The following is a 56366-nucleotide window of genomic DNA, read 5'->3' on the forward strand; positions in this document are numbered from 1 at the left end:
CACTGTCTCTATCTTTCTGCTTCCCACAGCACATTTACTGATCTTAAGTTGGATAGCTAAGCAAGCTTCAAGTAGAAGAAAATTGAAGAAAGTGCCTGAACTTGGTTCATTTCTCAGCTGCAGATTTGAGTTTAGTGCAGCTGTAAGGGCGAGTTTATAGACTTCTGGACTCAAATTACTCCTTTTTATAAGATCTGCTCACCTACAGTTTTACAGCACTGGTACCTCTTCCATTTTGCAGAAAGAAGCTCTGTTAGAGGCAAAAGGAGACCAGTGTTTTTGTCCGTCATTTTAGGTTTTAATTGATATGTCCCTGGCCCACAGCTTCTTGCTTTCCTTGTGCTTACCATTAGGGAGATCTCCTATTGAAATTAGTGCCTAGGTGCAGGGAGTCAGCTGAAAACAGAGCTCAGCAAGAGAGCTGGGAGGCCAAAGGCTCAAGTGAAGGTGCCCCAGGTCATTTCTGCCTTTTTAGCAAATGCTACTCTGTGCAACATACAGGCAAACATCCTTTCAGTATCTAAAGGGGAGCTACAGAAAAGAAGGGGACAGATTCTTTAGTTGTGACAGGACAAGGGGAAATTGTTTAGAACTTAATGAGTAAAGATTTAGGTTTGATGTAAAGAAAAAGTCTCTTAGAGTGAGGGTGGTGAGGCACTGGCACAGGTTGCCCAGATTGGTGATGGATGCCCCATCCCTGGAGATGTTCAGGGTCAGGATGGACCAGGCTCTGGGCAATCTTATCTACTTGAGGATATCCCTGTTTATTGCAGGAAGTTGGACTAGATGATCTTTAAAGGTTCCATCCAGCTCCAGGATTCTATGCTTCTACAAAACCTTCTGGAAACCTGGCAGCACAATGTGGAGCCTTTATTTCTTGCTAGTCAGCAGGCTACAAAGTCAGACTCTCTTTTCCTTTTTGTCCTCTTGTTTCCCCCCTAAGGTGTAGGTTCAGCTTCAGTGCAAAGAGTAGTCTAATGACTTGGGCACCTCTAGCAAGGTGGGAGTGAGAGATGGAGGTTAGCTGCTCCATGACCAAAATCTCTGGCTCACTAGACTAGAGGTAAAAGTACATGACTATTCTGCACATTCTTGCTGTCTCATATTTGAAGAATGTTAGTCTCCAAACAGCAACCATTCCAGAAGAGTTCTCTCTGGATTTATTAGTACCAGAATGTCTCCTTTCTTCCTCTAAAAACATTACAGGTGGGTGATAGATGTCTCCATGCTGAAGTTGCAGGAATCCCAGACTGTCCTTTCGCTCATTTCAGGCACCTTTCCAAAGCCAAAACTTGAGATGCCATTGGATATCCAAGTACTGAAAATGTCCACTAACTGATTATTTTTGCTTATGTACCCTTTTAGGCATCTTCAGTGGTATTTAGATGCCTTAAAATGCCTTTTTTTTTTAACTCTTAATTGGAACATCTCAGCTACAATGATGTTCAACTTGCCTAGAGATTTGAAGTTACCCATCTGGGAACCCATGTCCTAAATACATCTTTATCACCTGTGATTCTTTCCCCTGTATGTAATCCATAGTTTAGAACAGAAGAAGACAATATGAGCTCCTAGCTGTTATACTGCATATGCCCAACTGTTGTTATCTAAATCCATGCCCAAATCCCCACAAAGATCATGTTCCTCTCTTTCCTTCCAGCATTGTTTTGCTGAAAAGCCAGCTTAATATAAGCATATAAGAATTTGAGTCTTCCTCGAGCCACTAAGTACCTTTATACAGTACTTAAAAGTGATACGAGAATGAGTGCACTGGTCCCAAAAGGAAAATTGTGGTTTGGTTCATATAAGAGCTTTGTTATTTTCTCTGGAACAGTGCACAGAAGGCCCTAGAGATGCAAACATTGCTCTTCTCTTCTCCTCATATGTCTAATGGCCTAGCTGGTGCCATCATTTCTGTCTCTTCTTCTGACTCATACCCCTGTAGTTTTCTCACAGTGTATCGAGGCGTTGGCACTGCAGCTCGATTGTCTGCTCTGGTGAAATGATGCCGATTGACTGCATTTCCTCTTCGACCTGACAAGTGGGTTGAATGATCACATCTATCCAAGTGTGCCATTGGAACCAGCTCCTCCTGGTAGTGCTTTGCTTCGAGTGGCCGTAGTCGGGGCTGGGGTTTGAACTTCACTGAGATCCGAGCCTCAGAGTTACTTCTGGGGTGATCTGAAAGAAGATAGCGAAGAATTCTTACAATGAAGAAAAAGAAAGAGAAACACCATGGTGTTGACAAGGACAGTTACATGGTATTCAGTATTATACAACATTATGATTTTAAAACCTGAAATGGAAACATTTTAAGTAATTGTTGTAGAGTAAGAGAACAGATAAGACCTAAAAATAACCGTAAATCTTTACTTTCATCTGAACACTGATGTTAAAAGATCTTATTGATCTTGCCTCTACTCTGAAACCCCACTGAGAAAACATTCAGGTATCTTTCCGTATTTCATGAAGCAACTCATACTTTCTCAAATTAGAGTGTATTTTCTGCTGATTTCATGAATATATTTAGAGCTGTGGTTGAAAAACACTGTAAAACTCGCAGCAGAAATCAAACAGTGACTACAAAGACCCTACAACCACTGAAAATTGAGATAACCAGTTATTAACAACTGGGAAGAAAGAAGTTTCACTTGAAACCAGGAGTTTGACTTTACAGTGCTTTGATTACCTTGGGTGTGTCAGACCTACTCCTACCAGCTTGCAGTGCTGCAAGTACATAATAAAAATGTGATTGCAATAGTCCCTAACTGTCTCTCATCCTGACGAGTTTACAAAATGTACTTTTTTATTCTTTTTAAGGCCACATGTTAGTCTGACTACTCACTAGCAAAGTAGTCAATTTAAGAAACAACTGCTAACAAGCTAGGAAGTTTTGAGAGAGAGACAAAGGTACATGAAGAATAAAATTAGACCATACCCTGCTGCAAGGAATGCTTGCAGGTATCAGATACAGTCACACAGTCAAAACTTGTGAAATTATTACAACTTAATAACTATTAAGTTATTTACATCTAGTATCGACTAGTTTATTGGCACAAAATAAGACATGATCCTGCACTTAATTCCACTGAGTAGGATCACAAACATTTAACAGCAGAACCTTCTTCTGTTAGACCAGAAGCAGCCATGAGCAATAAGACAGGATAGATATTTTCAGATTTGATGGGTTTCCTCTTAATTCTTTGAGGACATCGGTGTCACAATCTATGATCGACATATACTGCCAAAGAAATGATTTCTTTAATGAATGACAGGAAGAGATGTTAATTTAAGGATCGATACATTTGCAGACATTTCTGTCCTCCCATCTGCTAGCATTTTTGCTTGTATGAGTCAAATCAAGTTTGCTGGAGGGTGCTTACTCCAGAGAGATCTCTAGGCATAGGTAAGTGCCATTTCTCTCTCTAGAGGCATATGTGGATATATGAGATTGTTGTATTTCCTACACCCTGAGAATTTATCTTCTCAGTTACCATCAGTCTCTTCTTAACACTAACTATGGGAGGAATTTTGTGTAGTTCCCTCCTGCTGTAGACATTTCAGGTATTATGAATGCTAAGGTCTCTTCCAACCCACACCATTCTATGCTAGATCAGAAAATCATAGAATATTAACTGAATGTTCATTTCAAAGCAAATACAACTCCAAGCTATTTGTCGTTTGATTTCTGTACCTTTATTACTTCCCATTTGGTTTACCCTTCCATCTGATAACTTAAAATAGGGCCCCTTTAATTGCAGGAAAACATTTATGCTCTAGTAGAAACAACAAGTAATAAGTCTTTTAGAAAGACACATACAAAGATAAAACCAAAACAAAACAAATAAAACCCAACAACACATAGCCACCACCATTATGTTCTGACAAACCAAACAGAAAAGAATTTGCTCTTCAAGAAATAAAAAAATAAAATAAAATAAAATAAAATAAAATAAAATAAAATAAAATAAAATAAAATAAAATAAAATAAAATAAAATAAAGAAAATAACCCCCCTCCCCCCACCTTGAACAACTTTGATCTTCACTTCTAAATAGATGGGTTTCTGTTCTGCCCCTACCACATGTGTAGGTGCCCGTCACCAGGGATATGGTTTACCTACAGAAATCTTTTTTGATTTAATTTATATCAGAGCAAAACAGAAAGGAAGGGATGAAAATAATTTTGCACCTGCACAGAATATCTTTGTCATCCAATTTTTTATATAAAGAAGATGACTAAAAATATGGTTTCAATCACTTCTCATTAATTTGGCCAGAAATGAAAAGCAATTTTCAGAACTAATAGATTATATTTCAGAATCACAATGGAAGCTCAGAAAGGACTCAGACGCATTACATAAGGAGTTACTGATGGCTATTCAAGTGTCCTAAATTCCATGTTTTCTCTGACACTACTGTTGTGCTTCATTGGGCAATTCAGTGTTGCTCCATCCCTGACTACTTATTTAGAATGTGAAGATTTGTCTGCGTGTTACTGTGGACACACAGTAACTTAAAAAGTAATATGGCTAGGTGGTTAGTTTGTCCAATAATTACTACAGAAATGCTCAGAGAACAAGCTGGGAAAAAGGGAAGAAGGTACCAGGTAATTGCTGAGATACCACAGGAGAGTATTTTGGGATCATAGTCTATTTACAGTAGGATGTCTGTATGGAAAGGATCAGGGCAGTTTGGGGAGGAACAAGTGCAGAAAAAAAATAGAGGAAAAATGGCATAAAAAGGAGATGGTTGCATGTAAACTTAGGCTGATCAGTACATGTGTGCAGCCATGCCATATGCCTGATAAGACAGTCTTACCTGTATTCTTGTTAAACTTTACTTTTTTTTTCCTGAGAGAGCAGCTGCCTATACAGTGTGCATGTGTGTATGAAGGTCTGAGTACAGCAATCAGAAAGACAGTGGTCCATACATACTCTGTAGATACATATCTCGGTACAAAATTGCTAGCTATTATCAAGGTAGTAGGATAAGTGAGTTGGGAAGTGTTCGAGAAACCATGGCAGACACTGAGGAGTTAATGTCTGTGAGTTAGCTATTGTGTTGGTGAGGAGGTCCAGACCAGTGATTAGAGAGAGAGCATGAGGTCTGTGGCTGGCTACTGGTAGGGTCATAGCCTGGACAAGTTACCAGCAAGACTGGTTTGTGTTCATGTATACCTGAGTGCAAGGCAAGGGGAGACAGGGGTTCCAGGAGCCAGCTATGGGCTAGACTGGGTGTCCAAGGCCAATCATAGTGGTATCTACTGTGCGCATTTGTGTTGGGGAACTGTGTGTGCATGTGTATGCAGTTTTTCATTACCAGCCTTTCATCTTGTTCAGCCAGAGAAGGAAACAGGAAGAGGCTGTTGGTGCTGTATGATTGTGTGAGCCCTGTGCTCACTGTGCTACTTGGGGTAGTTAGCCGTGTGTGTGTACACACTGAATTATGGTACGTGGGTGTGCTCCTGGGAACTCCTTCTCAGCCTCACTGTTCTGGGACATAGAAATGTGGACATGGAGGTGTGCCACCCTCAACCCTATCGGGATAGTGACATAAGCATCTCCTAACAATTCTGCTTACAGTTTTGTCTACGGGGCTGCAGGAAACAGTTTCCTTTTTTGGGCTTACACAGAAGTTATCATCCACATGCTAAATTGCAGGGATCACAGGAGTATTTGTGCAAGAGGAAAATAGAGAATAGTAGGCGGTGCTGGAACAAGACAGAAACTGCAGCAGTCATAACCTTACAAACAGTGGAGATAAAAAGATAGGAGAGAAGGGTGTAGCTCATTTAAAGAGACCAGGGACTTCCTTTCAAGTATTCATTGAGTACTATTAAAACCATCAAATAACTGGCCAATTATGTCATTGCTAGAGCAGAATACAGCATAAAACATTTCCATTACCTGTAAAAGTAACATGCCTGGCTTTCCTCCTCATGGGCTGGCCACTGTGGTCCTGTGGCAAGGAGAGGTAGCGCACGCTTGTGGTATCAACCTGTGTACAGAGAAAAATTAGTTTAACTCAGCTTTCCTTCCAGTGAAAATTGGTGTTTAGTCAAAGGATAGGAATATGCTCTTCTAAGATTCACTTATCCTATTTCAGGTAACAACTAAGAATTAAATGGGACTTTGTCCAGCAAGAGCTTACTTTTCTTCTTTAATTGTGATTATCTCAGCTGTAAATGTCTATGCTATCCAAAAGAAAAGTCTTACTCTTATTTTGTACGTCAAATCAGTGCAAGTTACATTACTTCTTACAGCCACAGTAGGTGATTTCTGACCACTGTATAGAGAGGAAAAGCATAAGAAATGCTGCTGAGCAGAGGCCTTTCATCTAAGGTGCTACATGACCATGTTGAAGGGAGTATCCATTTTAATTATTACAAAAAGCATATACAGTTGGGTGCCTCTTTCCCTGTTTATGGAGAAGCAGAAGCATTTTTCTGTGTTTTGATTACTGGAATGGCTGTTTTCATAACAGGTACCTGTCTACCCCACGGTAAGCTATTTCCCTTCCTGCAACTCTGCCTCAGGCTGTGCTGCCGACGGATGAGGATTTCCTGGGCCTGTTTCTCAGTGGCGTTTGAAGGCAGGTTGTGGCGGTTGTATGATGGTGCCTGTAACAGAAAGCACACTTCGTTAATTCTCTCTGCACTTGTGATGTTAAAAAGGCAAAGCTGCACAGCCCAATAGATCGTATGGCCAAGGGCACACTACCAACTTGACAAGGGTCTCTTCATACCTTGTGCAAAAAGGCACCCTCACACTGACCTTGTTCCTGCTCAGCAAGGCTGTATTTCAGGTTGGATATTGAAAAATTCCTACTCAGAAAGAGTGGTGAGGCACTGGCACATGCTGCCCAGAGAGCTGGCAGCATCACCGTCCCTGGAAGTCTTCAAGAAACATGTGGATGTGACTCTGTGAAATATAGTTTAGTGGGCATGGTGGGGGTAGGTTGATGGCTGAACTAGTTGATCTTAGTGTTTTTTTCAACCTTAATTACTCTATGATTACAACGCCTTTTTTGATAGACTCACATCAGCTCAAAGTGCAGCATAAAACATTTCCACCTGCACAAGCTTGTTAACACCTCTGAGCTTGGCCTCCCTTTCTCAGCCCTCTTCTGGTCATGTAATTGGGAGTTACAGATCTGAGGCAGGTCCCAAGAGACAGAGATCTTGTTAACCCATCTCTGAACTTTGATACTAATATTACTGAGCTAGAGCAAGTTGCAGACATGCTTGAGTGGTAGATAATTCTAAGAGTGTATCTCCTGAAGACAATGCACAGCTCAGTTTGCTTTCCAAATTTGAACCTTAATCCTTTAATATAATAGTTCAGTATTACCCTAACACTGAACATTTTTTAGGATAAGTGTCTTAATTTATTGCTTACACCTTGTGAAAAAGAGGAAAAGAGAATGATTCTCAGCCTTTAAAAAAAAAATTCACAGAAGGAGTTTATGTTAAGAGAAACTTAAGTGCAGAATTTGGTCTAAATTTCACTTGGTGTGACTCCTTGTGAAGTTTGTCTGGCAGGGCAAAGTGTCCCCACACCTTCAGAGTTCAAAGTGAAGTATTAGAAGCAGTATTACTTTACTTCCAATCTTTCATTTCCAAAGCACGCAGTTTTCAACGCCACACAAGAAGTGACTGGCACTAATGGTCATTATTGTAATTGATTTTTAAGAGAGAGAGTTCATTTCAGCTATCTAAATGAAGGCAGCCATATATGCAAATTATTACTGGCAAGATAAGAAATTAATATTATAAGGATAATTGGTCGTGGCAAATCAAACAAAATTGAGAATGAATTTTGTATTAACAGTGTTGTATTTAAAGATCAGAGTCTAGCATTTTCTAGCTAATGTGTGTTACTCAAGTTAGCTTAGTTTATCTTAGTTTATCTGCATAATTTCAAGGTTACTGTAATATATCCTCTCCAACTCATTGCTACATGAGATCACTCAGTTGTACAGTTGCATATTCTGGTCTCATGATTGAATTAAGTAGATAGGACGTCTTGGGCTGCATCAGAATCAGCACAAATTTCTGTAAAACAAATCCCCCCTATGGAATTTTTATTATTATTATTATTTTTTTTTTTTTTGGTGGGGAACAACAAAAGCTTGTCAGACCAAGTTCCAGAGGTTGTGGAATTTCTCTTCTTTCCCCATTTGGTGAGGGGAAATTGTAACTCCCACGCAGAGGGAGGATGCACCAGCCAGCCTCCCAATTGACTTTGAGTTACGTGATGTTTACCACCTCCACAGTGCAGTTCCACGGCTGCTGGTGACCTGCCATCCTGTTGTCCTCAGAAATGCCCTGCTGTCCCAGGGTTCCTCAGCAGCTGCCAGCTCTATGTGCCCGCATCCACTGTTCTGCCACACAAGGCATCTGCCCAGTTTCTCAGGCCTTGGCAACATCTGAGGGGCTGTGCTATGCCTTTTTGGTGTGGCACACCTCTGCAGGTGGCTTGCTTGGAAAACATGCCTGTGCCTGTTGCTGCAAATACACGGGCTGAGCTACAGGGTGAGGCAGGTGGCCCACACGGCTGTAGAGAGTGGTGGGCTTCTGCAGGAGCAGGCTACAGGACATGAGTGCCAGCAGAGGGAGGGTTGGAAGGTCAGTCTGAAAGGCTGTTGCTGAGCTGAAGGTATAGTGAGGGAAGTCTGACCTCTACAGCTCACTCCTGGATATTCTTGGCTTTTCCAACCGCTGTCAGAGTAAAAAGCTGGTGGAAAAAATTGCTTTCTAATTCTCCACCCAGGAAGGACTCCTTCCCTTCACAGCACGGCTGCTGCCAGTCCCACCCTACCACCACCCTTTCCATGAGGTGGGGAGGGCAAACAAGAGCTTTCAGTCAGCAAATGCTGAGTGATAGCAGGTTGGTCACGCACCCTTTTTCGCACTTGGTACAGGTTATGGGCCAGGACATCCTTCATGGACTCCACATCTGCAGGGGAGAGCTTGTGCTCATGCCGTTTTCTACAGCTCCTGTAAATAAATGAGTTTAAATACAAAATTAAGCTGATTAAATGCACTTGCCACCAAATGAAGCATGATCTGCTCCCTTCATTAAGACAGAATACTGCATAGAGCTTTTCAGTGAGCACTGTTGCCATGAAATCACCCAAAGCTGAATGAAATACAACAGGCTTGACTCCTTCTTGAGCTTTATCAATACACAGGCCTAAAGCCTTCACAGAACTAACAGTAGAAACATCCTATATCTTGGACTGAGCAACAGATAGGAAAGCATTCCAATTTCCTCCTCTGTTTGAATCTGCCTTTCCTCGAGATCTCACAGTCTGGGCCTTGCTGTCTTGCTGGTTTTAACTCCTCTTCAGCACATCCTTAAGAAATAAAGCACATCTTAACTAAAGAAACAGAAAGATCTGCTCTGTGGCAAGGAGAATATGTAGGGTTTCCTTTTTGTTGAGCCCATTTCTCTATTTAAAATGGAAGAACTATCTAAAAGATAGTAATCTTAGCATTTTTAGCAAACTGGGACAAGAAGTGCTAAGTCATTTGTAACTGCCTGGCCTTTTCACTAGCAAAACAATAGATGAAGTCTGCTGTGAAATGTTAACTGTATTTGTTATATCAGTCAATCTGTGTGAGAGATAGTGTTCAGCTCAGTTCCTGAGAAAAGAATGGGAAACAGAAAGTGGTTATCCACGATGAATCTGTCTGAGTTCATCTTTCTGTTTCTGTTGTTTTTTTTTCCTTTCTCCATTTTCCTTCTTTTCTCTTATTTAAACTTCTATCAAAAGTCTTTATTTTCAACTAAGTGATGCCCTTTAAGTTCTGCCTGCAAACTGTGTGATTAAATAATGGATTATTATCACCATACATCACTGCCAGATGTTTGTGTACCTGTGTTTTTTACTCCCTCTATAGTAAATTTTAACAGCAAAGGAAGGTAGATTGAAACTTAATATGTTGTAATCATCTGAAAAAATGCTTGAATTTTGCAATCACAGATAGTTTAATAAGATTACCACAATTTTATACTATAATCTAAAAAGACAGACGGAGAGAAAAGTACTCTTTCTGTGAATTTGACTATAAATCTTATCTTGGCTTCAAGAAATCCCTCCTAACAAATGTATGATTGACACTGATCAGTACTCAGCACCAGCAACAAGAAATCTAGATATTTACCAGCAAACAGACCAACACCACCATCTAATTTCAATCCAGCTAGTGTTTTAGTTTGATTGGTTGGTTATTTGGTTGCTTGGATAGGTTTTATTTGCTTCCAGCTCTTGGGATAGCACTGACAGGATCCGGTTATGCTTCCAAATTCCCAGGCTTAGGTGAGTGCTTTTAATGCACCCTTCTCCCATATTGAGTCTGGCATGTCTCAAGCTGTAAAACAGCCCAAGTATGCTACTTTCCATGGCACAGAAACCAGTGTCTCAGTGGCCCCTAGTTGCAGTCTCTTTGGACAGGACAGGGACTGAGAAGCTAGCTAAGGCACAGTTGTGACAGCAAACATAAGCACAGCCCCTGGGGACTAATGGTATTCTGCTTTAACTCATACTCGTATCTAAAACACAGCCTTGGTTCATTTTTGTGACGCAAACTGAATAATCATATCTGATACAAACAATGTTGATATCACAGGGAATAACATTTCTGATCTTCATTTCACCCGATGTCTCCACTAGGTCTTTGCACCTTGAAGGTGGGAAAAAATAGGAGGAAACAATGAGCAAAACTCCAGCAGAAGATGTCACATCACCTGTTTACCTTTCTAGTTGCATACCTGTCCACATGCCAGCACAGAAAAGGTGATCAGTCCTAGGTCATTTGAAAGCTTATAGCCTACCTCTTTAAGTGAGTTAAATAAAATGACTGAGGCAAATTATCTCTCTAATGGGTATTTACAGGGAGTATTTCCCCCAAATGCAACCATACAAACACAGTTTAAATTGTATTTACTTGGCTGTGATTTCGTTGTTAAAATCCTTATTTCTAAGGCTGATAGTCTCCAAACCATTATGACTTAATGTTCTATTTTCATTTCTCCAGCTCACATTGGAAATGCTTAGTGAATATTGAATACTAACTCCACCTACAGGACTCCCACACACCTGAATTCAATATCTGAGCATAGAGCTAATCCACAACATTGGACATCTGTCCTGATTGCTATAGACTATTTCCCCATGTATCTCTAGCATAACAGAAGTGACCAGAAGTGCTGATCATTTTTCTCACTACCATGGCACTGCAAATACTGCTTTGTATGATATAGGGTAGAACTTCGCTTCAAATTTCTACTTTCTTTTGTGGCCAGATTTTTGTATCCCAAAGGACAGACACTGTGTTTGATTAAATAATTTACACCTGCTTTCATTCAGAAACATTTTAGTCTTAGGCAGGTTCACTTAATTACTCAGGAGAATGGAGGTATAAGAACAGCTTCATTGGCTCAGACCACAGATCCAATCAGACAGAGGAAAGCTACACCTTTTTTTTTAAAGGTGACATTTTATTTTTAAAAAGACTATCCCAGTAAGAAAAATGGTATATCACAGGTTGATGCAGAGTAAAATTTAATTGCACCTAAAGTAGAGCTGGCAAATCTTAGTCAATCATATCAGCTGTTTATTGTAGAATATTTTTCAATCTAAATGTTTATCTCAGGAGATAATTGCTGACTTAAGCTGAAGTAATTTGTCTTATTTTCTCTTTCTGTCAAGAAAAGAAGAGGAAAATTGTTTGCTGTAGACAGTCTAACAGTCTACCAACCTTGTACATTTACTCTAGACTCAGAGCAGTTAAGGGAATACAGCAGACAGAAAGGAGCCTGACAGACACACAATCTCTTTTAATATGATCCATTTGGCAAAGAATGACTTAGAAAGAAAAGGGCTAGGTCTTACACTGCAGGCTGACTTCAGTTTCAAGAAAGTAGATGAATCTTGACACGATTATGTCAGTTTCAAGAGAGATTTTAGTTTAAATTCCCATTGTTACTTGAACTTCTTGGGGTGAGGTGAGGGGAGCATTCAGTAAAGAAGATAAATTGGGCCATGCCAGAGGCTTCTGCAGAATGCCTTGGGAGAACTAGCATTCATTTAGTGTACTGAGAAAACTAAGAAACCTTACTGATATAAATTTCTTATTTTCCCTATTGAAAATTCAGAGTAAGGTTCAGAAAGTGTATCCCCTCCTGTCTTTTTTTTTTTTTTTTTCCATTTTCTCATCTCTGCAGCCACATTCTGGCTAATGCTGGGTACAGAAGTACCAAAATATAAGAAATTTTCAGGGACTGCAATCTGAAGTAACAAAAAGTGCTAATGCTAGAAGGAAATTTGTTCTCTTCTGCTTGGGAATCAAGACCTTTACTTTCTCCTTCCCTTCACTTCTCTCAGCAGCTGAGAGAGATGAGCAAAAGCCTTCCACACCTGACTTGTGATTTCTCTTCCCAACTGCCCATCACTGAAGAAAAACATGGGAAAAAAGTCCTTATTCTCAATTATCAATCTATGAACAAAGAATCAGTGTGCAAATATGATGAATGCCAAAGTGCTGGCCCAAAACATCTTCTCACTACTGTCTTGTATTTCTTCTCTGTTAAAGTCACAAAATTGCTTGGGTAGTTCCTCATTTTTCTCTCCTTCCCTCCTGTACTTACTCTGGAAAGGGTAAAGAATCCCATACTCACTGTAAAGGAGCTGTGGATGATTTTGAAATATTCATGGCATTCTCAGCCATCTCAATGGCCAGTTTTATCTCCATCTTTTTATACAATGACACAATGCTGGATTTGGGTTGATGTTCCCGAATTAAGATTTTCTTCAAATACTTATTGTCAAACTTCTTAAATCTGCAAAAGAAATGTCAAAATAAAGAGTAGGAAAAGGATTTATTTTATTATTGTTTGTGAAACAAATAATAAGCGGATGTTTGTTCCGATGTGCACATATATGAACCAGCAGCAGAAACTGAATCCAAGTCAGGGGCACCTGTGGACTCCCGAAGGACAAGTAAACAGTGACCTTTAAGGGGACATTTGGCATAGTTTGCTTGTCCGTTAAGACTGTGAAACCCAGTGGACAAAAGAAAGAATCAAGCTTCAATCAAAGCAAAAAAAAAAAAAGGGTAGGGCGTGTGTTTGCATATAATCCTGCCATATTTGTAAGAAAAGAATGTGGCCGGTTTTCCTGCTTTTGTACAAATGTTGTATTCTAATAGAGCATAACAGCAGCTGCTGATCTTACAGTAATCCTGGCCTATTCAGCCAGCCACCAACAATGCACCAAATGCCCCTGTAGTTACAGTATTTTGGGCCCATTATGCTGCTGTCGATTTTGAATGCTGACAATTAGAGTGGAGAAAATATAGTTCTTTGTATTTTGAATGTCAGAGGAATTGGATGAACCACTAAGTGCTGTGTGCCCACATGCTGCAGATTGTAAAATATCTCTAATGTGTGGCATAATTTGAATGTGAGTATATGTGTGTTGTTTGTAACAGGTATGTCCTTTCAGGCAAATGTTTATCAGAACAGCAGCAGATTCTCTTACAGATTTCTTTCAAAGGAAAAGTTTACCACAGCAAGGTAATGTGTTTCACAGGGCTAAGAAAAAGCAATAGAGTTTGCACACTTGTTCTTTTCTTAAAATCTGGTCTTTATACCTAAATAGAAAAAAGAGATATATAAAAGTTTCCACTGGAATTGGAGCTCATTATGTTTATTCTATGTATCAGAGAGCTACCTGGAGTGTCATAACTTAGGTAATTAACACATATGCTAGGCATCTTCAAAGCTACATAGAAAAATCCAGCGAATACAATTTTCTTAAATTAAATGTTTTCACATGTGATATGCTATTTAAAACTGCTTCTGAACTGAAACATTACATTTATGAAAAAATATTGAACAAAATTATCATAGTTGTGTAGATATGGAGTCCAGATGAAATAATATATTTTCTCATTGGAATTTGAAAATCCAGTTATTTCAATGGGATTACTGCTTCAAGAGGGATTTGTTCAGCCTTTTGACTGCAGTGATGTGGCCTCTGGGGATAGTCTAAAGCTATCTCTACTTTGAGAATCAAAATGACATTTTTGCTTCTAAGTCCAGGTATGTGCACTATCTCCATTCTCATACAATCCCTCCGATGGGACAAGAACTCTATGTAAGCCAGCCTTCTTCTTTGCACTCCTGTAGGGAAAAACCCAGTTGTAATGGTAGCTGCCACAAGTCCCAGCAGATGCCAATCTAGATTACTGGATTCCAGTGCTGAAAGGTAGGCCAAAGGACTCAGGCACAGAAGTCTAAGCACAGCCTAAACAAATGACATTTAGCCCACAGCTCTGAGAAAAAGGAAAATGAGTATGTCTCTACACCTTCATTCACATGCTGAAGTGTTGGTCAGCATGACCATGGCACTCACTTGGGGAAGAAGGCAACTCAGAACGTTGGGTTGGTCTCTTCTGAGCAATGCCTGGAAGATCCACAGAGCTTAAAAAATCACCTCATCTTGCTCATAGAAAACCTAACACAGGTTCTGCTCTTTCTGAGTAAAGACTAGCTTGAAACTATCTGCTTGTGTTAATATTTATATTCTGCTACTTCTTCCAGTGGTATATATTATAAGTTATGTGAGTAAACATGATTGAGTATGAAGAGCTGTAAGAACAAATGGGTAATTATAATTGAATCTGTACTTACCTACAAGAGATAGTACGTGCCAAAGTGACTTAAAGAGAAAGGCAGTGAAACACCACTTCCTATTCTAAATCCAACCTAAATCCTAAAGAAGCAGGATTTATACCAAAGCCATATACACAGCCTGATGCATGCAGTATGACTTTATCTATTGTGTTTTTCTTTAAGAAGGTTTCGGTTTATCCTTGTTTGTGCAGAAGTAATATAGCAGACAGCATATAATCACTGCACTCACAAGAGGCAGTGGTTACTTGGAAGTTCACCTTTAAAAAGAGATATTGGATGTCTCAAATATCTTTTGTGCTATTTTAGACTAAGGAGGCATGAGACGGATTTCTCATTCTATTTACCATTTTTATTTTACATTGCAAATGATTGGCTATTTTATTGTAACAGTTTGAGTAAGATATGCTTACTTATCTCTCAGCTGGTAATGACTCCAGTGTCCACATATGTCTTCAATACCAGCCTTCAAGTGATCCATCAGCTAGAGAGAAAAAAAGAGGAGCCATTATGAGAAAATAAATGTCACCAAAAATATGCAGCTATTGACTAGATTTTGAAATTTTTGAATGGAGAGGCTGAGTTAATTCTGAAAACATCAAAAAATCAAGGCCAATATCCCTCTATGCCACTGTGACAGGTGCTGTGCTTGTCTGCTGTGTCAATATTTTGATTGAAGTAGCAGTTCTGTAAGTCTAGCATAATCTCACCATCACCTAGCAAAACACAGATCCAAGTAAAAGACTGTCCCCAGTAGAAAACACTGAGCATTCTAACAGCATTATTTTCTTTGTCTACTATGACCAAAACCTGAATCAATGGGTTTGTCACTCAGTTTCCTCTCAACACGAATGACATTCTTCCACATGCATGGGGCCAGGTACTCCCCACCGTATCTTTTACCCTGAAATTGCAAATCCTCTGATGATTTTGCATATTGTCATGAGAATTGCACCAATACTATGAGAATGTTCAGTCATCTTTTTTGTGTTTCCAGCATTACAGAAATAGACAGAAAATGACAATCATTGCATACATATGGTCATATATTTTGCTTTTAAACATTAATTTGATTCAAATCTAAGTGTAAAGGCTGTAGTGATAGGAGAATGGTTGGACTAGATGATCTTGTAGGTCCTTTCCAACCTTATGAACTTATGAACTTATGAAATAGCAAGAAATATGTTCACTTCAAGTTCAAATCAATTGAGATTTTAACAATGTCTTTGAATGTGTTGAAGACACAACATTTTTGCTAATTTCAGACATATTCTCTACTGTGAAAAGGAAAGCATGGATATATATTTTGTTTAGTGCTATTGTCAGTTTGAGTAGTTTTTTGTTATTTTGTACATTGGTAACTTGAGAGACAAAGCAAAAGTTTGAAAGGGAAAAAAAACACATTCAGAATAATTTGGAGTGAAATTTGCAGATCAAAGGTTCAACACATATCACTTCAGTAAAACTTTATTAAAAACTTCTAAGATGTCAGTGGTGTTTATAATCAATCAAAAGACAGCAACAAATGTATCTGACAAGTCTAGTTGGAAAGGATGATAAGTGCATTTTATCAATGCTACTTTTAAGCATTTTTCCTACCACAGCCACAAGTATCCTGACATAAGAGACCTGCTATGCTGTGACTGTAATGGTACAAATCTGACAGTAACTATTGGTTCAAATGAATGATCATGTTTTAAATATTATGCCTAGGATTTCCTCCAAATGTTATAAAATTCATCCAGTATTTAAACACCCTTTCTCTTCTTCTTTTTAGGGTACCATCTGCTGATGTCAAAAACTTACTCGCGTGTGAATTTCTTCATTGATGGACTCCTTTTTGTTGGTCTTTTTAACATCCAGATATCTGACCAGTGGTCCAATTGTTATTCCCTGCATTTAGAACAATGAGTTGAAATGTAAATAAACTTTCCAAAAAAAAAAAAAAAAAAGAGAGAGAGAGAGAGGGAGAGAGAGAAAACAAGAAAATAGATTTAATTTTAATCAATCAGAAAATTCATGTCTTGAGTAATTAGGAGTTGAACCAGAAAAGGATTAAAGCTCAAAAAACTAATATATATAAATATGGCTATATATATGGCTATTTTTTTAAATCAAGATTGTATTTATCGAGGCATTTTAACTACATAAGGTAACAGACTCTTTGCCAACTCTCACAAAGAATATGTCACTTGAACAAAAACATTGTGAAACTTTTTTTGAAACTTTTTACTTCAGTATTTTCAGAAGTATTTTTTTTAATTGTAGAAACCATTTTCTGCTGCTCCCAATTCCCTGTAGCACTACTAGCAAATGTCACATTTAAAAAAGGAAAACAGAAACAAAGCTGGTTTAATGAAACATTTTGACAGGATCTATGTGCCTAACCACAAGTGTGTAGAATCTCATACACATCCTAAAATATTGAAGATCTTTGTTTGGGAAAATAAAGAGTGTGAGACATCCAGAAGATCTAGTTTCTCCTTGCTGGGCACTGTAAGCCAATCTTGGTTATGTGAAAGCATCTCACTAAGAAATATAGTTACCTGAATGAACACGGTAAAGTATATAACTACAAGTGTAGCAGTAATGAACAATTTTTTTCTTGGAAAGAGTTTCACTGGAAGCAAGAATGCAAGAGAAAAGCTGCTGGCTCCTCGAAGACCACTGTAGGAAATAATGAGTTGGTCTTTGAAGGTGAAGGGGTATGTTCGAAACTTGTTACTAATATAGAAGAGGGCAAATACACCTAAAAAGGACAAAAATAAACAACAAAAACAAACAAACAAACACAAAACATTATTATTAGGCAAGCAGGAGAAGAATATTTAAAGAAAAACGACATCTTGTCCCAGGCAGCTGCTGACAGACATTTATTTTGACTTTTGGTTCTTGTAACTTCTCTTCTACCAGCTATCGAATCTGCCTTATGTGAAAAGATAACTCAGAAAAAGAGTATGTTTACTAACTGCTTCAAGTTTTAAAGGTACTTATGAGTTTTGAAGTGAGATTAGGGGAAAAGATTTACTTCCTATATTTATGCTGCACAGTTCTTCTCTGAAGTATTTTGGAAAAGAGGTAAACAACTAGAAAACACTTTTTCCTGTGCCTTGCCTTGCAATGTCTCCTGTTTTCTGCACGTGATATGCCCTAAGAGTTTGAACAGTTCTGTATTAACATGTCCTGTGGACAGATTTACTGAAAGGCAGAAAGTAATAGCATTTTAATTTTGAATCCTCCAGTTTATTGTCTCTGAAATTATCTATTGATTTCTCAGCTTTCATTTCACAGTTATTAAAAAGTTAAAAATAATTGGACAGTCTGTGGCTGTGTAAGGACTGCAGTTTGTGCTTTATAGAGTACATTCAGTCAATTGCTTGAATTTCTTTTAATCTTTGACATAAGACACATGTATCTTATGATTTTGTGTAAACTGTAATAATAAATCAAATAAAATAAATATTGGGAAGATAAACCTAAAACACTATGCTAGACACCAACTACTCAGACTGAAACTGTGTTATGTGAGGTGTCATCTTTGGGGCAATTCTTTTTACCTTATTCAAGCTATACAGAGAAAATGATGCAATCATTTTAGCAAGTAGCTTCAGGGTAAATATTTTGACCTCAGAAAAGCTCTAACACTCAGCTTAGTGTCAGCGAGACAAACGAACATGACAGCAAAGTGACTTTTGTATTTCAAAAGCAATTTTTCTGTCTTTATCAGAAGGATATTCTTATATGGACTTCAAAATTAAGCCTTTAAAAATTTACAGACTACGCTTGGTCCAGGATTAGCAATAAAATATTTAATTACCGCCTTCTTGCTGCCAACCCACAAGAGTCATATCACCTTCGCTGTTATTTATGTCATCACGTTCACGTGCATGTATTTGAACCTTCATAGGTCTTCCTCTTTTTTCCTCTAGTTAAATTCCTTCCTAAAGGTCTTGAAAGTCAAGGATCTTGAAACTTTTATCACCTTCAAGGGTCAAACCAATATCTTCTTCCTAATTTGTTATTCTGTTTGACTTAGGGATGAACCACGTCATAGCATTACGAAACGTCATCTGAACATCAGTTCCTCAGTGCCAACATGTAGTTGGTTCCAGACCAACTAATTAGATCAGTTTGTACAGAGTGCCAGTCAAATCCTGAATGCACTGAAGGACTGAGAGCTGTGTTGCGTTTATAATAATGGAGCACTCATTTTAAGAAATGAGTTCCTATTCTTCATTTAGAGTTTCCAGTGTTTCAGCTTGTGTCTGTTGTCTCTTATCCTGTTGGGGTGCACCTCTATGAAGCCTGGCTTCATCATCTCTCTATCCTCTGACTGAGTACTTGTAGATATCAATCAGCTCTCCCCCAAGATACCTCTTTTTCAGGCTGAGCAGACCCAGCTCACTCCTTGTACGTTCAGTGCTCACCAGTTTGGCAGTCTCCACTGCACTTGCACTCCTTTACTGAGGAGTCCAAAATTGAGAACAGCACTCCAGACACAGCAGATACTCTTACTATTGCTGAATACAGGGAAAAAAACTCTTCCTTGGACCTACTGAGTACACACTTTCTAGTAAAGTGCAGGATGCAGTTGGCCCTCTTTATCAAAAAAGCACACTTTCTGTTGTTCAGCATGCTGTGTCCAGGTCCTTCTCTGCAAAGCTACTTCCAGCCTGTGCTAGTATATAGAGTGATTGCAACCAGGATGCCAACCTCCACATTCACTTTTCCTGAGCTTTGTGAGATTTTGTTCAGTCCTTTTCTCCAGTCTGATCAGTTCCCACTGAATACTAGCTTTGCCATCCATGATATTAACTACTCCTCTCAGCTTCGTGTCAGCTGTAAACTTGCTGGGTGTGCACTTCCATCCACCAGGTCATTAATGAAAATAATGCTGATCCCTCCACTGAGCCTTGAGGGATGTCACTGGAGTCATAGTACAATAGAGACACAAAATGGTTTGTGTTGGAAGGGACCCTTAAGATCATGCAGTTCCAACCCCCTGCTATATGCAGAAACACCTCCCACTAGATGAGTTTGCTCAGTGCCCCATCCAGCCTGGCCTTGAAAGCATCCACAACCTCTCTGGGCAGCATGTTCCAGTGTCTCACCACCCTCAAAGAAAAGAATTCCTTCCTAATATCTAGTCTAAATCTACCCTCTTCCAATTTAATACCATTTTCCCTTGTCCTGTTGCCACATGCCCTTATAAAAAGTCCCACCCCAGCTTTCCCACAGGCTTCCTTCAGATACTTGGAAGGCCGCTATAAGGTCTTCCCAGAGCCTTCTCTTCTCCAGGCTGAAGAGACCCAGCTCTTTCAGCCTATTGCCATAGGGAGGTTGCTCCAGCTCTCTGATCATCTTTGTGGCCCTCCTCTGGTCTCGCTCCATCAGCTCCATGTCCTTCTTGTGCTGGGGGACCAGAACTGCACACAGTACTCCAGGTGGGTTCTCATGAGAGCTGAGTAGAGGGGCAGAATCACCTCCCTTGACCTGCTGATCACACTTTTCTTAATGGAATCCAGGACACAGTCGGCCTTCTGGGCTTTAAGTGCAGAATGTCAGCTCATGTTGAGTTTTTCATTATTACATACCCAAATCCTCCTCCTCAGGGCTGCTCTCAAGCCATTCTCCATCCAGCCTATATTTGTGCTTGAGATTGCCCTGGTCCAGGGCCAGAATCTTGCACTTGGTCTTCCTGAACTTCATGAGGTTGGCATGGACCCACCTCTCAAACCTGTTCAGATACCTCTGGATAGCATCTCTTCGCTCTAGTGTGTCAACTACACCACTCAGCTACTTGTCATTAGCTAGACTTTGCACAACTGATCACACCACTTGGAGCCCAGCAGTCGAAGTCAGTTAATTGCCAGACTTAGCATTTATTTCAACAGACCAAAATCTGCTCACAGAAGTCCAGAGTTGCAGGCCTGCTTTTTTTCTGCTGGCTCGCTCCCCTCAGGATCTTATACTTCATGGTCTCACAGTCACTGCAGTCAGAGCTGCCCTTGATCAACACATCTTCAGGTGTTCCTTCCTTCTATGCAAGACAAAACATATTTAATGGTTGTTTAATTGACCGACTGCATCAAGGAATTATCTTCAACATTTTTTCAGAAAACTCCTGAATAGCCATATTGCCCTTCCAATATACACTGTCATAGTCAAAGTCTCTCATGAGTATCAGGGCCTGTAACACTTTCTCCAGTGCATAAAAAATGTTTTCTGTCCGCTTTTCCAGATCAAAAGGTCTTCAGTAGACAGCTATCAAAACACCAGGTGTACTGGTCTCTCTGACTCATCAGTCCTCCAAACGTTACGCATTTACTCTCTGTTTGTTCCTCACCTTTGCTAAGGGAAAGCTCTATACATTCAGTCTGTACCTTTTCAAAGAGCACAATTTATCCTTCTTGTCTTCCTGTTCTGTCTTTCTCAAATTTTCAAAGTTTCTGCTGGCCCATCGTTGTCATCAGAAGAAGATGGGAAATGGTGTCCCACAGCTATTATGACATCTTCTAGGAAATCCTCTGACTGTGCTGGAGGAATCATGGTCTCATAGATGAGGAAGTAGGAGATCTTTGTAGGAATGGGGAAATACTGTGTGTAGAAAGAATAATTTCAAAGGCGCTGTTTTCTAGTGGTTTAAAACTTCAGTGTCCAAACAGACTTGTGAGAGGATCATGATTAGTATAGAGTGGATCACAACCTTGTGCAGTGGTATCAGATTGAGAAGGTGAGGCTTGAAATCTGTCTGGCAGAAAAAGACCTCAGGGGGCTGGTTGGCAGCTGGCTGAACACAGGCCAGCAGTGTGCCCAAGTGGCCTGTATGTAGTATAAGGAAGGAATTATAGATAATCCAGTCATCTATCTATGCTTGCTTTTACCTTCTGTCTTTTAAAATTCCTCAAGCATTTCTGACTCTGGTCCTCTAGTGTTACAGTCCCAGAACCAGAATTGTGCTGATGTACATTGTACTAATTCTCTAATTTATAAGTTAGTTACACAATCTGATGAAAATATTATGAGGCCCACAGTTAACCAAGATATCTGCTCCTATATAAGCATAATCACGGTAACATTTCTATTTTGCTTAATATTTTCTATTCTTACCTAATCATATAGACTGTGCTTGAAAACTAGCATAAGGCTTTGTTAGATATTTTTCCTTTTTTCTGCACATGTGGATTTGTGAAAGGAAGTTGTCTGTAATGCACGCCTAGTAAATTCATTATTAAACCGGTTATACCAGTCTGCACAGGATTTTCTAACATACTTTTGCACCAAAAGGTTTCTCTCAGAGATGCAGACCAGGTTGTCTGCAAAAGCTGACTTACTCAGTGTCCGCCAAATGAGGCAGAAAAGCAAAGTGAAGCAAATGAAAGCCCAATTCCACTCGTGATTTTTCCCTACTGTAGACACTCCCATGAAAACAAAGATCAGGGTCTCACTGACGCTGCTCAACATCTTCATGAAGTATTTTATTGTCGTGTAGGAATTCTGGGAAACATTCTCCTCCACGTATTTTTTCATAGTCACTGCACATGCTGTCATCCTGTAGGAGGTAAAACATCAGTGATCAGCCACAAACTGTTTTTGTTGTTGTTTGTTTGTTTTTAATTTAATAACAACTTGAGAGTTCATTTATACTCTTCGCTACCAAATTTTAATGTTCCTAGTATAATGTAGCATCTTACTTCAGTAATGTTAGCTATTTCAATTAAGTAAAAGAACTTCATTGTGCTTTATGAATCCATTTTGTTCATAGGAAAAAGTAAGCAAATCAGTCAGCCTCCCTCGAGGGGAAATGAGGATATCACATTCCTGTTCAAAGTCCTTTTTATTCTGAATGCATAACACACAACCACCAAGCATCAAATATTTGAGTCTCAAACAAAGGGCAGTCAATTTTGTACCAGGCTGTGGATGTATTAATTAGAGGGACATAACCTGCCTCTGAGTGATCTTTGTCTTGAGGTGCTGGCTACATGGTTGTAGTTCTGTGTAGGGAACAAAGACTCTGGTGGGTCCTTGCCAGGTGGTTAGCAAATCAGTAGGGCAAGCTTCAAAAACTCTCCTCCCACAGAAGTCCACTGCCACACAGCAGGGGAAAATTTAATTACCCTACAGATAGGTCTTTCACTCCTTTTAGTTAACTGGGGTGTGGGAAATGCTCTTAAGGAAGGAAATTTTTTCCAGCTCTTTAGTCCTTGTTAATCAAGCTAGAGCCAGCTTCAGAGGTATCAGCCATGACCCAACACAGACACTTGTCATACTCATGTTGAGCAGTAGTCTTCTAGTAGCACTACTGAAATGCAGTTTCCTCTTATCTCCTTCATTTTACACAGTTGTAGATAATTAGATTCAGTGCTAGGCTAATAATATATTCCATCTAGTTTCTGCTGATACTATTTAGTCTTTTGGAGCTTCTTATGATGATATTTTTCCAAACCTGTAAATTTGGAGAATGTTGACTGCTCAATAAATAAGCCTTCATCTTGTTTCTGTTCTTTTAATTTCTGCTGAAGAAATCTCAAGGGTATTCTGGTAGAACTGAGCAGGTCCAAGGACCTTCTTCGACAATGCCATTAGGCATTAAATTTTAATACTGTTGACTTTTAGAGACACATGCATAATCAACTTTTATGATACAAGTGGAAAATGAATGAATTCCTCAATAATTTAGATGAGTGACAATAAGTTCCCGTCCCCAAAACAAGCAATAATTTCCTTAATGAAGCAGTAAGAATAATAAATCCCAATTATATTAACATTTTTTATTACTAACAACTTCAGTATCCTAATGAAAATAAAGAAGTAGGAGAATAAAGAGCTATGTAGTATAGCATAATGAATAGGCATGGAAGCACTATTCTGGGCAGTGCAGGTAGAAAAGGATTCATGTGGTATTAGTGCTCACTATGTAGTAGGTCTATCCCTGCTCATCTAAAGTCACCAGATACCTCAGTGCTCTGTCAGAGACACAGAGCAGAGCCCCAAACCCAACTCCTTTGACTAATGGTACAGAGAAACACATTTCCTATCTAAATACTTGTTTAATATGGTTAATATTCTAATCCATCTTCCCAGAGCTAGTACAAAACCAGTTTTCTCTGAAGATAGCCAAACTGAAGTTTGACATGAAGTGAGCAGATGAAACTGTCTAAACAGCCACATACTTTTATTTATTACTTTTGTCAACTGGTTTGACAACAAAGGTAGCATCTTTCTTGAGATTCCTCTCCTCCAAGAGCACCAAAGCCTTCAAAATCTCATGAGCACGAGTTGTCAGCACAGATATCTACTCCTCAGTAGTAAATCTCTGCCTACGCTAAGTGTACGCTTGCTTCTCCTAATTATCACTGCACTTATAGACCACCTAGAAGCTGTTTACTGGCCACAGATTGAAAATGTTGGTACTAGTTTTACCTCAATCTCGAGTAAATAATCTCAATGAAACATTTCTCCCTTCCCCAAGAGGGCAACTGGAACAGCCATAAGAGATACTCACGCCAAGATGCCTGAGATGTAAAGGATTTCAGCACACAAGTATGACAGGTAGCTGAACATGAAGACCAGCAAGGGTTCAATGGCAGAGACGTTGTGAGTAAATCGAGTCATGAGGGCTGAAACAAATCCAAAGACAATGCCAAACAGCATGCCTCCCAGTCCCACAACAAAGAAGCGAGCAAATCCAGCGAGGACATCAATGGATTCAATCTCTTCATATTTATGCATCTGGGTGAAGGCAATGAAGATGTTGTATAACACCTGTGTGCAAAATGAGGAGATAGCAGTCAGGTGTTTTTCTGAAACTTGCAGACTTTCTCATTTGATACATATATCTAAGTACAGATGTGTGTCAGATATTGCCTGAGGCAGATGAGCGAAGTAATATTTGAAATCTCAGCTGCCTCATAACACATCCCACTTTAAATGTTTTCCAAGTGTTCTTAAAGTGGCAAAAAAAAAAAAATGGAGAGTTTGTTGATGATTGCATAAAAAGAGAAAAACTCTCAGGGGTCAAATGTAATTAATGTAGCTGAAAAACACTCATGCTTTTTTGTTTTTTGTTCAATGCCCATCTGGGTACCTTACCAAGCCCACACACACTCTCACATTCTCTTTCTGACTCATGATGGGGCAGGGCAGAAACTGCAAAATGCACTTTATACATAAATCCTGTTTAGCTGGTCTGTATGATCTATAAATTGAACTTGTGCCATTGGGTGGACTCTAAAATATCAGATGTTCTTTAGTAGTGCTTGATGGATAAAAAACATTCAATATCGTATCTGCAATGGGAATGGAAGCAGGAGCAATGGAATGGAATGGAATGGAATGGAATGGAATGGAATGGAATGGAATGGAATGGAATGGAATGGAATGGAATGGAATGGAATGGAATGGGGGAAAGGGTGTGAGGGGAAGGGAATGGGGGAAAGAGAAGTAAATGGCAACCTCAGATTCAGATTGCCCCTAGCTAGATAAATACAGTTATTAAAGTTATGTTACTGGTGTTAGAGTAGAACACTTAGTTTTAATGAATTGCCTTATTAATACAATAATTATAGTCTATGTTGACTGACATAAAAAATACGGAGATTAAAGCTGTCACAACGGCATTTACACAAAGAAATATCCAAAATACACTTTCCCAGCCTGACTAAGATAGGCAGTGGTCTGACCCTAAGCCTCTTAATTTTTAATATTCTCTTTTGGGGCTACACTCAGTTACCTCACCCACACTGATCCCTATGCATTTTATGTTCATGTAGCGTTGGCATGGGAAGGGGAAGTTCACAGTCTCTCTACTCTCTGTTTTGTATTTAATGCCACTTAATCTCCTTCACAATCGCACAGTAGTAATTAAAAGATCATATCATTTATAGATATTAGATTATATATTAGATATATCATTTATAGATTTTAGATCAGATTAGTTTACCATGCTCATATTATTAATAATTGTCTCCTGCAGAAATTCATGATGAAAAATCTCCATAATGTTCCACTTTAATCCATCTTTTAAAAACTAATTGAAGGAATGGGGCAGTAATAAAAAAGTTCTTAGAACCTGCTGAGAGTTGGCTACCACTGAATCCTGTCAGATCTGTTTACAGGGAATATCTAGTATATGAAAGTCACCTTTCAGTTTTCAAGAGAATTTTGGGAGCATCTAAAGACACCAGTTCTCCATAGCTGTTGTACCAGAGCATTAGTTTCATAACCCAAAACAGGAAAATCATTGATCTTATCTGTTCTTCTTTGTTCTTTCTTCTTCATATAGTTAATTTCAGGAGACTATTAAGAAGATTAAAGCAGATATTTGCAGATAGAAGAGTCAAGCTCATTAGGATAATAATTCTTCCCCAGCTACTGTCCAATCTTAAGTTGCTGCTGGGAGTCTATGACCTTGAGCTGTCAAACATGCTGTTCTCCAGAAGTCTTGTTGATAATATTTCTGGGGGACAGACAAAGTACAAAAAAATATTTAACATGAAAGCATCCCAAACGAAGTACTCGGAGCTGCATTTTTCCTTATGACTGTGTATGAAATAAGGCTCTTCAGTGATACATAAGGAAAAGTGGGTTTGTGTCTCCACAGGAAGTAAAATATCCCGTACTTATCATGCAACGTTTAATTACAAAGTCTATTCTTTTTCTGCTCCCTCTTTCTTTCTGATTTCAACCCCTTCTTAAGACTTGAAATTCTTTATAAGTGATGCTATGGCACTGAACTGTGCAGACATTTGAATAACATGAATTATCATCAGCAAATTACTTTGTAAGTTTGTCTCTCCTTTTGTGCCTCCTAATGGATCTATATAAGTGAACAGGCAAAAAAATGGAAATTATTCAAATAGGAAAATTTCCTTTTTTTTTTAATTTATTTATTATTATTTTTATTATTATTTAGTGTGCTTTGTGAGAATAAGCTGTTCTGTACAAGAACTTACATTGGGCATCACAGAAGTAAGCCTCCATATAAGTAAGCTGCTTGATGAAGTTAGCTTGAGGTGTTTCTACCAGCAAAAGAAGTACTGTATTGCTTTATACGGCAAGAAAGCCTGGAACAGCTTAGGATGCCTTCGTTCACTCACAAAGAAGGCACGGATAAATAGTTGGCCTCACTTAACAACTTTGTGAATGTCACGGTTTGACTTTTTTGGAGGAGACACTATTGTGTAGCGATCTACCACTGGATGACTGATAGAGCCAGGGGGTATAAGAGCAAGCATGGTCACTGAAGCTTCATTTTCAGTATGGCATGGTACGTAGGTGTTCTCACGTTTTCTGAAATCAAGCCTCAAAAAAAGAATTGGACAGGGAAAATATTTAATATTAAGTTTTTTGATGCACACGTGCTCAGCTATTGGGATGAAATGGACTGGGCGCACACAGGAGTTGAGTTTCAGAAGCTTGAAACTCTTTACAGCAAAATCAGGTTTCTTCACTTGTTTAATTTTGAATGACATTTGAGCTGTATTTACCAATATCACTGTTTCATTCAGCACTTTGAAACTCCCACACATCCTGGAGCTGCTTACACTATTCTGATGCTACAAGTCTGCTGAGAAGACACCGAGAAAAGAAACAATTACTAGGGCATGGAGACTTCTAGTTCTGTTGAAAGACAGCTCTACTGAAGAGAATGAGAAAGAGTATAAATGAGTTCAAAGGGTACAATTATCATCTTTAGTTGCAGTCTCTTAAATCAGTGTTCTAATTCTGTAGTTTAGGAAATTTCTGTACTGAGTTAGTAAACTCATTATGGGAGAGCTATTGTTGCCTCAGATATAATAGTTCAGTAAAAATCATACCTGCTTATCCTGCTAATGGGTAAATAGCTGATAAGCAGGCTAGAGAGAACCAGGGGATATTTGCATTTTAATAATAGAAAAAATAAATATTTAATGTATCTTGGTGATATATTTTAGATACATTAAGTTAACTCAAAGAAAGCTGGTAAGAGAGAAACAAGGAGGAAAAGGTAAGATAAGAACAGTTATAAAGATTTCAAAATAGTAAGTGCAGCACTGAAGAGAAAAAAGCAAACTATTTGGGTTCCATCAACATGATAAATAGTCTAGCCTGCTCTAGCCTAAAGCCTGGTAGAGATTTTGGGAACATGAATGCCCAGAAAATGTCTGAGATGTGATTGATACAAAGACACAACAGAGAAGTCAACAAATGGGTTGCAATGTAGCTGCTTTGAGGAGAGATGTAAGAGAGGAGGTGCATGGGGCAAAGGGGCCTCACAGTCATGTAGTAAGAAATCCATTCTTTTGCTAACACATGTTGTTCAGTGTAAGAATACCTAAACATTTCTGGTTTTTATGACCTCTGTCACTATAGATTTAAGCTGTAACAGGATCCTGACTGAAAGCTCATGTAAATGCTCACATCATGAGTTTGACCTACATCATAAACACAGATCAGAACAAAAGAAGGACAGGGTAGAGAGCCAGGAAGGCAACAGACCAAACAAGTTCTTCCAGAATGAGGAATAGATAGTATTTTCTGAAGTCTATGCTGGAAAGAAGCAAAAGACAATTCGCAGTGATAGAAGCAATGAGCATTGTTACACCTGTAACACATAAGCAGTATGTATGCAAAGTTGAGTAACATTTGTCCCTTAATTCTACACTTGCCCTATATCTCTGATTCACCAAGATGAAGGATTTATGATCACTGGGCTATGTCTGCAAGAAATTATTTCACTCCTTTTCCTTTTCACATTACTCATGAACTGTATTTCTGCCATGAAGCCTTTGAGCAGTGAACTCTGTACAGCTTTTACAAGTCCAGGTTCTGCTGTACCTGGTATATAACAGTATCTCAATAGCTTTTATGTGTTTTAGATTCCTGTGATTTAAATTCTGTAAAGATCATATCTTGCAAAACTCCTTAACCTGCACTTAACTTTCTTAAGCATATGAGCAGTCCCGTTGGTTTCTGTCCATTTCCTGCTTGAAATGTCCTGTTTGAAAAACATGTGGGTTCTGCTTGTCTGTAGCTAGAATTTCAAGTTGTTTCACGTTTCATTAAAAGCATAGGGAAAATTTGGAAAGTAATAGGAAAGCAAGTTCTGTCAAAAACAAAGAACAAAAAAGCTTCTTTAAAAATGAAAACTCAAGTATTGTTTTGGGTACTTGGGATGAGATTTTCAAGAAAGGTGAATGATTATTTGATGTCAATTATTTTACTGATAGTAATAGAGTTATGCAAAGTTATTCATGGTTTCTGGAATTCCTGTTTAAGGTCTCTGGAGAATTTCCTTGAAAGAAAACAAATGGCTACCAGCAATTGTCCATTTTTTTTGCTGAGTGCCCCCTAAGACATAAGGCACAGGAAAGTCTCCTGCATTTCTACCCCTGCTGCCCTCAGTCCTCAAGGAGTACAATTTTCTATTTATTTGCTTGTACAACATGGAGTGTGTTCCTATCAGCAAAATCTGCTTTCACTCATCTTTTCTCTTCAGTGAATACAAGAGTAGAGTGTATTCTCTTAATATATAACCAGAAGCAATGTCTCTTCCAGCAGCTTGAAAACAAAATGTTTTGGAAAGTATTAATATAAGATGTAGTTTTTACATACATCAAAATTAATTGTGAGTTGCCAGTGGAGTATTCATATAATAACATATCAAAGGTCCCGACAGAGTTGCCCATGTCCTGTGTCCAATAACCCTACAACCAATAGGAGTCCAAAAAGAAGAAGAAGAAGAATGGAAAAAACTCACCACAGTTATGCCATCATTTAGCAATGATTCTCCAAAAATCATCATGTGAAGCTGCTCATTAACAGAGGCTTCTTCAAAAACTGCCAGAGCTGCCACGGGATCCACAGCTGAAATCATGCTGCCAAAAAGCAGGTTCTGCAGCAGGTTCAGGTCAGTCAGACCAAAAGCTTCAATCTGGCAGATGCCATAGAGGGAGAGGCCAATCCCAAATGAGTTCAGCAGAGATCCTAGCACAGACCACCACAGGATGGACCCAAGGTTTTCAAAGAATGGACGAGTTGGCATGAAATAACCCTCTTCCAGCACAATGGGTGGAAGAAGATACAAGAAGTAAATACTTGTGTTCATCACTGGTGGGGATTTGTGGTCAGTACCAAAGATGATCGCTCCAACTAGTGCTCCAATGGCAATCAGGATGCAGCTTTCAGGCATGAGTCTTGGTAATCGGTGATAGAGACGGAAACCTTTAATAAAATATTTACATTAGCCTGAAGTCAGATGTATTGTGCCTGCCTTCAAACACTTTGTCTTCTGACTGTCAGGTTCTGCTCTTAGGATTACAAATGTAAATGCGCAAGTAGTATCACTCCCTTCAAACTGAAACATTCCTGTATTTGGGCTGACCAGGATACTGGAGAAGCCCAAGGGAGCAGGAAGCAAACAGTCCAGATGTTTAGGTCTGCTCATCTCCATCCAGAAGTCCCCTGAAGAATTTCCTAGACTCCAGATGACCCACAGACTGAGGAAGTGAATACTTATGAGCACCACAAAATACAAAGCAGCTCAGTTATCAACAGAAATCAAGGCACGTCTGCATAAGGCTTTGTACAAGCTGGCTAGCCTTGCTTTTCTGGGAATTCTTGTTTCTACATAAGGTAAACAGAACTTTATGAGTTAGTTTAGTGAAAAAAAAATCAAACAAAAACTAACAGTGGTTTCGGCAGAGTTGAGAGAACTACTGTCATCAAATAATAGAAAACAGTTGATCCGGGAAAGGTTTTTTCCTCACTAAAAGTGAAGGTTCAATCTACACTACCAAATGGAGCAGTGAAAAGAGTTCTCCAGTCAGAAAGATTCAGCATTCAACTTTATAGCCAAATTCTCTCCTCTGCCCTAGAAAACGAATAGTCATATCCAGACTGCCTGCGAGAACAGATCCTGACCCACACATGTTGCCTGGACACTGCCTGGGAGAAAGCTGTTGGACATGGGCAGAGGTTCAGAAAGAGCTCATCTACAATGGCATGGTACAGGTAGTTGGACACATCTTGCTGTCACAGTGTGCCTTCACTTTAAAATATAGATATAGCCAGGAGGCTTTATAGAGAAAGGGCTACATTTAACTTATAAATATTATGGATATGAATCCCCTCCAACCTACTTTGATATCCTGCTATGTGTTTATGTAATTCTTCACATTTAACATGAATATTGATACCAATTCTGAGATAACATCTAATAATTGCTCCAGTTGCTGTATAATGATTTTATGAGTCATATGGTGAATGAGAGATGCCTTATCTCAAAATGTCAGGAGCAGTTCAGACTTTGCAAGAGTGAGAATAAGACAAAGACACTCATACGTGGTCATCTAGCTCTAGCCATCCCTGTTGAAAGGGAGTTGGACCAGATGGCCTCCAGAGGTATCTTCCAACCTCAGGCATTCTGAGCTTCAATGTGAAATCCAATGGCTCTGTTTCCATATCTAAAGCAAGTTCAAATTTCATAACTTTAGCAAACGATTGTACGATTGCATTTTTGTGATGTGAGAATTATCCATGCTCATAAGTAAAGGAAAAGAAAAATCATTTTCTGAAATTTAATACGATTTACATGGGAGATGTATCTATTTTTACCAAAAAGTATGCTGTGATCATAACACTATGATCTCATTTTAATTATTTTAATTAAAAATAAATTTAATTAATTTCATTTTTAAATCACGCTCAAGACTTTTATCAGTTTTGCCATATTAAAGGGATTCTTTTTCCTTCTAGAAATGTTTACTACTTTGAAATTGTGAAATCCAAAAAGAAGATTAGAATTGAAGGTGATAGTAAATAAATATAACAGTTTGGAACTCTTCTTCCCTGGAAGTCCAGATTATTCAAACTAATTATTTCTTCCAAGTAGGCTTGAAGTCGATAAGTCTGCACTTTTCAACATAAATATTTTTGTTGGAAAACTCCCAGCAGATAAATATGTTTTCTTGGGAGTCATCACACAATCCTTCTGAAGTGTGTTATTTCTAGATCAAAATCAGAATATAGAATAGATGTGCCTTATGGCAGTTCTTGTATTTTTTATGGATGATGAATAAAAAGTCAGTTAATACACTCAATGCTAACACACTATGCTGATGTGATAATGAAAAATTTGATTTGTGAAAAAATTTATTACTGTTTTAGCAGTGAAGACATCTGTTTGTAGGAGCTGCACTGAGACCATCAGCTATTATGAAACTAGAAAATCATAGTCATTGGCAATGATATTTAACAACTGTGCAAGGAAGCAATATGAAAAATGTACAACTTCAGGCCATCTCTAGGAAAATATCAATCCTGCTTACCAGCCTATTCTATAGGAGTGTCTGAAAATCCCATTGAACTTCAAAAGAGCAGAGAAATCACTTAAGTATAGCTCTTTGCTATTGCAATCATCTTCTTTTTTTTTCATATTGCTATATTAGTTCCAAAAAAGTCAAAATCAAGCCCAGCCATATAGATGCATAAGACACAGCGTAAACCATTTTTTCTGTATTAATTGCAATCCCTATTTCTCCAAGAGTTGTCTCTCTTCTTTCAGATACATACACTGAGCTCCAGGAGAAGCCTGATATATTGATATATATTCAAAAGGCATTAACGCTGCTTTTCCAATGGCCAATATCCATTCAGCCTCCATGTCTCTCCTCTGATGTTACTTTCCAAGAAATTTAAAACAAGAAATATTTAAAACAAGGACTTATAAGAAATTGCTTCCTATTTGGATTACAGAATAATTCCTCTTACTTTCTTCCTTCCCACAGTAAGTACCACTGAAATTTCAGTCAGCTGTTTGGTTTTTTTTTACTTCTGCAGCTGTGTCAGATTGTACAGTCTTGTGATATCTAATATTCATCACAAGATATTTAAATATTAGAACAAAGGATGGACAGCACTGTGAGGAGGACATTCATTGCAACTCATTAGCATAAGCAGACCAAGAGAAATGAGAGTTAGAGGTCATATACTTACTTCAGTAAGTACTTACTTCAGCTTTGAGATTTTGTCATTGTCATAATAATGACCTGTTATTTTCAGGACAGACTATAGAAAAACAGTTCTTGGTACAGAAGTTCATGCAAGGTACTTGGTTACATGGAATGCATTTAAATTCTTACCAATAAGGGAGGATCCAAAATACCATTTTCCACTTACCTATTTTTGCAAGAGAGGCAAGGAGTATCCAAAGAGTAACTTCATATGGAATCTGCACATTGTTATAGTCCACTGTGAAAACCTGCAGCCTCTTATCTTGTGAAGAGCCAACAGCATCAGCATGGTTGTGTTCATAGTGAGGCAACAAACTACTACCCAGGTTAGGCTCATCCAAATAAGCAGAAGCAGAAGGGCATGCCAGAGTCAGCAGTGACAGCAACCAACTCAACATCTTCATATGTTCAAAGGCAGTAGAGCTCATGTCTAGGGCTGTGGCTATCTGTTATTACAGACACAGAGTACAGTGGGTAACAGAAAACACACAGCACTTACACCTGTGGATTTCTATTGCTCATAGCCACAGTCACTTCTTCCTTACCACTCCTTCATTTGCCTGTTAGAGGCCATTTTAAAAGCCCTAACGTACCTTCACTGCTCCTCGTGTTACAGATGGACCTGGAGTTTATACGAAGATATCAGTTCCGCAGGTTCCTCAGATCCAGATAAACCCCAGACACAGCATCATTCTATTGAAGAGTAATGAGTTTTCTGGACACTTTTTTTCAGCCACTCTGATATTTCTCTAGTAACTATAAAAATCACAAATGTGCATAATTCAGGCAGTAAAGGCAGCATAAGTAAATAGTATCAGATGGGCAGGACAGACTCCATGCCGCCTTCTCCTGCCTTCTGTCCCCGTCTGCCTCTCTAGAGCAGCTGCACCGCAGGTACCACTCTTGGCACTGCTCCCTGCTTCTGTCTCACCTTGTAACAAAACCATTCGGTGTGCAAATAAACCGGTTTGTCAGCGTTTGCAGTTGGGACATCTGGTGGAGGGCTACGCAAATTACATTCTCCTTTAGAAATTCTCCCTTTTAAAGGCACGTATTTAACTTGGCACATAATAAACATAAAAAAAAAAAGTGAATATGTGGGTCAATTACATGTCTAAAACTGCATACTGAGTACTCTCGTGTTTAACATTTTTTAACCATGTTAGCAAGATGTTTATTTGGCAATTATGTTATCCTCCCCCAGCAAGATATTGATAGAAGCATAGAATCATCAAGATTAGAAGAGATCTTAGCCCAACTGCCAGCTCACTGACCACATCCCTCTGTGCCACATCCACATGGTTCTTGAACACCTCTAGGGATAACTCCACCGCCTCTCTGGGCAGCCTGAGCCACTGCCACATTACTCTGAGAAGTGATTCCAATCAGTAAATTAAGTACAGTCATTCACGCCATGTGTATTTTGAAGGGGATTCTTGCAAACTGTCTCTCTTCTGATCCCCACAGACTCAATGTCTCTTAACCAGTAGAAAATATCCACTTGATTTATCATGGGAGGGGATGTGTGCTCTGTGTGCTCTGTGCTGCTCTGCAGTGCAAAGCAAAAAGCAAAACGTGACAACTGGTAATTATTGGGAATTTTTCTTCAAAAGCTTATTGTGATGTGAACAAAAGCCATGTAAATGCAGTGTGAAAATTTTCTCTGGTATAATCAGTGATATTGTTTGATGTTTTGCCTGCACAAGAGACTTTGCGGGTTTCTCCCGCAAAGTACCACCAGCAGTTCTCCTACTGTAGACTTTGAACCCAACACAAAATTAGGCAGCTAACATTAAGTTATTCTTTTTTCTTTTTTAAATAACATAGTAGACCTGTTAACAATAGTATTCCTGGAAGTCCCCCTCCAGTAAGGAAACTGATGGACCAGCTACTCAGTTGGCATTATAAAAGAAGACTTCTTTCAATTAAAATCCAAAGAAAGCCAGCAGAACAAATCACACAGACTGCAAGTTGCTTTGAAGGTAAGTGTATGAACCTTGCTGAGGACTGCAAGAAAAAACAAATGTTTCAGAGCCCTAGGAGGCCTACTAACTGTGACAGCCATGGGATTTACAGCTGCGATGTTCAACAGTTTCAGTGGGACCCATGAGTATCCCTGACACATGGGATCAGTGGTGTACAGATCTTTCTGAGTGTGAAATGTTTCAGGGCTGGTAGAAATGCTTTCTCCCACTGCAGGAAGCATGTTGGTTACTGCGATCAGCCCTGACACAACACTCCTCATCTCAACCCCTTCAGCATACCTAGATGTGGGAGCCTCTCAGAGCTTTCATCCTTGGTACTCTCTAAGGAAGCAGTAACTCATATATAGAGCTTGGATTTTTCCCACAGGATTGCACAAGGAAGATTTCTCAAAAGTTCTTTTTTAATTTTTTCTAGAAAAAAAAATAAAGTATAGAAATGCTTCAACAGGAAAACAATACAAAAAATTACAATGCAAAACAACATAATAAATATCCTAATAATAATTTACTAAAGATAGCTCACATTTACATGTGTGTGAAGTGCCATGTAGTTTTGCTGTGTCCGCATTCACTCTGCAGCCCTTCTCACTGTTCTAAAGTGAGCTATTGCTGGCTCAAGTGACAGTTCAGGGTGGTTTGCTGATGTAAAAGACAGTGTTCAACAATTTTCACCACTCCTAAAACTGCTGTCATTCCTCTGCAAAATTTATGCTATCAATGTACCAGTCTGAATAACCTTTGGAAAAATCCCTTTAGGCTGCAATTTCCCAATGCTTTAGTGGTATTCACAGGCATGTGGTAATGCATGTATTTCCAGAACTTCTTGTTCGGAGCTGTAGAAATAGAAGGCTTCCAGGTAATGACTGGTAAAATCCGAAGAGCCTTCTTAACTACTGGAGGCAAAGTCTCTGGCTCTTGGAAAGGCTGGAACTTTATTAAAACCAGTTTGATTTTTTTGTCTTCCAATGCACAGTTCACTGCTGCCTGCAGTTCGAAGATGTTCGGTCCACTGACATAGGCTGGGCTCAGAATGATTATTGTTCTTCTACTTTGTCTAATAGCTGTAACAACTTCATCTGTGTATGCTGGAGAAGAAAATACAGTTGTTATTGCATTGTGTATTGGACTATTTTTTATCAAAATCAGATCATTTAATGATGGATTATCACCAGAAATACAGAAAAAAAAAAAAAGAAAAAAAACCAGAAAAACATGTGTTGAGCAACCACATTAACCTTATAACCATCTGTGATCAGAGGGTACCTCTGCCATTCTTACACAGCCTTGAGAACATAACCAGATGCTCAAAAGGTGGAGGGCACAGCTGAGATCACAACCACAACACATTCAAGCAAGGTCTCAAAGGACACTTGGATTTTTGTCTGTCTCTCCCAGGGAGAGGTACTGACAACTTTCCAATTATTTCCAGGGGCACTGACCAAGGTGAGTCAGAAAGTAACTACTGAAAAATTCAGGGTCTCCTTTTCACAGAATGGAGCCTGCAAAGAAATTCTTGGAAGAGAAGCTTTGTATCAGCCAAGTACATCCTCAGCAACCACACTCCTTGGGTGAAAGGATCAGGTAAAAAGATCAAACACAGCAAAATACAAGCAGAAATTCCAGTGCAAAAAAAATACAATGCACTGAACTAGACCACAAGGTTTTTAGGAAAGCAGACAACAATTTTATAAGATACTGAAGACTTTATGCCAACCACAGGAACCTTACCTCCTCCTGGAAGAATATCTCTTTCAAGAATGCATAACTTGTATCCGTATTTGTTTTCAAGCATGTCTGGAAGTATCTCCAGGGCAAATTTTTCCTCACTCATGAAAGCAGAGTCACTTTCAGAAGAACTTGTTTTTGCATAGGACACAAAGGCATCAAATTCTTTGCCGTCTAAAAGAAAGAAACATATACATAAGTAACAGAGTATACATTAACAGGTATCTGAAGTATTCAGCTTCTTCTTTAACGCAACATTTCCATTTATGTTTTATTCATCTGCTTTCTGTTTAAGGAGACCCAACACAAATTGAAACTTATCAAGAAATCATGGAGAACAGCAGTTCAGTTACTCAAAGCCAAGTCTTTCTCCCCATTGTTTTCAGTGCTAGCAAAGCAAATGAGGATATTCCAGATGACCAATGCAAGAAAGTTTAAATTAGGCACCTTTCTTTTTTTGTATTTTTACACATATATTCCAGTTTTAACCAGTGGGATATCTAGCACATCCCAGGCAAATTCCATGCTTTAAGGAACAATTCCCATTCTTTTCTCTTATTCATCCAAATGCTGAGTCCAAAGATAGTCGTAAATGCACAACTTACTTTTTAAATATGGTGAATTTTGTTTTACAAAGCTGAAAAGCTGAGAGGAATAATGTTCATGAACATTAACAGTTTGTTAAAGATACAGTTTTCAGACACTGCTATGTTTCTAATCAGAGAGAAGAGTGGAAATTGCAAAGATTAAATCTGATTCAAATATAAGCTCAGAAACAGAGTACTACTGAAGTCCAGAACTTTGTTCCCATCTCATTAAAAGAATGCTTGCAATGTGCAGGTGCTTAATATATAAAGAACTCTCAGCTTTGAAACATTCTGGTACCAACATCATGAATTTCACCCATTCCTAACTATAAAACAAAAGAAATCTATTTGCTAAGTGAAATCTGAACTTCACTTGAGGAAAGAGGAAAGAGGACATAATAAATTGCACACTGATCTCAGTGCAGTTCCCCATATGAATGCTCCTAATTCCATTTGAGATGCCCTAAGGTTTGTTGATGAGACTGCTGAATTTTACATTGGTGCTAGTGAAGACCCAAATGTTTTGAAATAGTACAATATCCTCAGTCAAGTCTAATGACATCAGATAAATTTTTATTTAATCATTTGACTCGTATTCAATATCATCAAGAGAAACCATAAAGTAATTCAGCTGTTTAGCTTAGAATATTTCTACAGAGTGAGCCAAAGAGCTATCTAGCTATCTTTTACTGTCTTGACCACATTCCACAAAATGGGAACTGAGGCACCTAACCCCTGCACAGTCACCTAGGTAATAGTGTTACCCCTCCAAGCTAGCATCCTGATTTCTATCCTTAGATTCTAGATTAGGATCAGAAGGATCAGAAGAAATCATATGGAACTCTGGGAGCAAAGGAAATAAATGTGGAAAACTAATGACCTGCAAGAGTTCGGGTTGTACAGCTACAGTCATAACTAGTAGGTAGCAGAATATATATTATCAGAAGAAAACATAGGTGTGAAAATTTGGCTTGGAGGCTGAGACTATGATTAGACAATAAACATTATATCTCTTTTCTTCCCCACTGCTCCTGTCCATACGCTTCTTCCATTTCCATGTAAGAGTGTTGAAACTCTTGCTGTAACAGAAGAAGATCTGAGCACAGAATCTCTCTAGCTACTCATTATCTCCTGCTGGGCTATTTTACTGCTAAGTTGAGCCATTGTAGGCCCAAAAGAGTGAATCAGCAACAGCAAGCACACACGGCTAGGAGGTGAGGCAGTCGGTCACAAAAATGGTCCAGCTACACCCTGATCTGAAGAACCTTTGAACACTGTTTTTAAATAACAACAAATCCTTTGAAATACAAGCCAGATATTCTTCATTTCACCCATAGAGGTCACTGCAATCTTATTAGACAACCACCGTTGATAAATACATCACTTTTTCCCCCTTTTTTTAGCATTATTACTTCAATAACAAGTCAAAAATACATACATACTAAGCACGTTTTTTTCCAGAATAGGAGAACAGCTACTCTCTGAGAAACTTTTGAGACATATGTTTCAGATGCTCAAAGTGTTGGAAATGAAGTTAGTTAAGCAAAGTTACTGCAAAATTTGTCTACAAACAGCTTCTTCGCTGTTTCATTCTCCTTGTGGGAGAGGCAAGATATTTAAGAAATACATCTTAATTAGCTATGGAGGAAGACCAAGGGTTAGAGAGGTGTGAGATAAGGGATGACATCACTTCTGTTTTCAGCTAACAAATGAAAGGGTATAGAGATGATGGAGAGAAATTTCTCTGAGTTGCACAGTGATAACAGACACAAGCTGCAGTAAAGAAAATTCTCATTAGAAGGAAAAATAGTCCTGAGAGGTTGTGAATTCTCTGTCCTTGGAGGTGCACAAAATGTGATTGAACAAGGTCCTGAGCCATTCAGCCTAGGCAAAATGATATCAATTTTTTTGCTTTGTTGTTCTATGAGCAAACCATTTCAAATCTCAAGTAAATTGATACGCATCCACACAAAGTGAGGACAGAATCCTGCAGCTGGGAATGCCTTTGCAGTGAGTCAACTTCAGACAAAAAACTTGCCGGGTAGGCACAGTTAGTCTGCACACTTCATGCCCCCATGCTGTAAATGGGGCTGCGTGAATGCAGTACACAAAGTTTAGGAGCAGGACAGAAGGCACAAGAGATTCAAAGTTGTCTTGAACTTCAATGTACAAATCTTGTCAGGTCTGTCTCTGTCCTGCTGACAAATGTTGTAAGGTCTAAGGGGACTTTCCAGAGGTTCTTAAATCAATCTGCTACTGAGCATAGGGGAAATTTTAAGTGATTTCCCAAATCACTTTTGATAGATATCCTAGGGCTCACAACAATACTTTCCAAAAAGGCAGTCAATTGATTCACTGTGCATGTATTTATAGATATATAGATAAATCTATTTCATATTCACACATAATTGAAACACACCTATGGAAACACAAAATCAAACTCATATGTCTCAAGATGCGTCAGGGCTCAAGGACTTCTAGAAAAATTTCCTTGGGTAATTTCTATCAGATTTATTTAAACCCACTTAAGAAAATTAAATGCTAAATTCATTGAAGTAGGCACTATGATTTCTGATACATTTTTTCCTGCCTAATATGGTGGAGGCCTATTTTAGCAGAGGTGAGGCAATGCTACTACAGACACTTGAAATTTGAACAAGTTGATCAATGATGTAAAATTGTGATAGTCAACATAACTTTTGAAAAGGAAAAACTGTCCAAATCACACTTCTAAGTTTGTGTCCCTCATTATCTTATTTCACAGAACCACAGGCTGGCTGAGGCTTGCAGAGCCCTCTGTCCCCTTCTGGTCCATCCCCTCTTCAGCAGGGCCACTCAGAGCAGGGTGCCCAGGGCCATGGCCAGGCTACTGCTGGCTCCATTTCCAAGAAGGAGATCTCACAGTCTCTGGGCAGCCTATGCCAGTGCTATTTGCCTATATGGCAATGCCTATGCCATTACCCACACAGCACAGAAGTGCTGCCTCGTGTTTAGAGGGAATCTCCTGCGCTCCAATTTGTGCCCATGGCCTCTTGTCCTGGAACTGAACAGCACTGAAAGGAGCCTAGCTTCATCCTCTTTACACCCTTCCCTTAATCATTGGTACACATTGATGAGATCACCCAATGTCACCTCTTCCAGGCTGAACAGGTCCAGATCTCTAAGATCCTCCTCAGAAAGTAATCTACTTCTTTGATCATCTTTGTAGCCCTCCATTGGACTTCCTTCAGTATGTCCATGGCTCTCATACTGGGAGGACTAGAACTAGACAGTGCTCCAGGTGAGACTTCAGGAATGGTGAGTGAAGAAGAAAGATCATCTCTTAACCCACTGGCAATATTTTGCTAAATTCAGCCAAGAATACTGTTAGCATTCTTAGCAGCTAGGGCACATATTTGACTCACATTCAACTTGGTATCCCTCAGGATCCTAAGGTCCTTTCCTGCAGAGCTGCAGAACAGGGTTATTAAGAAAACTGAATTATGGGATTAGTTCACACCAATTTAACTCACACAACAGAAGACAACAGAAAAAAAAAAAAAGTGGAGAATAGTAAAATTATACCATGTTTCTTACCTCCTGTAGTTTCATTGTGGACCACATAGCTTCGGTACATCAGCACTATTTCAATCCAGTGCTGGTAAATAAAGGCAGTGCACAAAAGGAATGCAAAGAGAATAGAAATGGCACTGCACAGTATGTACAAGAAAAACACTGCAGAAAGAAAAGGGTTTATCTTAAGTCAGACTTTCCAATATAGATGAAAAGCTCAGTTCACAAAAAGAGACAAACTAGCTCACAGTCTTCATTCCTTCCTTTCTTGCAAGCGTTAGAGAAGTCAGGAATTCATTTAGCTGCAAATTTCAGCGCAGTGTTTCAGCCTGCTACCAGGGATTGTTCTTAAACTGTATCTCCTTGTGAGTTTGAGAAGCCAATTTATGATCAAAGGTATAGAGAAAACAATCTATTGTACACTCAGTGGAGCTGAAAATAATAATTGCTTAAGATGGAAAATACACACTTAGCTGCACACAGAGATTTCCTGTGCCACCCTAGGGATGAATGTCCACTGCAAACTATAGTTCAAATGAGAGAGTGGTTTAACTTCCACAGTGATTCTCTTTTTCACCTTTACTTGAAAGGCTGCCATATTTGTATCAGGTACAGCATAAACATGCATGCTAAGGACTGGGGAAACAAACAGAACTATCCTATGAAGATCAATACTACTACTTCGGCTCAGTTTTGTAGATTATTTATTACCACTCAAAAACATTACTTTTCCCTCTCTTCAGTTTCCACCTGGCCCATCTACCAGTAAGTCCCCATGTGCCGCCATCCCTCTGAGTAGTCGTCAGAATAATGTAGCATTCTGGCAAATCAAACTTGTTCCATCCAGCATCATTAAACTTCTGCCTCCGGTTAAAATGTATCCATGTCAATGGGGAGGAAATCTGTAGCAGTGAGTAAATCAAAACGTGTCTTTAAGGGCAAGAAGTCCTCCATCTGGTTTTACCTCTCTGTTTTTTTCTCAGTTGGATCACAGCAGTAGCATTCCCCACAGAATTTTCAGCAAAGCAGATGAAGTTGCTTCTGAGGTCCCTCTCAGTAACTTCTTCCAGTTTAGCAACATGACGAAGTACACATCCCTTTAAAGATCTTAGACAAACACTAAAGAGAAAAAGTATGTATTTGCATTATACCTTTGCTGTTCATACAATCCCCAAATGTCTTATATACAGAGAAAGAGGAACTTAGCAACATCTTAACATTTAACTTGAAGTATTAACAGAAATGCAATACTCTGGTTTGGAGCCTCCATTTGTGTGGTTGCTTTTTTTTTTTTTTTCATCATGAGAAGATAATGGAATCAAAGGTCTGCAGGCTAGGTTTATTCCTATTTCAAGAATTTTTGCTCAGCAAAATAATTAATCCCTTGCTTAGCTTTAAATATATTGGTCTTTTTGACTTTCATAAGATTATCTGAATTTTCCTAAGATTTTGAATACCCCCCCCCCCCCCCCCCCCCAGTAGAGGTGTAAAGAAGTTAAGCTTCAAAAAGGAGCTCTAAGAGACAACAAGCTGAGAAAAAAGTCATAAAGCACCATTTCTTTCCCAGGGATAAAAGCCCTAAGGACAGGATAAACAAATAAAACAAAAATGAGGAACTGAAGAACAGAAAATGAAATGGGAACAATTTGAGTGCCTTCAGAGTTGAGTGCCACTTAAGAATACACTGGTTTTCTGAGTCTCAGTGTTTCTCTTTGGAAGCCACAGTATATTTGTCTCTGGATCATCTCACACAGGCCACATGTCATGCCACTGTTGGCCAGCATGCCAAGATGATTGGACTGGGTCCAAAGAAAGGCAACAAGGCTTGTAAAGGGCTTGGGGAGTATGCCCTATGAGGACTGACTGAAGGGGCTGTTTAGTCTGGGGAAAAGGAGACTGAGGGGAGACATTATTACTCTCTCCAAATACCTGAAAGGTGATTGCACTGAGAGCGGGGTTGGTCTCTTCTCACTGGTGACAGGTGACAGGATGAGGGGAAATTGTGCTGGGGGAGGTTTAGTTTGGATATCAGGAAAAACTTCTTTACAGAAACAGTTGCTAATCACAGGGAGGTGGTTCAGTCACCATCCCTGAAGGTGTTTAAAATCCATTTGGATGTGGTGCTCAGGGACATGATTCAGTGGTGGGTTGTTAGGAGTTAGGGTAGTATGGTTAGGTTGCAGTTGGACTTAATGATCTTGAAGGTCCTTTCCAACCTGAGCAATTCCGTGATTCTATGATTCTATGACAGTGAACCATGGTTCTGTCTCCACTAGCCCAAGAGTCATGAGCATGATTATGGGCAGTAAATTTGAGGATTCAACCTGTGCTAAAGATCTGTTTAGAATGGTTTATTCATTTGTATTTTGAAGGGAAAAAAATGCATTTACAAATAAATTCACACACAAAGCAACTACTTTCACAAACAAAGTTAAAACTTGGTAAGAAAAAGCATTAAATAGTTAGGAAAATTCAGAAGTTCTCTCCTGAATTTCACAAAGCTAAAAGTTTGGAAAGACAAATATTAAAAAGCTGAGCATTCAAAAATTAAAAAAAATCCAAATGTCATGAATTTAGGAGTACAGTTTCAGAACTGAATCTATCTCATGGGTATGTGAATCTATCTCTGTGTATTAGATATTAACATTTATTATGTCTTTCCCATGTGTCTCCTATGAGGAACTTGATTTTAACAGTGTCTGCAGGGATTTTGTTTCCCAGTGCATAGAAAGATGACACAGAACTGAGTAGTAAAAGATATGCTTGTATCACCTCCACTATATTCCTTGCTCAAGTTGGACACTGTATATGTGAATGAGACAGGTAAGTACAGGAAGGAAAGGGAGACATAGAGAAAATTCAAGTCATCCCAGTTGACAGCAGGTTCAGTGTGAATCAGCAGCCTTCACTGGTAGCCAAAAGGATAAACTCTATTTTGGCATGCATTAGGTACAGTATAACCAGCCATTCATAAAAGATGATTTTTATGTTACATATTAGAGTTGGTGCAGCCTCATCATGTGTATTGTATGCCATTATTGTTAGCATCTTTGATGAACCAAAGCTGGTAGCAGGGCTGAAGACATGTCCTGTGAGGAGAGGCTGAGGGCATTGGGCTGTCTAGTTTGGAGAGGAGGAGTCTGAGAAATGACCTCCCTTCTCCCTGCAGTGTCCTGAGGAAGGGAAGCAGAGGCAGGTGCCTGACTCTGCTCCTGGGAATTGATGGCAGGATGGAATGGCACAAAGCTGCACCAGGGGAGGGACAGGCTGGGTGTTAGGAACAATTTATTTGTTGTAAAAGAGCTCAAACAATGGAACAGGCTTCCTGGAGATGTGATTCGTGCCCCACACCTGCTAGTGTTCAAGAGGCATTTGGATAATGCCCTCATAAGTTCATAAGTTCATAAGGTTGGAAAGGACCTATAAGATCATCTAGTCCAACCATCCTCCTATCACTATCTCTACCCAACTACTAAATTAAGTCCTTTAGCACCTCATCTAAACGCTTCTTGAACAGCGCTAGGGATGGTGCCTCAACCACCTCCCTAGGCAGGCCATTCCAGTGCCTGACCACTCTTTCAGAAAAGAAATGCTTCCTCAGGTCTAATCTAAATCTTCCCCGGCACAACTTGTGGCCATTCCCTCTCGTCCTGTCGTTATTTATCAGGGAGAAGAGGCCCACCCCTTCCTCAATAACATCCTTTCATTTTATGTCAATTCTGATGTGGTCAGACAGTTTTACTCACTGATCTTTGAGAGTCTCTTCTAATTGTTCTATTCTGTTCCGTTCTATTCTTTAAGATCACAGGAAACCTCTCCCCTATATGGCACTCTTCAGTGGGGTCTGGCTAATTCTTGCCAGGGAAGATTTGCAGAGTCCTGAATTCAGTTCTCTGTGCCCTCAGGCTGACCTAATGCACATAGCTCAATAATAACAGCCTAGCTTTTGAGGCACACACATTTCTGTGTCACAGAGAACTGGTCTACGGTACTGTTTCACTAAATCTGGTTTATTCCCCACCTGGAACAGATTTCAGAGAGATGGAATGAATTGTCAGCGAGGCACAACAGAGGGAGCACACAAAAACAACTGATGCAAGCACAGGGAGCCAAGCACCATTCATGGTGAAATTGGCTGTGAGCTAAAGCTTTAGGAAAAAAAGTTAAGATTATGCAGAAATTATCGAGTTCTTGAGTGTATGGCCATATCATATTTTGAACATATGTTTCTGTATGTAAATGTGCTCACCTACAGACACAATAACATGTCAAAGGACAGATGCTCCTGAGTTCCCTTCAGTAAAATTACATATTAAGTAAAGCTCTTGTGGAAGGATTTTTACAGTTGAAGACAGCATAATAACACTACTATTGTGTTTCTTTCTTACCTTGTTTCCTGGTTCAATTTCTCATTTATATTTTCTCTGTTGTTTCTTTTCCATGTTACTCTCCTATGAGTACCTCTTTCAAACCCAAACTGTACCCGGCATTCCAGTTCAAGGGGCTTTCCTGAAATAAATTAAGATAGGAAAAGTGTGCATGGAAGTCACTGGAACATTTTTCTCTTTAACAGTCTGGGATCTGTATAATGCTTACATTAATATTCATAAATACATGAACAAAGAAAAAATTTTATAGAAATTTTCTCATACTCCAAAAAGCAAAGTTATTTTGTTTTATCAAGATCTATTATCATCTACAATTATCTCAGTTGAACATTTTCTTTCACTATCAGAGAAAGAACAAACTTACCAATCTCTGCTTCAAGGATCACCACACCACTGGGATGCAAGATGTTTGGTGGATGGATAGTGTTTTTTGCTGCAATTAACAGGACTGCTATTAATAATTGTAATGCTGTTGCCAATGCCAGTGACCAGAGAAAACATTTCTAAGGTTTATCTTTTTCTGATGCTAAGTGGAATTTTGATATCTCAGTCCAAGGTGATGATTTACAGTTGTTAAGCTGAGAGTTCATGGTATGAAAGCTTTGGCTACAAAACATTCACAGCTACTACTACTGCTATGTCAGTAGCTGAACTGGGGAGCTCAGCATCCGTACTGCACCTGAGGTTATTTAAGACTCAGAAACAAGGATCCCCTTTGCAACTCCCCCCTGAGGGACCCAATCCCCACACTAGTTCCCTGCCAAGCTCCAGTCCATATCCACTAAGCATGCACGCAGGACATTAACTCCTTATTCACACTTTAAATACACAGCACAGGTACTTTCATTAAAATACCATGTTGTGGTTTTTTTTCTAAGCATGGGTTGATAAAGAGCATGGATAACGACACCCAGTTTTATAAACAGCTATCCAGGCTGTGAGAAAGTGAAGGCATGAGGGGCCTAAAACTCACAGCTCTGATACTCTAGGGAAGTCTCATACTGCAGGAAATGTTGAAATGTTGCCACATAAAAGCTTCTGTTTTGTTTGTTTGTTTGTTTGCTTGCTTGCTTGTTTGTTTTCTCCTTTTAACTACACTGAAGCAGAGAAAGCTGGAGCCCATCTACTTCTGGATACAAAATGGATGCATCTATGCCACATTGCAGTAGTTCTCCGTACTAAAAGACAAGGCCTGAAGGAAGAGGTCATACAGGCAGTAATGCAGCTTCCAGATAGCATGCAAAAACAGAGTGTTGTTGTCTTTGCTGTTACTTAGATTGCTCTCAGGTCCCATATTTCCTCTGACACAAAATGTGAAAAAATGAAGATGTCATGCATTGCAAAAGAAAACACTGTGTCATGCAACACAGTGAAGGGGATTGTCTAACTCCTACTTTCACATAAGCCACCACTTCAAGGGACACCTGTAGGACTGAGATACAGTGTTATATTCCACATCTGACAAGCTAATTAGCATTCTTTCCTCCTGATATTCAAATATCTTTCCAACACTGCACATACAATGCATGGAAAACATTGGCACGAGTAGTGGTTTCATGAATTCTACTCTCAGAGATATAAATCCTTGTATATGTTTGATTAGCACTGTTAGGAAACAAGGCAGAATAAGATCTTTACATCTATGGTATTTACTAAATTTATTACTAAACACTGAAGGTCCTAGTCATTGTCCAGAGATGTCCTCAGAATTCTTGGAAGTGAATTTTAATATAATTTTTATAATCTTTCGGAACAAGAAATACATTGAGTACTAAAGAATAGAGAAAATATATTTTTGAAGTATTTCATACATAGTTACAATATTACTCACCAATTACTTCTACTGTAACTGCAGTTCTTATTGTCCATTGGGTAGTGTTGTCAAATACAGTATAATCACATACATATATTCCAGCATCTTGAACATAAGTTGTTTTCAAGTAGATTTCATTATCCACAAGCTTTAGGCTTTTCCTGGTTTCCCTGTATTCTACCTGACGGCCATTCTAACAACAATAAATAGTATCAAAGAATTAAATGCCTTCTTGTTGACATTGTCACTGTTGCTGTTAAACTACATTTGAAGATATTAGGAAGGAATTGACACTGACAGTAGAGTTAAGCCAAACTTTTTTTGCCGAAAACCAAAAATATTGCAAATTAAATTTTAAAAATTCATCAGCTATAATATGTGAATATCAGTGCCTGTAAAAAATATATATCTTTAATATTTGTGTTTGCTGAGAGGTATGTAAAATGACAAACCTAGAATAAACTAAATTCACATAACAAAAGGTCAAAGAAGAGGATCACTATTTTGTATATTTACAGGCTGGATATTTTTATTTTTGTAAATAAATAATTTTGAAACCAGTTCCACATATTTTTATAAGAAAACAAACAAACAAACAAACATGGGTTTGAATTGTACGAGATTGATAGCATTGTTACTATTTTCAAAAGTACGAATGCAATTTTTTAAAAAGTATCCCTAGTAATCAGTTTAATTTAGGTCAAATCTCTAGGGACACTAGGAATTTTCCTTAAGACAAATTTATGAAGCAAAATCCACTAATGCAAAATGAGGTAAAGACACACCTCTTATAAAGTTTGAAAGTAAATTAAGAATAGCTTTGTCTAGATGATGATTCTGTTTGATGGAATAAATATTATAAATAAAACCAGGTAGTAAAATAAACAATTGAATTTTCAGTAATTTTTGTTTGCTTATACAGTACAGGTTTAGATAGAATATTACAAATATTATGAACAAAGCAGGAATAACTTTTAGCTTGCAAGTACTTCAGAAGTCATTTGAAAAAGACTAGGTCAATAATTTCTTGTTGGGATGGTATTTCATTAGAAACAGGGGTCTTGGAAAGAACAATTTGAAATATTAATATTAAAATAAATTTGTTTCTAACAACGCTGATTTTTCTTTCACGTATTTGATATTGTCAGGATTTCAAATGTCAAATTTAACAATTTTAAATTTCAACAGAGTCAATTTTGTAAATAACCATTTGATTCTCAGTTACCACAATTAGTTGAAAAGAAAGAATTTTTATACTTCTGCTTCTTATTGCAATCACAGTTAACTCCTTTAAAAATCTTCTTTACAGACCAATAGATAGGAAGTCATGATTCTGCCTTTGGGCTGAGTAACTCAGTCTGAATTGTTTGTCAAAGAAGAGGTTGAGAATCCACAGCACAAGAGCACCAACTATGCCAAACTGTATCTCCACTGCACTTCAGAATGCTTAGAAGACTGACTCTTACCTTGTACCATCTTACATCCACTTTACCTATATGGCTGTAGCATTTTGTCCCAGGACAAGTTATCGAATTCCCACTGCCAGCAAGAAGATACAGTGTGTTCATACCGTAGCCTGAACATTTTGCCTCTGCCTTTGTTTGAACCTCCAGAACAATTTTGAGACATGGGATTTTTTCACTGAGTGATACATTAAAAAAAAAAAAGTTACACTTTTAATATATAAAGCAAACAAAATACATCAATTCTTATCCAGAAATATAAGCCCTTTGCCCCATTACATACCGTATCATGCAGATATAGATTCCAGAAGCATTATTCGTTACTGGTTTAAACCAAAGCGCGTCCCCTTGCAGAGTAATGCTAGAGCTTTCCTTGACAGCTTTAAGATGCCCTTTGTCTTTCTGATGCCAGAACCATTTCACCTCATGTTGCTTTAGAACTGAGTTGTTATAAATGTTGGTAGCATCTTTGTCTGGCAAAGCACATTGTAGAACAAACTCTTCCTCACTAATTGCACGATACCATAATTGAGGCTTTACATGGAAACATCCTGAAAAGCGGGAATATATAATATCAGTACCACCTGAAAAGAGCACACAGCAGTTATGTCTAAAAAAATGAAAAAAGAAAAATAAGAATACTAAAAGGAATACAGTTTTCCCTTTCTTCATGCTAGGTGTTCTTTTTTGTTTGTTTGTTTGTTTGTTTGTTTTTTCATATGACTGTTGGACTAATGACTAACTTTGACCAAATATTTTCCTTAAATATGGAACTGATCGAAGTTCTCAAAGACTTGTTCAAAAGTTGTCAATTGTTTATCAGACCTTTTTCAAAAGCCTAATATGAAAATGGCTTAAGACTTTTAGTGAACCGAAGATTTTCATGTGGATACTAACCTGTTAAACCTCATCTCTGTAGAAAAGCCAGTGTAGCTCTCCTAGTTTCTCTCATATTAATGGAGAAGGGAGTAAGATATACCTGTGAAGAAGTAGAGCCTGCCTGCCTTGCTCCCTAATTAAGGTAAAATTGACAAGCATTTCATTTTCCTCTCATTGCTTCCAAATCTTTCCCCTTAGATGTTTCAGTAACTATGTCTAAAAATATATTTCAGTTTCTGAATGCTGTGGTCACACATTCTAACCCCAAATTCTCAGAAGGTTGACCAACCTCCTGGCAGACAGTATGTAGTAACCCCTGGAAGAACGTTGGTAGGATTTCATACCGTAGAAGGGAGCACATGAACTCTTTGGTTCCTTGCATGCCCCCATGGCAAATCCTTTGTAGTTTTGGTTTCTCACTGCAAGTGGAATTGACTAAGCTCTTCCGGATGGATAGATTGTATGGGTGGAAGACTCAGATAAATTGGCCTCACCCTGCCTTTGCTTTCCACCTCCCACATGGTTGGACCAGCTGCTGGAGACTTCAGGAGTTATAAAAATAATAATGTTCCATGAGGTTACCAGAAATTCTCCTTAACATTTGTCCTTTCCTTTTCATTGGGGAACTGAATTTAGCATCCTATATAGACTCAACTGTACTACCTTTACCTGAAAGCCTTCAGAAAGGTTAGAAACATCTGATTAAAAAACCTGATACAGGCTCAAACTGGTGTAGGAAAAGCTCATGAAGTCATGGCAAGAGGTAATCCGTTTCTCTAAGCTTTCAGCAAATATTGCAACCACCAAAACCCACCAAAGCAGATTTCTTACCTGGCAAATTAATCCCTCTAACTTCTGTTCCAGTGACAAACAGTACTAGAATACAGTAAAAAGGAAGCATCATCTTCTTTATCAAATTGGGTTGGTATTCTGAGACATCTTCTTTAAGAATCATCTTGCTTTCTGTAAAAGGGAAAAACAGGCATTTTTTGCAAATAATAAAATGGTGAGATGGGATGTTAAATATGTACCTTATTGTGCAGCTCTATGAACATTAGCAGACAGTATTTCATAGATACAGCGTGTTTTAAAAATGCAGTTTGCAGTGCTCTTCCTGCTCATATCATTTCATACAAATGCAAGATAAATAGTATACAAGAATTCACAAAACCTCTTTAAAATATCTTGCATCGATATATTTATTGATATATGTAACATATATCTTACATACGATACAGATAATCATTATATATGCATATATCTTCTGCATCACAGTACTGTGCTGCTTGAATGACCTTAGAGAGCTGCAGAACAGGGAAACATCCACACCATCATTAGGTATCAGTTCCATGCTGTGCCATTTGTGAGCCGAGAGTGGGGAGCTCCTAACATCCAGGGGATCTGGAGCAGGTCCACAAAGAGTCTTACATTAGAACCTCCTGACCAAGGTGAAATCCCAAACCCTGTTGTAGGAATTATTCTGCCTCTTCCACACAGAGGCTTGTGCTGTGTCCCACAGCCTTACCAGCTGTGGGTATAGAGAGAAAGCAGGCTGTCCAGCATTCATCTTCAACAGCTCTGGCTGAATTTGGGCAATGAGTTAGAACATCTCCAGTGCCTGTGATTGATGTGCCTTATTTGGGATCTCAGCAAGTTATAACACACCCTTTGCTCACATTGTGCAACTGAGACCTCAAGGATTTTTTTTTTTGCTCTTTGGGCTGTAAAGTGACTGCATTTACGCAGCTGCTAGAGAGACACTGAGTCAGCCTGAGGGAAAAAAAAAGAAAAGGACAGGTAAGGGCTAGTCCCTAGTCTGTAAGCATCTTATGTAAATCAGAACCAACTCAAACAGGCGGGCATTGAGAGATCATCCAGGGCACCATGAGTTGGCAGCCTAGATGAGGAGAGCTCACACTGCATGTTTTCAGGAAGCTAAACCATACTGAGAGGAGCACTTTAGTCACCGTACTGTTCAACATGTCTCTATTCCTTACAAGTGAATGGAACAATCTATTTTTACACTCAGAGGTCATATAGGGTAGGCTCATTTGTTTGTCTAAACCCATCCTGGTGCTTATAGACTGACAAATATCATCATATACATTTTAAAAACATCATGAAACTCCAAGACAGTATGCCAATTTGAATAAGGAGGCAGAGTATCACTGGGTAAAAGCCCTCCGAAACTTTAGAAAGACTGTCATCCACTGCATAAGGATGAATGGATCCCAGCTCTTGGATATGGTTTTAAGGCAGCCATAAAATATGGATCATCTCTCAAAGCGTTCATTAGTGCTGCATCTCTGAATAAAGCAATGTCAGTGTTCTGAGTTACGTCACCCACTAGTCCATGTGGCAAAGGCATACTGGTGCCACTAGCTAGCAGAACCCAAGTGCCTTCTTTGAGGTTCAGTGCTGAATTCCCTTGAGCAGGAGAGTCGATGCAATGGCTCACTGTTGCCAAAGGGATATGGTCTCATCTGTCACTCTGTCCTACCTCACCCATCTCTCTTCATCCTAAACAAACTGTCTAACCCTAGTTACAGCTACAGTTGTATTTCATGCCTCAGTTCAATTTGCTAAGCCATTAGAAGATGGCTTAGAAGCTGTGAAAAGAAGCTGTGAAAAAGAAGAACACATTAGAAGCTGTGGAAGCACTGATTTTCCAGCTGCTCATTTGTCCTTAATCAGGGACAAGCAGGATGTATGTAGCAAAACCATACTGAGCAACAATTCACAAGGCATTTAATGTCAGTGATGAATAATGTTGTGTTCAACAGTTTATTTCCATGCTAACAACCCTCTCCTCATGTTCAAAGGGTCACCATGACTGGGAAGAAGTGGGAAAGGAAGGGTTAAATAATGAATGTAGTATCCTTGGTCAGCAATTTGCATAATTCTCTGAAGTATTCTGCAAGCAATGGAAAAATACATTGCCACCAAATGTTTTGTGCTAACTTGACACTTATTAGAGAACCGCACAGCCATCATGACAGCATGTGAGATTTAGAAGTGTGATCTTGCAAATGTGCTAGATAGAAAGAGGGAAATTCACAGCTGAAACAAACAACAATTACCAAAAGAAGGGGCTTCTTGAAAAAGGATTATCTTAAATGACCATTCAAGTTTGTTTACACTGTGGGTGGACTCAAGGTGATTCAGTGACTTAAAATATTCAGTGACTTGCTTTTGTCTTGTCAGTGTTTGCCAGAAAAACAAAGCAGTCTTCCCCCAGGCAACATATTACCTACCTATCTGTCTTCCCTTGCCATGTGTGCATCCCTCTTATCATATCAGCAATTTAAGAAGCCATTTCACTGGAAAGCAACATATGCAAAGAAGGCTAATGTGGTTTTAAAGGAAGTTCCTGTGGTAAAACAATGTAAAAGAGAAGAATAAGAGCCTCAGAAAACGATGAAACTAATGAAAGTCACTTCAGTCTCAGAGTTAACAATTTATATCAGTTGTATTCGATTTACATCAAAAAGGCAAAGATAATCTGATTCTAAATGTAAGATTACAAATATTACAATTACAAGAGAAAAAAAATTCACTGAGCCTATAAAGTAAAAAATAGTCTAGTTTTTTTTTCCTCAAGTAATTAAAAACACTTTACTTTAAAATGTGTATTAAAAGACAATAAAAATAACTCACCTGTAAGTGGGCGTGGGGGCAGGGGGGGACATAGGAGGGCAGAGGGGTTAGAGGAGGACTAAAATCTAGAATTAGAAAAAGAGATTATCTGAAAATCTTACCTGCACATCTTACACTACGTGGTACGAGTTGTGGTTAGGTTTAGCTGAACACTGTTGAGTCTCTGTTTCCTTTACAGGAATTTCCTCTACTTCAGTGTCATCATCCCTTCCTTTTTCGGTTTAATTGCTTTAGGTTCAAGGTTTCTGGGTAATTTTCTTGTAAAAATATGGGGGAGAAAAGGTTGCCTCTGCTAAAAAATCAAAGATGTCTGAGCTTTAAATTCTTTACTTGCACTGCATTTAAAAGTGCATTGGACTGAAATCTTTCTGCATGACACAAAGAGGCACTGTATGAGGGCTGCAACACATTATTACTATCTTTCTGTGCCCACACATTTCAGTCTTACTGGCAAGCCCTAGTGGGACTTTGCAGAAAGAGAAAATGTAACCCTGGTGAATATGAGCTTCCAGTGACATCCCTGTTGGACCTGCTAGGCAGGCAGAGCGAGCACATCAGCTTGTACAGTCCCACATGGTCCCTTAAAAGACACTCTACACATACTGACTTGGACAACATAAAAGCAATAAGAGCATTTCAGTAGGTGTCATGGGGATACATAGGTCTCTCTGCTTGCACCAGACATTTCAAGAGCAGGAGGACTTGTTTGCTCTTCCCCTGTGTGAGACTCACTCTCCTTACTGCATTGTGGGGCAATTACTCTATTTCATTTGGGTTTCACAAGAAGGTAAGAAAGGCTTTTTGTTGTACAGCAAGTGAACTCAATACTGCCTCGCTCAGAGAATCATAGAATCATTTCAGTTGGAATGAAACTTCAAAAGGTCAACTAGTCCTGCTCCCTGCAATGAACATATACAACTTGATCAGGTTGCTCAGAGCTCTGTCCAGCCTAAAAATATACACATTCTTTCAGGCAATAACCAGTACTGATGTTTGGTTATGTTGGGTCCTGAGCATGTGGAAATGCAAGATGGGTGTTCTCAGATTCCACAGCTGGTGATTAAGCTTGGTTATTGCCTCCTCAATTATCTTCAGTGTTTTGCCCCATTACAAGCAATATGTTTGGTTTGTAAGTTACATGAGGCTCCAATGATTCTTTATGTTTCAAAATAAAGAGATAAGCCTTTTGAAGGTGTACTTTCCAACTAGGGGGATCAAAAGAAGCACAAATCTTTAATATTGGAAAAGATGTCAAAGATCTTTTAGTCCAGCTGTAGACCTATCACCACCATGCTCACCAAACATGTCCCTAAAACTGTTGCTCAGACAATCAGGAAGAGAAGATGGTTGTTTTCCAAATACACATCTTCTAGAGATAAAATATACATCATCCTTTTCAAGTACCGTATAGTGCTTTCCAGGTAACAGGTTTATTAAAGTAAATAATAATTTTTAAAAACAGATCAGCCCACTTGATAAAACGCCAGTCATGCAGAGTTTTGAATGCTGCCAGATGGATGAAAATCTTGTCAAATACCACAAACTATTTGGCTCAGCCTCTGCCCAAATTCATCCATTCTCTTCTGTGAAAGTATTATATATTCTAAAAATTGGTCTCACACACTGTACATATCAGGCTCCTGTTTTTCCCTTTGCTTCTAGAACATGTTAACAAAAGAGAGGGTAAAAAACTGATCCAAAATTCCCTCTCTACCTCCTCTCCACTCATTCACTCACTCACTCACTCACTCACTCACTCACTCACTCACTCACTCACTCACCATATTTTAGGCTATGGCCACAGGAAACTGCAGGCTCCACTCTCAGTCATACTGTCCCATCCCTGTGGAAAGTCAAAGCAGGAGTCCATATCTTACCTTGTTCATCTCACTTCTGCCCAAGCATTCTGTCAGCCAAGAAGCAGAGGGGAAAATGTACTATCTAAGCACGTAATCTTATGACAGTGGGAAGAATTAAGTCTCTTTACTATTCTTGTACTTTTCTGACTTGACACATTCATGCACCACGTCCTCCCCTCCCTAGCTATGGTTAACACTGACTGGGTAATACATTTCCACTCCAATTATTTTCTACACTGAGTCAGTGGTGTTAGTTCTGTTGTCACAGGTGTCTGAACAATTATCTAAACATGAACTTCTGTTCATCTTCTACTGGATTATACAGCCAGGGGAATGGCATACAGTCAAGAGTGGCTTATGGAACAGTGGAGTAACTCACTATTACTCCTCTGAGGAATAAGGGAAGGTATTAGCTACTACAGATCTGTTGCACTAGAGCACAGTCTGCCTTAGTCATTAGAGAGCAGTTAAGACTAGTGTCACATCAGTGCAATAGTAACTGAATTGATATCCTGCAGGCACGTAGTTATCAATCAAGCCTTTAAAATCTTTCTTCTCCTAAGTTTTCACACTTAATTGGGAAGGATTGCTTAGCACCTCAAATTTGACAGCAAACCTTTCTTGGTAGCAGTGTTCTTCTTGATAGTGTATCCCACTCATTGGAAGCCAAGAAACATAAGTCTGTCGCAGATGTCTGCAACTGTATTAAGAGTTTTCATGCAGAAGCTCACTGTGCTCTAGCACTGAAATAGGTCAGCATAATTTCCCCATTAGTCCTACAGGATACTTTATTGTTACAATGGTTTTAATGTTCAACACCAATTCTTCTTTTAGTGCTTTTTCCTTTTCCTGGATATATTTCTTTATAATGATCCTATTCCTTTTTTCATTCATTCAATCATCTTAAACAGTTTGAATTATTCCTGAACCCTTTCACACACTCCTCCCAGTGATTCTTATGACTCTGCCTTTCATCTCTGTAGGTCTTACTTTGGTGACAGCATTTCATCAGCATTTGCACTGTATCATTTGGCTTTCTTCCACCATGCTGGCAGCTGGCAAGAATCAGCAAATGCATTGAAGTTCTTCTCCCAAGTTTTCATTTCCAAAGTCTGAGTTCCTTCCTTGTAGCTGATTTTTGCTATTATTCCCAAAGGCAGTATCTTCCTTAATTGCTATAAATACAAATATTCTTTATATACTACATTATAAGCCACAGCACACAGACAGAGACATTGCTTTCACAGTTGAGCTGAATATTTAGGCTTTAGTCTCCAGTACCTGATTACAGAAATGAGTAGTACCCCATACTACAATGTCCCAAAAAGCTGTCTTTCCAGTGGAGATTCAGACTGTTCCTAGTATATAATGACAACTCTTTGAGACTAGCACAAGTCACTTGTAAATTTTCCTTTTTTGTTGTTTTTTTTTTTTTCAAGTCGGACTTGGATACCCTTGTAGAACAACATTCCTTTACCAGAGTCAAAAAGCCTCAGCTACAATTTTTCTGAACTGTAACCACATATTAAAATATCTCCAGTACATGACTGAAACTGATTAAAATACAGTAGTTGCCAAAATACATGATCTACTGGTGGTAGTTGGTGGTAGATCAACTGTGGTAGTTGCCAAAATAATCAGAGCAATTAACTGTAAACCTGTCTCATAAATTACTTAGGACATCAAAGTACTGAACTCTTACTTTTGAACTTGATAAGTATTAATCAGTAAGTATATTACACTGGACTGCAGTTTATCTCAC

At 38.8% G+C, this 56366-nt stretch overlaps 2 protein-coding genes across 2 annotated transcripts; both read right to left on the bottom strand.

Annotated features, from left to right (window-relative positions):
• Window positions 1-1879: 1879 nt before the first annotated feature.
• On the bottom strand, window positions 1880-33124 carry SLC9A4 (solute carrier family 9 member A4). Its single transcript, XM_065743716.1, has 12 exons — window positions 32863-33124; window positions 29444-29907; window positions 24209-24468; window positions 22035-22252; window positions 17247-17449; window positions 16507-16593; window positions 15114-15184; window positions 12685-12846; window positions 8903-8999; window positions 6489-6620; window positions 5908-5998; window positions 1880-2181 (listed from the first exon to the last, which is right to left on the bottom strand). The coding sequence occupies exons 1-12, from the start codon at window positions 33122-33124 to the stop codon at window positions 1880-1882; spliced, it is 2349 nt and encodes a 782-aa protein (XP_065599788.1).
• A 2056-nt stretch (window positions 33125-35180) lies between these two features.
• On the bottom strand, window positions 35181-52872 carry IL18RAP (interleukin 18 receptor accessory protein). The gene is made up of 11 exons (XM_065741118.1): window positions 52847-52872; window positions 49920-50051; window positions 48493-48760; window positions 48213-48387; window positions 46765-46939; window positions 45298-45366; window positions 44934-45054; window positions 41510-41664; window positions 40570-40707; window positions 36410-36580; window positions 35181-35766 (listed from the first exon to the last, which is right to left on the bottom strand). Exons 2-11 carry the CDS (start codon window positions 50041-50043, stop codon window positions 35396-35398), a joined length of 1767 nt encoding a protein of 588 aa, XP_065597190.1. The 5' UTR covers window positions 50044-50051; window positions 52847-52872; the 3' UTR covers window positions 35181-35395.
• Between the last annotated feature and the right edge of the window lie 3494 nt (window positions 52873-56366).

Source organism: Cyrtonyx montezumae, unplaced genomic scaffold, assembly GCF_038088225.1.
Source record: "Cyrtonyx montezumae isolate F1298 unplaced genomic scaffold, pur_monq_1.0 scaffold_3, whole genome shotgun sequence".
Taxonomy (NCBI): domain Eukaryota; kingdom Metazoa; phylum Chordata; class Aves; order Galliformes; family Odontophoridae; genus Cyrtonyx; species Cyrtonyx montezumae.

Coding starts and splice junctions, on each gene's coding strand:
- SLC9A4 (XM_065743716.1), bottom strand. CDS start 33,124: ATGAGCTCTACTGCCTTTGAACATATGAAGATGTTGAGTTGGTTGCTG. Junction 24,469..29,443: donor TAAATGATGGCATAACTGTG/GTGAGTTTTTTC, acceptor TTTTGCACACAG/GTGTTATACAACATCTTCAT. Junction 12,847..15,113: donor CATTACCAGCTGAGAGATAA/GTAAGCATATCT, acceptor TTTCTTTTGCAG/ATTTAAGAAGTTTGACAATA.
- IL18RAP (XM_065741118.1), bottom strand. CDS start 50,043: ATGATTCTTAAAGAAGATGTCTCAGAATACCAACCCAATTTGATAAAG. Junction 48,388..48,492: donor ATCTATATCTGCATGATACG/GTATGTAATGGG, acceptor TGTATCACTCAG/TGAAAAAATCCCATGTCTCA. Junction 45,367..46,764: donor AGTTACAGTAGAAGTAATTG/GTGAGTAATATT, acceptor TGTTAATTGCAG/CAAAAAACACTATCCATCCA.